Source organism: Mustela putorius, unplaced genomic scaffold (assembly GCF_011764305.1).
Source record: "Mustela putorius furo isolate JIRA1106 unplaced genomic scaffold, ASM1176430v1.1 tig00000585_pilon_pilon_pilon, whole genome shotgun sequence".
In the NCBI taxonomy this organism is placed as follows: Eukaryota; Metazoa; Chordata; class Mammalia; order Carnivora; family Mustelidae; genus Mustela; species Mustela putorius.
Genome location: NW_025421424.1, coordinates 6069383 through 6140235, shown reverse-complemented (window position 1 = coordinate 6140235; position 70853 = coordinate 6069383). Strand labels below are relative to the sequence as shown.

Below are 70853 nucleotides of genomic sequence, written 5' to 3'. Positions count from 1 at the left end.
TCTAGTTACAAAGCAAAAATTGCCAGACTAGATTTTTAAAAATCCAACTATGTGTTGTGGGTTTGTTGGTGTTTTTTTTAAAGATTTATTTATTTATTTATTTTGAGAGAGAGAGAGAGCACTAGTGGAAAAGTAGAGAGAGAGAATATCCCAAGCTGACTCCTCACTGAACATGGAGCCTGACCAACTATGTGTTGTTTAAAAGATACAGCTGAAAATTAAGTTTATGGAAAGATGAAATGTAAAAGAATTTTAAAAATACCAGGAAAAGAGCAACCAAAAGAAAGTGCTATAGGTATATATTAAAGTCAGTAAAATAGACTTGAAGGCAAAAGGCAGTACTAGAGATAAAGAGATTGCCACATAAAGGCAAAATACTTTACCAGAAAAAAATAGTGATTCTAAATTTAAAGTACCTAATAGCACCAACTTATAAAAAGCAAGATTGACAGACCTACAAAGAGAAATGTGTCATTCCATTATGCTAGATTTTATCACATGCTCTCAGTACCTAAACTAATTAACTTAGGTTGATCTAAGGGGCATATACAGAATTTTGCATTCAATGAGTAGTGAATACACATTTTCCTCAAGCACACATAAAATTAATTTTTTAAATGATGGTCTTAAAAACCAATATATTTTAAAATTTAGAAACATTTCTTAATAATTCATGAGTTAAAAAATTAATTGTGGTAGAAATTAGATATTATGTATGGTTGGTGGAAAAAAAAATCTGGTGTGCCTTCTTTGTCTTGGTCAGTGGTCTGCCCACGCCAGGTTGCCCCTACACTTGGGGCTGGAATGAACACCTCACCGTGGGGTGCGGAGTCTGGCTTCCTGAGCACTCCAGGAAGGGCTTGATGTTACCCACTGGAAATGTAGGGGATGAGTATCTTTTGGTATGAACCTTAACCAGTGGGGAGTGCGGGATGAAAAACAGCTGGGAAGATAAATTACTCCTCCTTTCTCTCACCCGAAGACCACTCCCAGGTGAGAGTGGTCTTCTTGCAAATTTTCTGGAGAAATTTAATGCACAAAGTGGACACAGGGACTGAGCAACCATCGCCTTTCCACAGCTCCCGGTAAGTGGCACAAGTAGGCACTGTGCCACACGTCCTCCCAGGTTCTCCTGTCTCACTCCTGTTCCTCCCTCCTTACTGCCTTGGGCTTGTACCTTTCAAACATATTAACATCCAAACTACTGTTTCAGGGTCTGCTTTCTAACGGCCGCAGGCTATGACAACTTAGAAGTGAGTAATGATGAACATACTACCTATGAAAACTTTGGAATGCTGCTTCAACTAAGAGGAAACGTTGTGCTTTAACTATTTTATAAAGAAGGAAAGATTGGAAGGTAATGACTTACCTATTCAATTAAGAAACGAGAAAAGGGAGGCTCCTGGGTGGCTCAGCTGGTAAAAGCCTCTGCTTTCAGCTCAGGTCATGATCCCAGGGTCCTGGGATCAAGCCCCACGTTGGGTTCTCTGCTCAGTGAGGAGCCTGCTTCCCCCACCCCCGCCCCTGCCTGCCTCTCTGCCTACTTACGATCTCTATCTAATAAATAAATAAAGCCCTAAAAAAAAAAAAGTGAGAAAAGGGAACATAGAATAAATTCAAAGAAAATAGAAGGAAAGAAATAATGAAATTAAGAAGAATCAGTGAAAGAAAAATAAAGCTTTGGATCAAGAACACATGTTTGGTTCACTTGGGACACTTTGAAAAAGCTATGATAAAATTATCAAATAAATAAAAGGCAACAGATAACCCAATCAGTAATGAAGGGGGGGGGTATAGCAAGGATCTTTAAAAATAATAAGCAAATATTTTCACTTAATTTCATGCCAAACAAGTTTGATAACAGGTAAACATGACAGTTTTCTACTTATAATTTTAACACTGACTCAAGAAGAGAGAAGACACTGGAACGGAAGTTGAATTGGGAATTTTGATTCCCAGAGGACAACGGTGGCCACTCAAAGGAAGACCTCTGCAGACATGCTCCACAGACTATTCTGTAAGAGGAACCAGTAGGATTATTCTTAACCTGCACCTATACTGAAAGGCCCTTGACACAGAAGTGAGCAATGAACATAGCTATACAGGAGCAGAGCAGAGCCCGCTTTGAGTGCCCTCCCTAGAGTAGAGAATTCAGCATAGATTTTAAGGGAGAGGAACAAGAAGACCAAGCAGTCACAGATGATCAATAGCCTCCATCCAAGTAGGGCACCAGGAGCCCTCCGTCCTGAATGCGGAAGTAGCCACAGTAAATTTGAGACCAAGCAGAACAGAGAAAGCGCATGAGCCTCAAGAACATTAGTGGGAGAGGCACGGGAGACTTGAAGGCAGGAGGCAGCCCTCAGAGGCTTGATAGTGAGGGGAGAGGAGAGGAAACATCTGAATTTAAGTGTCCTCAGAAACGGTATCACAAAATCAGAAACAGGCCGCTGGCAACCGTACACACGCACCCCATTCATTAAGAAACTGAACTTCATTGTACCAGCTGAAGAGGGCACTGTTGAATTAAGAAACAGGTAGACCACTGTCCGCCAGCTTCCCACAGGGCAGGGTTTGAAACCAGGTATTGCATGCAGATCATCTGAGAAGGGTTCTCAAGAAATGAAACAGGAGGGAGGGGACCCTAGAGGCTCAACTGGTGAAGGGTCTGCCTTCGGCTCTGGTCATGATCCCAGGGTCCTGGGATCTGATGGAGTCCTGCATGGGGCTCCCTGCTCCACGGGGAGCCTGTCTCTCCCTCTCCCTCTGCTTGCAGCGACCCCTGCTTGTGCTGTTCACTCTCTCTATCTGATGCATAAATAGATAAAATCTTAAAAAAAAGAAAAGAAAGAAATAGGAGAGAGGCATAAGGTACAAGATCTAAGGAAGGAGGGGAAATTCAAGGCACAGTTATGTTATTGAGTTGATTATTACTGTATACAACTGGGCTCAGTCTTGCTGGTGACCCTCTGGGAAGCCCTGTAAAATGCAGAATCATCTGCCCTAGGTATTTAATCCACTGGTTGAGTTTCATTTCATCCCATTGGTTAAGTGGCAGTCAGGGAGGTGTGCCGTTAAATGTCCTTTCAAGAATTTGCCTTGCAGGGGTGCCTGGCACCCTGCATGGCAAATCAAGAGCATCTGGCTCTTGATTACAGTTCAGGTCATGATCTCAGGGTCCTGGGATCAAGCCCCACGTCGGGACTCCTCACATTTGGCTTGAGGGAAAGGGAAGGGATTTCCCCCCATATGGCTTAGCACATGCTGTGGGGATGGGTCCAGGGCCTCTCCTTAGAATCCGGTAGTACATACAACCCATGACTTTTCAGTGTGAGACTTCAGCAGAAATTCTGAGATCCCTGTCAATGTCCAATTCAAGATGAAAATATGTTCAACCCCACGGTGGTCATAGAAATGGAAATTAACACAACAATGAAATATCACTTTTGACACATAGGGTTGGCAGAAATTAGTAAGAATAATCACAACCAGTGTTGGACAGAGCTGCCCTGCAGGCAGGTGATGAAAATGTGGCTATAATTCTTTCTTTCCTTTTTGTGGTATGGGGAAAGAAGGCCTTTGTACGTACCTGGATAACACTAATTACAGTTGTGTGTGTGTATTTAATCTAATATGCAACATATTAAGGTTTTAATTTTTAAAACCTAGTCTATCTTAAGCCTTCAAGCTCAACCTACAAATCATTGTGTTTTATTTACCAATCCAGCAATTAAAAAGAATTAAAAACATCATTTCTACTGGCTCTTTGATCAATGTTCAACTAACAACTTTAACAGATTAAATCCTTCTTAAACATTTGCTCCACTTATATGTTAATCATATTTCCTCAGACATTTGAAAATACAATCACAATTTTATATATTGGATCCCTCCCGGCAATTGAGACTTGTCGCGGCAGACGTAACAAGGAAAATTATTCTCAGCAATTATGCTACTTTTGTAAATTAATAAATCAGTCTTGTACGTGTGGCATTTCAGATTCTCTTACCCATTTCAAACATCATAAAAACAGAAAAGCAGACAAAGCAGAGACCAAGCAGCAGAATGATTTCAAGAATTGTTACAAACCCCATGCACTCTAACCCACTGGCAAGAATTCCATACCTATTTATTTATTATCTCCATACTTCTTTGTAGACCTGCCCAGGGTTCTAAACTGCTCCTTCAACCAAGAGAAACAAAATTGCAATCTCAGCTGAATGATCGTTTTCAAGATGCAGATTGAAAAGCTGACTGATTTTACTACCCAGTCCAATTTGTGCCCGTACCCTCCTGCCTTCCACGGCCCTCGCTCACCTGTCTCATCGCCCGCTTTGTCTGCAGTGCCGTGTTGACACAGGTGGAGGGGATGAGCCCTCGGAGGGGAGGGTCCTACAGGAGAAAGGGGCTTCACTCCCAACCACAGGCTGGTGAGTTTACACAGCCTCACGCTGACAGTCTCACCTCTCCGCCATGCCAGACCGAATGGAAAATGCCAGGCAAGTCCACCCCTCTGAATACATCTTCCCATTTAAAACTACAGGCTTCCACAACAAGCTGTCCTCTTAGGAAGATTTGACTCTTGTTTCAAAACCTTCTTTCACATTCAGCCAGGGGAGTGCCAGCACAGTAGCAACATTCTAATTATTGAGTCTTCTGGAAACAAAGCCCTTTCATTTCAGAATTAGCCATACCCACCCTCTCTCTCTGTAAATTATGTTGGCATGTTATATAGTTTAGCAATTGTCCACTTCTCCCTTCCCTGCTTATCCAGGTGGAGTCACAGATACCCTCCTCCTGCCTTCACTTCTTCCCTAGTTTCTCAACTCCCCTGTCTGCCTTTCCGAGGATGGACCCAATACTTGGCTACCAGGGGTGACTCTGCACAGGCTCAATTAGCAGCCTTACCTTGCGGCTGCCTTGGTGATCTTTATACAGCTCCAAGCTTCAGTGTCCATGGTCAGCAAAACACCCCTCTACTCCCCAGCCTCCTCGGTCCCTTGGTCCCTTGGTCCCTCCCCTCCTCTATCAGTGTTTTTTCAAGGGTGGCCTGTGATCACTCGAAATCAGGTGCTTGTTAGAATGTCAAACCCCAGGCCACACCCCAGATATACTGGATCTCTGGGGATAGACACAGCAGTCTGCCTGTTTGAAAGATGACCCTATGCACCACAGAGTTTGAGAACCATGCCCTCCCTCATTGTCTATGCCTTCCTTGGATCAATGGAGGTGGTATCCTATTCCCTATCGTGAATGACCTTGGAGTGAGGGCTCTCTTTACCCTCTGCTTGTGGACATCACCTCTTACCAGCATGACCTTTGCAATGAGTTCCTCACTGGGGGTAGTATGCAGCCAGGTTCCTGAAATCTCAGCGTGCCCTATTCCATGGCTGGACTTATATTCTTGCTGAATTTGACTTCTTTAATTTCTTATTTAATGATAATTTATTCCACAGATGTCCCCCACACCGTTTTAACAACTTGAAATGCTAATGGCACTGGTAAATTTCTCCCTTGGCTAAGCGAAACTTCCACCTAATCAGGACATTCTCTGAGAGGCCATTAATCACAGACTGGTGCCCTTCAGGCCAAAGAACTACTTCCGTCAGTTAATCACAGAACCGGAAGCCCGTACTGAATTGTGCAGCTACAGTGGGATGCACTTCCGGGCAGGGAGACAGTCCCCTTTTGGAAAGGCAGTCACTTCTCTTTGGAAGACGCTTTCAGCTTTTCAGGCTGCAAATGAAGAGGTCACTCAGCTGCTGGGCTGGCCAGGCTGCTGGTGAGCGAGTGTGGGCAGCTGACTCGGAGAAGCTCCAGGCAATGCTGGGAAGCCCATTTTTTGTCCCCCTTCTGCTAAGGAATAAAATGTCATGTCTCTTCAGGTGGGCCCCCAGTCCTGCCCTTACCGGCTGTAACACCACCTGCTTTTGTGGGTTCTAAGCATCCTGTCTTCCCTCGCTTCCCCAAGTAGACAACTGCTAGATGGACCCTCACAAGGTATTAATAGTTGGTTGTGTTACCTAGTCTTCTAAGTGTATCTGCAGGTTCATGGGATAGCCACAGAACCTCAGTATGTCAGACCTTAGATCATCTGGTCCAGCTTCTCCTCCATGGACAAAGAAATAGGATCAAAGTTGGGGAATCACCTGTAGAAGCACACATACTGGAGCCTGAGTAGGAGTTGTCAGAGCCCACGCTCATCTCCAGAACCTTCTCTAAACCCTCCTACAGCCCCCTAGCTAGATGGTGCGGGGGGAGGAACCCTCTCCAAACACTGCCCTACCTCTCCCTGTCCATTGCTATCTCCAGCACATTCACTTTCTACCCAGAACCTCACTGGTCACTGCCTGCACAGTTAGATCAGCCACCATTTCCTTGTATTGCAATGGCATTCTAAACAGTCTCCCTGCAGTCTACACTCCAAGCAGGACCCAGGAGCCCATGGCTCTGCTCCCTTACAGGCCGTCATGGCTCCCATCTGATAAAGCTGTAGTGTTCACGCCCCAGGAATCTTGTGTGACATGATGTCTCTTGGTCCCACTTCTCCCATAGCTCCCTGCTTCCTCATGCTGCTGCAGCCACCCGGGGCTCCCTATACTCCCCCTCACTTGCCCAGCAAGCTGGGGTCTCCAGACCTCTGTTTACCAGCACCCCCCACCCCGCCCGAGATCTTGGAAACTCACTCCCTCACTGCCTTCAGGCCCTGCCCAAATTTCACCTCATGAAAGAGGCCTTCCAACTACCCTACAGAAAATTGTAATAGTGGCCCTTCCCCCAGGATCCCTATCTTCTTATTTTATTGCTCCCAAAGTACTTACTATCTGACCTATTTTATACTTCCTTGTTTAGTTATTTTTTTATTACCCTGCTCTAGAACATGACCTCCATGATGGTAGAGAATTTGTCTGCTGCTAAATGTAGAGTGGTACTTGGTCAATAAATATTCAGTGAATGGATAAATGGACAATTCTTTTGGCAAGATGCACATTATCTCATTTCATCCTCATGACAGACCTCGAAGGTGGGTATCATTATCCTCCTTTTACCCATGAGGAAACGGACATTCAGAGAGTTAAGAACTAAAAACAAAAGATTGACAGTGTTCATTGTTGGCAATTGGTAGAATCAGGATTTGAACTCAGTTCTCATGGATTTGAAGCCTTTGCAATTAACGTAAGATTGAACCAAAAGAATGAAACTTATCACCCTTAGAAAAATTAGCATTTTAAAGACATGGGCTGGAGAACAGGGAACAGTATTGAATCACTGAAGGTGGGACTCCTACACTCTGGCATTAGACTTTCCCCAAGCCCTCAAGGCATTCATGAAGGTGCCTCAACCCTGCCTCTCAGCTCACTCGGTCTGCTCGCCAGAGACCCTCACCCAGTCCCCCCAACTCAGCCCACCTGGAAGAAGATTCCCAATATGAGCTGTCATTGTTACCCTGCTGGGCTAATTCTGTCTCATGTGTAGCTGTACACCTGCATCTGAGCAAAACATCCGCACTCAAAGAGCTGTTTAGAAATTATAACAAAATTAGCAATTTAATTTTTGCCCGTCTCTCCTCCCCTTTGAGTATCCTCGGAGTTGTCTCCCACCTTTGCTGGAGCGCTCTCCTCCTGCAGTTCTGACTCACAGCCTTTCTTTCATTTCCCATGTGCAACACCAACCCACATCTTTCCCCCATCCTCAGCTCTGGACGGGCAGAACCTCAGGTGGAGAGAGGAGCTCTGCGGGAGAGGAAGGGCATTGCAAGTTAGAGGATACCTTGAAGAGGTCCATAGCGTCAGGAAAAGGAGTGGCATGCTTGAGAAATGGCGAGTAGGTGAGTATGTCTGCATGGTCCATGGTTGGGGGACAGGGCAGGCTGGATGTGCCGGGAGAGCACAGCTGTGAAGGTCAGTGGGACAGACAGTAGAGGGCACAGGGCAAGACATTGGCCCGGCCCCTGAATGCAGTGGAGATGCTCTCATCATACCATCTCAATGCCCCTTCACCCTGGGTGGGGCAGTTCTTGGCCAGTGAGTTTTCAGAAAGCCACCTGGCCAGGCTTTTTGTTCTTGGTTGATCGCTGGATTCTTGCCTCTGACTGAGGCATGAGTACTGTGGCCCTCTTCCCATGGACAGCCTCAATTCCCCATGCACTCTCACCTGCCAGGACCCTCAGCCTTTCTGCCTGCCCCATCCCAATAAAGCCCTCATACACTTCTGGTAGTGGAGAAGTCCCAGAGCCATGACCTACCAATGGAGAGCAGGATCTCTCCAAGAGCCCAGCTTCCCATGTGTAGCATGGGGGACTCTCCTCTTCTGGCTCTTGAGAAAAAGAGTGAATCTGAGGATAAGACAATGAGGCTTCCACTCAGGATGAAGAAAGCTGGAAAGAATGTTGTTCCCCCCCAATGATGACGAAAAGCTGGATAAGCTACAGAATTATAATTTCTTATGGAGCCCATGAGAGGTCTGACTTCCCAAAGCTGCCAAGTAAACCAAATTCCACAGAGGGACAGAAGGCAAAATGGGACCCACAGCGGCTTTCCTCTGGCAGAGTGTGAGAGACAGATGTGGCTGCCAAACAAAGGAGTAAGAAGTAAGCTAAAGTGTTAACAAATTCTTGGAGGCCAAGGAAGGGTCAGCATGTCGGTTTAGAACAGCTGGGGCCCCTAGACACCAGTAGAGCCGCTTCTGTTGTGAGTTCTTCATGACCACCCCCCCACTGGGCACTCCCAAGAACCACTGGGGCAGGGAAGGGGACTGGCAGAGTCTCCTCTCTAACCCAGGAGGCAAGAAGGTAGCAGAAGGCTGAGGGGGATAGGCACAAAGCCCTGCTTGCTTCCCTGGCCCCTTTTCTCCTCTGAAGCAAAAGCACAAAGCCACTGAGGGAAGGATAGTGAACTTTCTAGATCCGTGGCTCCTGGGAGAAGGTAGAAAAGCCTCTCCCAGGAGACAGGCAAAGAACCGTTGTTGTGGGAAGAAGAGTAGACAGAAAAACCCTCTATCCCCAGGGACAGAAAGAAACATCTTGGGTCCAGAATTCTACACTGGTTCCAGGAAGATGCCGACAAGGCTGGGGAAGAGTAGATCCATGGAAAGGTCTAGCGAGACCAGAAACAGACTCATGTCAATAGAGTCAACCATATCTGCCAAAACACAAAAGCAATGCAGTGGAGCAAAATGGACTTTCCCACGAATGGTGCTAGAACAACCGGACATTCACGTGCCGAAAATGTTATTATTTTTTTTTTTAAGATTGTATTTATTTATTTGACAGAGAGATCACAAGTAGGCAGAGAGGCAGGCAGAGAGGGGGAATCAGGCTCCCTGGCAGGCTCCCTGCGGAGCAGAGAGCCCGATGCGGGACTCCATCCCAGGATCCTGAGATCATAACCTGAGACAAAGGCAGAAGCTTAATCCACTGAGCCACCCACACACCCTCAAAAATGTTATTGTTGACCTGAAAATGTAAAAATAATTAGACGTTCAGAACTTCGGGTCTTTTGCAATTAAAAGAAGGAATTTCATTGTATCTTGGAATTTATGATTTATTTGTCTTTCAGTTTCTCACCAAGGCGGGAAAGAAACACAAAGATCACGGCAATGGAGTTTTTTTTTTTTTTTTTAGGAAAGGTAAAGAAAAAGAAAAGTAGTGGAGGATGGGGAGGGTAGTAATCATTAGAGAAGGGGAGAGGGAATCAAGAAACAAGAAAAAGGAATCTGTCTTAGTGATCTGTGACCAGCCAGTGAGAAATTCCTGACTGGGAGCCAGAAGGCCCGGGTTTAGGCTCCAGCTCGTGAGCTTGGGGATGTCCCTTTACCTGCCTGAGCTTTTGTAAAGTATACACATTATAGTATTACCGGGAAAATACCACTAAATGAGATAAGAGATAAAAAATGACAATTATAATGCCTGATAAATAATTTTTTAAAAACCAACAAATAATTTCTTCTCTCTGGTCATTTATATGGTTCACAAATCAGCAAAGTTTCCAGAGAAACTTGCAGAAAATAAAAAGTCAAGATGAATACTTTTATGGAGTATTCCTTAAAAGCCATTAATCCACCATAGTGACCCAGTCATAGTGACTATAGTCACAGTCTAGAGAGACTATTGTCACATTCACTATGACTGGGTCACTATGGTGGATTAATGGCAGTGTCCTACCCTGTCCAAACTCGCCCCTTCCCTCTGCAGCACCCAGGAAGACCCTTGACGACACAGGGGGAGGTGGCTCTGTGTGGGGGCCAGAAGCTGGGGCCTTCTGTCCATGCCTGTGGCTGCTGCTCAGCCCATAGGGGTCTGAGCCCAAGCCTGCAGTGCGGGAGGCTGCTTCGCCCTCAGGAAGTAATGCCACCTGGTGTTCGTCCAAGTAATTAGCTTAACGCGGTATGCAGGGTGTTATTCGTGTTTCTCATAAATAGGTAATGAATTACTGATGATGACTCCGTAGATTAAAAACAACACCGACGAAGAAAACTTCCAGTCCCCAGAAGGTATTATTAGCCAGTTCAGCCCTGCCCACGGCGGGCCCTGCGTGTGATCCCCTGCACTGCCCAGGCAAGTGGAATGGCCCTGGGAACACGTAGAAGCGCCAAGGCCATGTGCGCAGACTGGTGTCTCCATCAGGCTCCTCGCCCCTGGCGCTCTCCTTCCACTGATAACAGGGCCACCGAAGCTGCAGGGGTTGACTGTGGGCTGGAGGATCTGAGCCCTACCTGACATTTCGCTCCCTCCCAGCCCCCAAGGTAATGATAGCTGCAGGGCCTGGGAGTGGGCCCGCCTGCCCGGACCTGCTGAGCAGCGGCGTGGGCACAGGAGCCTGGCCTCACTGGGGAGCCAGGAGTGCACTTGGTCTGTGGCCATGACTGCTTGGTTAAGCTCCCGTGGGCCCCGGGTCTTCACACGGAGCACGTCTGCTTTTTCAATGCCAGTGGCTTTTTCAAGTTACCACTGCACATCCTTCCCTCACCTCACCTCAACTCCTTAAAGATGACAGATCTCAGATGCAGAAGAGACTTCAGAGAGCACTCACTACATCTGGGGTCCCCGAAGGCCTTCGGGGTATGCGAGTCCATTCAGATTATTTGAAAAACTGGGGAATGTGTATTTTTCTGTGGTTTCCATCCCAATGGCAATTAGATTCTCAAAGGCTTGAGAAGCCTTCCATATGCCTACCCTCCCTGGCCTGACTTCATCTCCCAGCTTCCCAGTTTCTGTTGGAGCTTCCTGCCTCCTACCTCATGGAGAATACCCAGACGCCCTTGACCTCGGATGCCCAGCTGTGCACTCACCTCTGTTTCTCCTGCGCAAGACTTGTCCTTCCAGCTGTCTCCCTGGTTAGTCTTTCTTTCTGATATTTCAAAATCTAAGATTTCTTCTCCTATAAACAAGCTTGAGGGCTTCCTCTGTCGAAACGGCGCGACTGTGTCACCTACCTGCTCACCTCTGCCGGTCCCTGTCTTATCTCTCTGCCTCTCAGTCTGCGTTTTCTCTACCCGCTTCTTGCTCCTTTATCTATTGCATTGTCAACAAATCTCCAAAACCTTTCTGCAGCCAATCTCCTCCCGGTACTAAAACCACACTGCCAGAAAGCCAGAGAGCTCAGGGATTAAAGGGGGCATCTGCGGTCAGCCAGTCTGGGTTCAGAGCCTGGCCTCCCTTCTGAGCTGCTGTGGACCTCCTGTAACATATTCCACTTTTCTATGCCTGAGTCGTCTTCTCTGTAAAACGCAGATGATATAATACCCACACGGTGAGGAATAACTAAGACCTGTAAAATACCAAGTTCTGTTATCATTTACCTCTATACACCACAACGGTACTGACATTCAACATGCCTCGAACGGACCTTCTCTTCCCTCTTTGAACTTCTTCCTCCTGGCGCCCCACCGGCCCAGGATGGTGGCATCGGTCATTAGGGTTCCCTGTGTCTCACCACCCCTCATCGGGTCCTCCTGCCTTCACTCCTTCCGCAAATCACCCTGCACGCCTCAGACAGGCTCGTCCTACTCCCGACTGCCTACCAGATAAAGCCCAGTCGTCCTGCTCACCACATAGAGCCTTCAGGACCGTGGTGTCCGCCCCCTCTTCCAGGCTGTGTCCACCCCTCTCCCGCCCACGCCAGCCCTGCTCCTTCCCTTATGCTCACCCCCCTAGACACACTGCTGGACGGTGCGTGCCGCTTCCACATCTCGGCCTTCCTGTGCTTGCCCCCTGACACCACAGGCCCCGGCGTGCGTCAGGCCTCCAGATCTGCAGTCCAGAATGTTTCCTCCCTCTTTATCGGCCAAATACCCATCCTCCAACGTTGGCTCCCAGGGTCATGGCCAGGGGAAGCCCTGCTGCTTCTGCAAGCCGAGCTGGTCCTTCTTGCTCTGCACCCGCAGTTCCCATCCCATGCCTGGGTCCATCACAGGGCTCTCATTTTGGCTACAAGGCTGTAAGTAGCAGCCTAATCCAGCAGCCTGAGCTCCTGCCGGAGAGTGAGGGGCACACACTCACCCCCTCCCTTATCTCCTCTCCTGCTTTGTTTTCTCCTTAGTGCTTGTACCCTCTGACCCCAATACACATGGTCCTCATTTGTCCATCTCTCTCTCCCCTCTAGAATATACACTTGATGAGGGCAGAAGCTCTTGTCTGCCTAGAACAGGGACTGGCACATAGTAAGTACTCGGGAAATATTTGTTGTGTTACCTGTGTATCCCTAGCAGCTCAGACATTGCCTGGCTTGTAGTAGGCACCCAGTGTATGCTTTTGAAAGAATGGACGGGTGAATGAACACTTTACCGTGTTGCCAGCCCTATTTTAAAAAGTTCAAACACTAGAGTTGGACTCAAGATGTTCTACCTTCTAATCCGGCCCCTCAGTTCTGAAGGCTCTGTGTCTCAATATGAGTGCTTATCTTGAGCCCAGCTGCTCTGCCACTGCCCTTGACCATATCTCAGACACTGGTCTCCCCACACCCCTATCCATACTCCAAACAGAAATACTATTTACCCATTTATTCAACTCGTATTTATTAAGCACTCGAGATAGCCAATCCCTGTTCCAGCCTTGTCATCCCCCTCGGCTCATGCTATTTCTTTCTTTCCTCAAGGTAAGGACAAGTTGACCGTGACTGCCATCCAGTCCCCTGTGACTCTCTCCTTAGACACTAATAACCCACATTTTAGCATCCCATCACTGGCATTGTTAACCAAAATAATATGTGGCTTTTCCATACGTGGCCTTCACAGAACATTTCCTTTTAAAGAATCAGCACTTTATAACATTTCAAACATTTTGGATGGAAATCCTTCCAATTTTTTTTTCAATTTTTCCTGTCTTCTTAGACTACTGTATACAGAATATCCATCTAGTCTTTATAACTCAGGCTCATCGCTATTATTCTGTGATGTGACAGTGTGCCAAGAGAGGTAACTGGCATTTAGGAGTTAAACAAGCTTCCCTTTGCAGACCCTGGGGTCTCCTGAGGTCACCTCCTACTCTCCGTTGTTAAGTGTCTAATTGACAGTGGGATTAGAAATCAGATGATGAAGCTTATTAGAAAGGTTTGTAAACAAAGTGTAAACAATATCTAATGTGAGGGTGTGAGAGATTCTCCTACTTATAAAGTCTGTCCACTTCAAAGAGTGGATTTTGTACGGTCTATTTTGTTGATCAGAGACCCAAATGCTGTTTTTCAGGTGTATTCAGAATTCTCAAGGCTGGGTAAGTGACTTCTTAAAAAGTGTGCCTTTACTGCATTTAGCATTTTATATATTTTCTTCTGTTGTTAACTCTGTTTATGTGCATCTGTCAAAACTTTTCAATTAGATTGTTCCCTGATTAGATTATTAACTTCCCAAAGGCAGGTTGTATTTTATAGTCCTGCATTCATTTGCTACGGTTTTTTGGGTTTTGTTTGTTTGTTTGTTTTAAAGCAATGACTATGTGGAAAGATCTCTACTGGAAAAAAGATAAATAAGACGTGGTATTACACATTATTGGACAGTGGAATAACCAATACAAGGTAAGAAGGTGAGTATGGAAACCCAGAATGCTACGTGAATTCAAATAGGGGAGAGGAATGTTTTCAGCTTGTGAGAACTAGGGAAGGCTTTGGGAGGAGATGGCATTTGAGCTGGATGTTGGCAGACCCGGGAGAATTTTAGTAAGTAGAATTCTACCCATGAGAATGGGCAGGAAGGGAGAAATACACACATTAATTTGTGAAACATATATTGCCATGCTGGAGAGAGCACTGAGCACAGAACCACACTTTCCTAGTTAAGTCTGGAACAAATGGAGCAGTGAAACAATGGAGTGGCAGATGGAACCCACAATTTTACCTTCATTACTAATTCAGGTTAAGCTGGAGAACTCAATTTTAGGCAAGCACGAAATAAGCCTGACCCACTTGCTGGTAGAAAATGGGAGCCAGGGCAGGCCTCCAGGTTATACAGAACTTCGGAAAAGTTTTCCAGCTCTTACCTTTTACACTTGTATACGTGAAATTATCAAATTAAAATACAGAGTAGATGGCATTTAAATGTGAATTTCTTGTCTTAAAATAGAGTTTATTTTGCACTGTTCCCCTTTCCCACAGAAGCACATGGTGAGGTGTCTAGATTTCATAAGCTACAGTGAATTCGAGTCAGTTCCCATCAAGATTTAGTGAGGATCTGTGTATTTCACAGGGACTATTCAGGAGCCTCATAACTAGGAGCGGAAATCCCTGGCCTGTTGTAACCTTGGAGGGTCTGCATTTTAAAGATGAAAGACACGTTTTAAAAAATAAAGCTCTGTATTTCTGCATCTGAGCATGGTGGCTAGACCACTGGATTTACCCTTCGGAAGCCGGCTGCTCGAGTCAGAAGCCCCTGGCCCCTGGAGATAGGTGACAGATTGATGAGGGGTGGGCAGATGTCCTGAACTGCCAAGGGTGAGCAGAGGAAGATGGTGGCAGGCTGGGGGTGGGGGCCAAGGTTGGCACATTGAACATGTGATGTCCTCTGAAGAATCTGAAGAATTGCAACATATAGGAGAGACCATGGGGACTACAGGGATGGGGGAGAGCGATGGTGAGGGGCCAGTAACAGCTTTGGGAGCTCAAGTTCCCCAACTAAGGCTAGCTCAGGGTGGGTGTGTGTTTCCCCACACCAACTGCCCACAGTACTTGGTTAGGCATGCCTCTACAAGAGAGCTCATCATGTAAGCAGCTTTGGGTTCCGGCCAGATTCCAGACTCTCCACAGGGATCCCTAGCCCTACCCACACAAGACAACTAAGTAAGAAGAAGGCAAACATTCACAGAAACAGTTGACAACTGTTCAGTGCTTACTGGGCACCAGCTACTGCCCATACTCTTCACCCGGAGCCTGCAAGATTGCCATTCTTAGCCCCTCACTTTTTGGACAGGGAAACAGAGACTCAGAGATGGAAGCCCACCCTGTTAAATCAGGACCGAAGCCTGGGGTTGCCTGACTGCCTTCTGAAGTGTGTTCTTCCAGCAGTTTCCAGAAAAACGAGGTGGTGGTGTGGGTGGCCACAGTGATCGTTCTGTTAGAGGAGGACGAGGGGGAGGGGTGGCTCTGGGGGTCTGGGTGTGTGTGGTTATTTGTGGGGTCATTTCCCAGGCTGTGTGTGAATTTAAGTGTGCATAATGTACATTGGTTGTGGTGTGGGTGTATATGGATATTTGTAGTTCAGTTCTAAGAATGTGTGTGTATATGTATGTGTGTGTGGGGGGGGTCTGGTCCCTGGGCTGTATGAACCTATGTAGGTCTCCGGTGAAGGCAAACAGGCTTGGATTATGTGCATGATTGTGTGTGTGTGTGTGTGTGTGCACGCGCATGTGTGTGCGTACACGCGTTTGAGGGTGCAAGTATGCTGGGGTGCAGGGCGGGGTCGAATGTGTGCGTGGTGAGTCCCGGGGTCTGTGCGTGCATGTGTGCACGAGCGTGTGTGACTATGAGCGCGCCGTGGCTGTGGGGAGACTGGGGTGGGGGGCGGGGGCGGGGAGACGCCGGCCGGCCCCGCCCTCCGCTGCAGGTGGGCTGGGCCCGCGGCGGGGCCGGCCGCGCTCGCTGCTCTTGGCTCGCGGCCGCGCCGGGCTCGCAGGGCTGGGCTCGGGCTGCGGGGCGGCGCCGGGACAGGAAGCGGAAAGCGGCAGTGCAGCGGCGGCGGCGGCGGCGGCGGGGCTCTGCCTCTAAGGGAGCCCAGCGCAGGCCGCAGAGCCCGGACGCTGTGAGCCGAGAGCGCGGGCCGCGGAGCCCGCACGGCCGGCGCAGAGGTGAGTCCCGCGGGAGGCCGGGCGCGGGGTGCATACCGCGGGCGCAGAGACGCCCCCGCCGCGGAGTCCCCGCACCCCCTACACCGCACTGGGACCCCGGGTCCCCGCCCTCCCCGCCTCCGCGCCGCACCCCTACCGTGCCTCCCGGGATCCCACTCCTTTCCCAAGCCTGCGAGGTGCGCCTCTCTTGCCCCGGCCCCTGCCTGCCCCGTGTTCGCTGCTGCGCCCCACTACCCCGGCACTCCCTCCCCGCGCCTCGGACGCCGACTGTTGCCCTGGCCGCACTTTGGGGTGCGCCCCGGGGTGCGCGTTCCGGCCGGCCGGCGGGGAGTGGCCGACGTTCCCGGGGCACCGGGTGGCCCTACCGGCCCTGCGGCGGGGGGGAGGGGGACGGCGGGCCGCTCTCCGTTCCCCGGGAACCGGGCGCGGACCGCCGCTCCCAGCCTGCCGCGGGGCTCGACCCGGTAACCGCCAGCGCCCGGAGCCGCCGGGTCCTGCCTGGGTCAGAAACCGGCACAGAGCCGGCCTGTGTTCGCACCTCGCTTACAAAATTGAGCCGGCCCCAGAGGCCTGGGGGGCGAGTCCGGTTGCGCCCGGGAGAGCGCAACAGGCAGGTAGGAGTTTACTTTCAAAAAACGCCGGGGTGGAGCGGAAGACATCCGGCAAGTCTCTGCCCGAGGTGTCCCGGTTGGAAGAAATCTCTCCGCGCCGGGGCAGCCTTCGCCACGGGCAGGACCTCATTTCCTCCTGCAGTCTTTGAACATCCCCAAGCAACGCGCCCAGAGAAGTGTGAAGCTTTATAAAAATTTAAACGCGTCGCCGGTGGAGGCAGGCGTGGGGCCGAGCCGTGGCCTGGCGGAGATGAGCTGGTGAGCCTCGAAGCTGAGAAATCTCTTGCTCAGTTTTCACATCTACAGACCAGGTATAATGGCCCAGCCGGGAAGGTGTCGTGAGCCCGTTTAGCTCCTCGTTAAGAGACGTCAGAGCGCTTTATTGTGATGATTGTGTGGCTGGCGCGTGCATTTTGTTAAACCCTTAGACCTGGCTGTGGTTGGAAATGCATGTATTTTTAGACCTTTATGCCAAAATCTAGCAAGCTGTAAAGAATCTGGCATTTTCCCTGATATGTTTATGAATTTTACAGAGTTGCTGGAAAATATTATAGCTTGTGTCACCAATCAACAATGCTAATTAGCATTCTTCTTCCTGGGGGGTGGGTTGTTTGATTACACAGCTCCTAGGCTTTTTAGTGACATGGCAGAAACTGTCTAAAACCGGGGAGAAGTAATTAGTCATTTTATGTAACCACTAATTAGAGTTTTTAGAGTTGAATTAAATCAGTGTGATATGGCTGGAGCTTTGACTTCTGGGAGGAAACTGTTTTATTCTGCAGTTCAGAGAAACAACACTCTTTACCTACCCATGGGCTTTTAGCATTCCCAAACATTGGTGTCTCTCAGGGTAATTAGTGGAACATATAGTGTGAAGTTTTCACTGTTACAGCCTTTGCAATTTAATTTGTAAGTAGAGTGGGAGAAGAATTTTGGGAATGGCCTATTTGTAAGGACAGCTTACCAAGCAGGACATTTTTGTTGTCTTAGGTGTTTGAACAACAGGACAGAACCATAAAGGCAAGTTTCCCTACAAGCCCCAATTCCATGTCACACCAGCCTGCTGAAGAATAAACAGATGTTGGGTTAAAATCATCTTCTCCCTCCATCCCCCTAACACACACAAACACACACCCTCTCTGCCTCAGACCTGGCATTGCGTGCGTGCTTATCGCATTGTATTTTAGTAGGCAGTGTGTACCTTTTGGCTGGGAACCCCTTAGGAGCTCCAGCTGTTTCTGATTCTTTTCTCCCGGACGCCCCACAATGCTTGGGACGCTGAACCTGTGAGCAGGAGTTGGAATTGCAAAATTCTTTGTGGGTTATGTATGTTTTGGGACGACAGTCCGTGATTGTTGCCTACCCTCTGAGATGTAAATAAACAGTTCTGGTAATTGCTGTATTGCTGTACGTTTTCCATGGTTCAAGCCCTGGATCCTTCGCTTACTGTGACCTTGCTTTCTTTAACTGTAACTTGACCTGAATGCTTGTTGTTCCTTAGATGGCGTGTTCTGAGGATTAAGTGAGATATTACATACAAAAGACTTAAACAGCCCACAGCATATAGTAAGCACAGGATGAACTGTAGTCTGTTTTTTATTAGTGCCAGGCACTCTCTCTGTCAAGTGAACTAGCTATGGTTAGGGGACTAGCTTTGTGCGGACATGTGATGTGGGCATCGTGCTGTGCCATTTTCCAGAAGGTGGACAAGACAGGTGTAAGTGGAGGGGCGCCTGGGTGGCTCAGTGGGTTAAAGCCTCTGCCTTTGGCTCTGGTTATGGTCCTGGGGTCCTGGGATGGAGCCCTGCATTGGGCTCTCTGCTCGGTGGGAAGCCTGCTTCCCTCTCTCTCTCTGCCTACTTGTGATTTCTCTCTGTCAAATAAATAAAATCTTAAAAAAAAAAAGGTGTAAGTGGACTTGAGCCTGGACCATGTCTTCGCTAGTGGCTTTGGTCTTGCCTGAAGCCTGATGAAAATGTGTGTGCCTCTCTCCCATCAGGGTCTTTCTGAATCCCATTTATTGGACAGTGATCATTGGACTTGGCACCATGGGATTTACAGAGAAGGTAGTACTCGTAAAATCTATTTGTCGAAGCTTAAAAATCTAGCAGGGGATAAGGGGGTCACTTGATAATAGATATGCATCACAGAACCCCAGACATTTTAAGCATTCACAGCTCTTTGGAAATCTATACGTAGCTGCTGGGGGTGTTTCAGAGGTAGTTAGGGCCTGGAGCCAAGAGCAGTTATTCTCGAAGGTGAGTTGAAATCATTGGCAAAACAGGTAAAATGAGGTTGACATTTTCTTTGCTTGTGTACAGTGGCCCGGGATCATTCACCTGGAAGAGGTCTATTGTAATTCAAGTATCAGTGGATTTGTCACAGATGCCACAAGCCCTCTGATCCCTGTATCAGTCACCTGGATGACGTGTTATGGTTTATAGACCACAAGTTCATCAAAATGTTTTGCAGAGCTTGCGATACTTCTTCCCACCTTCCCTTACAACCCCAAGGTCCTCCAAATAAATGCAATAACACACAGTCTTTTCTGATCTGCCTGATATTCCCTTCCAACCTGGTACTAGCAAAAGGAGGCCCAGGGAACAGAATAGACGTCACTAGATTAGCTACAGTTCATGGTATTCGTTCAGGATAGAGTAGTACTGACCAAACAGTGCATGTTAAGAGTATGCAAGGAATACAGAGGTCTCATGCCATACCCACATAACCTTCCTTACTTCACTTTACTGATAAACAGTAATGCCTAACAGTTGTGCTTTCTGCATACAAGGCCCTATTCTTAATGCCTGTGAATTCTCTCATGTAATACCCACTGCAAGCCGTTAAGTAAAATATCATTCTGTTGCTAGAGTTAGAGAAACAGGCACAGCAAGGGTAAGTAACTTGATCTGAGGTTATACAGCTGATACACACCAGAGCCAGGATTTGAAGGGTGATGGTGTTAACTCCAGAACTTTTGTTCATTGCTTCTCCTCCATCGAGGAAGAGCTGACCGTGAACAAAATTATTTCAGTTTACATGTTCCCCTTGGGTGCCCTCTAACCGAAACGGGGTATAGAAAAATGTCCACCGAAACACACAATAAAACTAACAATTAATGGGGAAAAATAATTAGTGGAGCAAACGCTTTAGCATTCTATGCATGATAAAAAGTAGTAAGCACCATCTACCTAAACGTAACAGTACCAGAACCTTCTTTCCCTTGGAAATAATCTCCTCTGAGGAAGAAGCGGAGTGGCTCTTGAGATTCAGCGTGCCTCCCTGTACCCCTTGAGAGAGAACTTTCTACCCTCCAAACCAGAGTTCCCTTCATTACTTAATAGCTGTAGGCAGAGCCGTTGATGTTTTTATAATTTCCTTTTCGCCAAGGTTAACTTAATGTTTACCACTGTCATTACCGTAACGTATTATTTCCCTCAGATGATTTTCTGAACACTGTGTTTTTCTTTTAAGTAGTAGTCAGGCACATTATATGTGGGTGAACCTAACTTTAGGGAGAGATTCTCTTGGAGGCCACTGATGGTCATTTTGTTCTGAATAAAGCGTGGCGAAGGGGCTTCTCTGGGACCTTCTGCTGCACAGCAGAAGTGCACTGGTCTCAACTTTGCAGAGATGTGAACTGACCAGCTCCAGCCCCATGCTGGCTTTTGCAACCAGCCCCCCCCCCCCCCCCCCCAGGCAGTACCTGCAGCTGCTGCTACAGCCAGGGTGCAGGGTGGTGGATGGCAGGGGGAGGCGGTGGGGCCAGGCACTATCAGGCAGCAGCGGGACTGACATCATAGCTGACTCCTACCCTAGCATGTCTGGAAGAGAAACGTTGCCCTGAGGACACTGTCCCGTGATCCAAAAGCTGGTGGTTCTGACGTCGCTGCTCCGCTCATCACCGTGTTGCCCTCCCCTCATGGAGTGCGGAGAATGGCAGATGGGCAGCCTCCAAGGTTCCGTCCACGGTGCCTCTGTGGCCTCCACAGCCTGAGGTCGGCCACAGACACCCTCCCTCAGCACACAGTTACTGAGCATCTGGTACGTTCCAGGAACTGCACAGACGTTGCCAATTGTGGTTCTGGGTGCTGTGACGGGCCCCCTGTCACCTGGAGGATCTGGAAAGGCCTCTTGAGAAAAGCAGTGTTGTCATTAAAAGCCCCAGAAGGGGAGTGCAGCTGGCCAGGTGGGCAGGACCCTGCGGACCCAAGGGAGGTTTTCGTGTTGTATTCCAACTGTAGTGGGACCCCACGGAAGGTTTTGAAGCAGAGAGGTGACATCCACATTGTGACGTGGAAGATCACCGTGGCAGCTGCCCAGCTGCACTGTGTGGGTCGTCTCCAGGGGCCCACCGTTCCAGATTCTAGGATCCATATTTCCACCTTTGCATGGTGGTTCTGTTCAGGCCCGTGCTGCCTCCTGTCCATTTATTACCCCGGGGGTGGGGGGTTAGGGGTGGTGGACCTGATTCCTTGTCATTGCTTTATTATCTTCCTGATAACGGGTCCCTCTGACCTTATTTGAGTTCTGCTAATTTCTTGTGCATGCAAGTGAACTCTCTCCTAAACATATCTTTGCAGTGATAAGCTTCACGATGGGTGTTTTATTAACTACATCCACGCTCTTTCACTGGCCCTTAAAATGAGTCCACTCTGGATATTGTCAGTTTGCCTCTGTTGCTCTTGCTTAATCCTTACTCAGATCTGGGACAGGAGTCGGTCACTATGAGAGGAGCAGCATGACTTAGGGGAAGGAGCTTGAGCTCAGCGTAGACTGTAGACCAGATTCCATGGGGAAACTTGCAGGCTTTGTGACAGGTTAGCTCTCTGTCCAGGGAGCCTGGGGCAGGTGGGTGGCCGCGCTCCAGGAGAGTGAGGGGAGGCTCCTGAGGACAGTGACAGCGGGATGTGAGGGAATCCCGGGAGAGAGTGTCACACCTGGCATGGGGCTGGGTGGACAGGATTGATGTGATGACTGTATCCCCCGGCAGAGGACACTGGAGAGAATAGGCCAGGACTCCAGCAAGCACTGGTGGGGATAATGATGATCCCAAGGGGAGCAAGAGGCAGCCGAGTGGGAGATGCGCACTGGGGATTTACTCTTTCAGTGTTTGTCAAGTACCTAATACGTCCAGAGTATGCTGCGGTAGGGAAACCGTGGCTCCTGTCTCCAAGAAGCTTACACTAGAGTAAATCCATGGATGGAGAAGAAACATGGATGAGTTTTGAGCCTTAAGGGATAACCTGATGGGAGAGAGGGTGGGAATGTTGGAGAAGCGGTGGCAGCAGCGCTATCCTGTCAGGATGGACGGCCGCAGGAAGCTCTGGGAACACAGGCAGGGCGCCAAATGTGCGCCTTGTCATTGCTGTGTCCTAGCATTGCCTAGCGTGCTCTCCTGTGGCTGCTTGCTAAATACAGAGAGAGATGAATACAGAATGGGATCCGAAGGTCCAGGGAAAGGAAGACGAGGGTGTGACCTTTGCATGTGGCCCACTTAGAGCTGTTTCAGTGGAGTGTTGAGGGAGGAAGATTGGGATGGCAGTTGAGAGGGAGGGAGTGGCAGCATATACAGACCACCCCTTTGAGGAGTACAGGGAGGACTTGGGGAGAGCCCGGACATGGGTGCTGGTAGAGTCGGGTAGAGCCTTTCCCCAGAGGGCACTTGGGAGCCCATGATTGCCTTTGAGGGACGTGCCTGGAGTTGTCTTAATGGATGGCCAGAGATTTTAATGAGGACTTGGAATGATGTCCTCTTGCAGAGGGGGAAGGGGAATGGAGCCTGGGTTACCATGAGCCTTACATAGGGAGCCTGGTTTATTGCTCTCAGGGACCTAGGAAGAGCTCGCATTAAATGGCCTCATTTTATGGGGGGCGGGGCAACAGTGGCTCAAGTGATGTCTCCATCAGGAAGCATGAATAGCACCAGCCCAGGTCTGTAGGGCCTGGGTCATCTGCCTCTGAGACACCCCAGCAGCATTTAGCCAGAATTAGCTGGAAGTGGGGACAAGAAGGGGGGTGATCCGGAGGGCCTTCAGGGAAAGAGGCTCCTGCTGGGCAGTCCTGGGGATTTGGCTCACCTCTTGGTGTAGGTGTCAGCCAGGTACAAAGCAGATGAACAAGCAGCAGACCCCAGAGCAGAGAGATGAGAACCGAGGGTGCTGGCAGCTCCCTGAAATCGCTGGTGGAAAACGGTGGGAGGCAGAGTTGGGCGCAAAGAGGGTGATTGTGATGGTCTCTTGCTGTCTTCTAAGGAAGTGGAGGTGGTCCAGAAGCAAAACTCACATTCTGAAAAAAATGCCACTATGTTTTCACAGTCAGCCCACAGACGAGGGGCCTCATTTGCATTTTATGGGTGGGACACTGCCTTGCTTGAGTGCACAGCTGGTTACCAACCCCCGGGGGCTGAGATGCCGTCTGGAGATGGGCTGCCAGTGGCGGGGCGAGCTGGGCACTGGCTCTGCCCTGCTCCTGTCCAGGGCTTTCTCTTGCTGAGACAGACAAGGAGGGACATGAGCTTTCAGAGCCTAAGGGAAGTCTTAGAGCCCTAACTCTCACTTACCCGCTGCCCCTGCCGCCTGTGCTGGGCCCACCTGCAGCTGGAGCCCCCTGGTTTCTCCCAGCAGCCCTGGTTCTCACACGCGGCATTGCGGGTTCTCAGAGCTCAAGTAATGTGACTGACGTTATGGAACCAATATGTGGGGAAAGCCAGGCATCGGAACCCAGCCCCCGATCCTGTATGTGTTTCCTTTCTCGGATCAACCCTGTGATTTTTTTAAAAAGATTTTTTTATTTACTTTTTTGACAGAGAGAGAGCACAAGTAGGCAGAGTGTCAGGCAAAGGGAGAAGACTCCCCACTGAGCAGGGAGCCAGAGGCGGGACTCGATCCTGGGACTCTGGGATCATGACCTGAGCGGGAGGCAGCTGCTTAACTGACTGAGCCACCCAGGTACCCCTCAACCCTGTGATTTATCCCAGTTTGACAGATGAGGAGTCTGAGGCGGAAGAGGGCAAGTGGGTTCTCCTGGGTTCTATCAGACGGTGGAGAGCTCTGACTAGAACCCACTGCTCGCCTGGGGCTCTTGATGGCAGAGGAGGTGGGAAACCATGAGTCACGAGACCCAGGACAAGGGAGGCTAGCCCCTTGGTCACAGTGCCTGGAAGTGAATGCATCTCACTTCCAGGCAGAATGAACGCTAAGAGCAAAGCCCTCTTAGGTGGTATTTGAGACTGGGAGCTGTGTTGGTGTGTGGCAGTGACCAGGAGGTTGGTTCTGGACCTGCAGGTTACTGGGGGCGGGGTGCTTGGGAGGGGTATTAGCGGGGGTGCCTTGGCCCCTTCCCAGTAGGGGTAAGGCTGTGGCATTTGCAGCTCCTTTGTTCTCCCTTCACACTGAAGTCACTGGCTATGTTTGCACTTTCAGCTCCCAGGGGAGGGCAGGGGCACTGGAAGGAGGAGCCTTGAGGGGCAGAGACCAGCACTGGGGTGCGGGATGCTGGGAGAGACAAACTTGTGCTTCTCAGGCCTTTAGAAGTAAAGGGTTTTTAGCACTCAGGCCTCAGGAATGTACTTGGAAGTGTTTCCAGTGTATTTTTATTGCAAAGCAATAGCTAATGGAAACGTGGGGCAAAGACCCCAGAGCCTGCAACTAATAAGTCACCTGCTTTTCTTCATTTTTCTGATGTTCCCTCTTAATCACTGTGTTTACGTAAGCCTGCTATATGATTTTAACTGTAACAGCAGGCTCAGGGTGTATCCATGATCCTGTAGTCTGGTCTTTAAATTTACCATTATGTTGTAAAACTTCCCATTCTTCCTGATTATTTTAAACAGCTATGTGATATCTGTCTTGGGTGGAGGAACGTGGTTTCCTTACCTATTCCAGCACTTTGGGGGCATTTCGCTTATTTCATGCTTTCTTCTGCTGTAAACAATGCGGTAATAGTTTTTCTTTGAAAAACATCAGTTCTTTAAGATAACTTTTCTGGTGTTTGGAGCCCTGGTTTAAAGAGATAGAGAGTTTTTTTGTTTGTTTGTTTTTTGGAAACTATGAGCAAAAATCCCTTAAAAGCCGCTTTCCTGTGTATTGTTCTTGTAACCAGCAAACTGGCAGTGGGGACTGGGCCCTGTCTAGGCTGTGGGACGCCACTTCCTCCAGCCTGAACCCCGGTGGTGATGTTGTGTGAGGCTGTGTCCAGGAAATGGCCAGGGGCCAGGTCTCTCCCACGTGTGTTTCGCGGCTGCTGTGCTGGAGGGGTAGCCTGCCTAGTCCCTACCTGTCTCCCTCCTGGACCCCTAGGGAAGCACTTAGCGTTCAGAGGCTCCTTCCCTGCTTGCTCGTTCTCCAACGGAGACCCAGAGGGGAGGTGGCTGCTGTCATTTATCTTCAGAATCTTTATTGCCTTTGGAAGTTGATTATCCTTTTTTCCTCCCTGCTTTTCTTAGAATTTGTTCCTGTCGAAGCGCGGCTCCTGGATCTCCAGACCCTTGGCAGCTTTCAGAGTCTAGTTGGTGAAATTCTCTACCTCCGAGGAGAAACACTGCTGCTGCTCCTTTCTCAAGAGCAAGCTCCCCATTGCTATGGATACCGAATCCACATATTCTGGATATTCTTACTATTCCAGTCATTCGAAAAAATCTCACAGACAAGGGTACGTAAGCTCTAGATTGTTCCGCATTTCCTGGAAACTCGCAGGTCAGTGCAGCCTTCTAGACTCACTTTCCAAGTGGTGAAGCCGGGTTGCGGGGCTGTTGTTGCTGGAGGGTCGGTCCAGCGGCCCACGAGAAGGCGGGCTTTAAGAGCATTTAACATGTGTCGGGAGTAACTATACCACCAATTTACATTTTATAGCTGCCATTATGGTTGATGATCTTAATTTCTCACAATTGATTTTAAATTAAAGTTTCTCCCTGCAGTGGAAATGGTTTTCATTTCTAAATACTTCTCACAGACAACAGGTCTCCCAAAGCTTTACCAAGATTGTAAATGAAAGTTTAAAAAAAAAAAAGTGTTGATTTGTTGCTTTTTACCTAAAGTCGCTGACTCATTGCCCTTTAGGCATTTGCAGTGAGGTTTATACACTAGGTGGTGGGATTGGCCTAGTGCCGTATTTCTCTCTTGATGAGTTTTCCCAGTAAACAAGCCTGGGTAATGAAAACCCGCCATGCAGGGTATGGGGGCCAGACTCCCTCCCGCGCAGGTCTTCGCTGGTGTTCACAGCGCCTGCAGTATTGCAGACCTGGAGACTGATTGGTGAGTAAAGGAACAAGGGAACGAGTGGATGGAGAGGCTGAGAAAACGGTTGGTGAAGTGGTAGTCCCACCTCGTTCTTAGACTCCTCATCTGTGAAATGGGTCCAGCTGCCTCGCGGGGCTGTTGAGAGAATTCTGTATGATTGTGCATGTAAAGCATTTAACATGGCCCACAGTGGGAGGTCACTAACCAGTGACTGTATGAATGCTGTTAACAGCCGTGGCATTTCAGCATCACGCTCAAAGGTCCCAACTGGCCACTGCCCAAAGGCCCAGCTGCAGTCACACCCCGTGAGGACTGGGAACCGTGTTTCCCTGACCAAGCAGTTCCTCACAAAAGCAGCCAAATGCAGAGTGGGACTTTTTTTTGTAATGTAGCGATAAGATGTGTCGACCTAATAGACTTATTTATTTGTGAGCCTGTCTGCATGTACACAGGCAGCCAGAGGTCTGGAAGGATATTCTCTGAGCTGCCCACAGTGGATCACCGTAGGAAAGGGGCCGAACACAAGATTGTGGCTGATGGGAATTTTGTTTTTGCTTTATTTTTCTGTACCTGTTCAGTCTTCTACAAGGGTGTGTCTTGTATTTAAAAATCTGAATGAAGTGAAAGAATGAGAAACAACAATTTTCACAGATTGTTTAATAACCTGAGGAATCATGTTTAAAATAAGAATCAAAACTTTGTGCTTTATAATAGTTATGTATTTTTATGAGAAGATGAATGGTAACATTATTGGCCGTGCCTGTCTGGTCTCTGAATGTAGGGATTATTAAAATTATGGGTGGGTTTTGTGTTTTCGTTTTTTTAAGCCTTCATTATTTTCTAAATTTTCACGTGTTGGTCTTAAAGTCATAAAAATGTGGAAAAGGGTGTGAAAGAGCTCTTCCTGGAGGCTGGGTTAGTCTTTCTGGAAGCATGCTGAATAGAAGCCCGCTGAGGGAGGCCTCAGGTGACACAGCAGAGCCCAGATCTCTGGAAAGTCAGAATGCCTCTGGGGATCAAAGATTTATCACCAGTTTTAACCAGCGAGTAAAACATTAGATTCATCCTAAAACACCAGAAACAGCTGTTTGGAAACATCCAACTGGAGAAAGCCATTCCTTTGTCAGCATACCAAGCTTCTCTTTTCCACATGACAGAAGTAGGAATTTGGGGTGCCACTCGTGCTTGGGGATGAATGGGGGATGACGTTTTGCTCGACTCTGAGGAGGAACCATCTCGGGTCTTCTCTGCCTACACATGGGTCCCAACTGTCCTATGTGTGGGCCCCAGGCTGTGCTCCAGTCTTTTCTCAGGCCCCTTGGGGACCCCAGAAATTGGTCCAGCAGTGCTCTTGTGGTGACGTTAAGAGATAATAACTTCCAATTAAAACGGCATGCCAAACTCTTAATGTGCCCCTTGGACCCATGTGGAAAGTACTTGGCAAATGAGAGTACAAGCTGAGCCTTTGAATAAAGTATTCAAGGAGTGCTGCTGAATGCCTGTTCAGAAAAGCTCTGGGTGGAGGGAATGGCCATCAGAGATTCCATGGGTTCTTGAGGAAAAAACAGCACCCACATGCAGTGAATTCCCTGAGGGTCCTGTAAGGCGCAGTAGCTAACTATGGGGCAAAGCTTGTAGTCTGTAGATGGTGTGGGCCCAGGAGTACTGTGTCGGGCATAAAGAATATTAAGCTGTAAGATTACCCCTCACCAGTGTGTAAGCAGGCCCTAGCGCCTGCCAAGGGTATGGTATCCCCCAGCAGGGTCCCCGGGAAGGCTGTTCTGCTCAGGGATTTGTCAGGAATTTGAATGGAAAAGGAAGAAAGGGGAGGGACCTTGCTTTGGGGTAATTGTATTAGGCCTCTCACCCAGAAAGGAATAATGAAGTGCACCAAACCTGATATGCCTAGTGACACCGTGATCATCTGTGGGGGGCTGGCTGGGTTCCAAACAGATGACACCTGACTCTTTTCCAACAAAGAGGTCAGCAGGCTGGTTTTGTGATGTCTGCTCTCTCCAGAGGGTGTCCAGTTAGTCAACTTGCTGGGAAAATGGTGCCAACTTCAGCTGACCTTGTCTTACCTTTTGAGCCTGGAGTAATACTTCCCTTCGTCACATACCGCAGCGGCCAGCGACGCCAAGGAACACTTGGTGGGCACCTGTGAGGACCCTCAGCTCCTGTCCCCCATCCTCATGGCTGTCCTAGAGCCATGGTATTTATGGTATCGCCCCATTTAGCAGGCAATAACATGGGAGGTGCGGAAAGGCAGTGCTGTTTGCCTGACATTACGAGCCTAGCAGGTACCCTTGGCAGGTTTCCAGCCTGACTCGTTGGCCCTTTGGAAGCCCGGCTCCTCCCCGGGCTGTGCTAGATGGGGAGCATCTAGAGGGGGAGTGGGGGTGGGGCAGGAAACTCATGTGACGAATGTGCTGAAATGCACTGTCCAAGAGAGGATGGCCAGGATGGGGAGGGAATTGGCACTTTTGTTCCCAGGCGGCCTCAGAGTTGGTTTGCGCTGTGCCCAGCCCTCCCACCCGAGTCCGTTGCTGAGCCAGCGGCAGCAGCCAGACAGCCCCACCGCCAGCCAAGCAAGGGCAGGTAGTGGGTGGTGATGGAGAAGGAAAGGGCGGAGTGACTGGTGGGGCTGGCTTTCCCCAAATAGAAAGAGACCAACAACAGAAACAGAGCTAAATCGTCTTTCCCAGGAAATGCCGCCTGTAGTGGGAAGGGAAGAGGAACTGATGGGGGTTCTGGCTGGAACCAGGGGCATTTACAGCTGCCCGCAAGGGCCCAGCTCTGGAATCATCTAAGTAGATGGGTTTATGCACATACGCACGGCAGGTACGGACACCTGCCCGGGCCTCCCATGTGCCGCTGCTTGCTCTTCCACCCTCTGGCCTGCACACACTCGAGCACAGATACGCTGTACCCTTACTGGTGGATGTTGCCTGGAGACTGATGCTGAGATACAGCGATTCCCGAAGGTGATGCACCTGCCCAACAAAGGCACAAAGTGATCCCTACTACTCAGGCACACTGGAAACCCTCCTTGGTGTGCCTGGGTTCCTAACAGCTGTTTTGTGGTTTGATAGCTGTACCTACTGCCCCCGCCATGCTCTGCCCTGTCTCCTGTTTTCACTCTTAGCCTCCATGAACAGGTTGTCTTCACCACCACAAAGCCCTCTCCCAGAGTGCACTTGGCCCTTGCTTGGAGTCCCAACGTTGGGAGTATTGAGATGAACACGTGGGCTCCTCATGCAGTGAAGTAGCTGTCCTGCGCTCCGAGCTTGGCACCCTGGACAGCACTGGATGGCAGTGTTTTTGTTGGACTTCTCTATTGAGAAGCGGCTCGGACACCTTCCTGGAGCAATAGTTGATGACCAGTGATTTTTGTAAAAGCTGCATGGCCCATCTTGGTCCCTTGGCAGCAGGGACCAGCACAGACTGATGCTGAGTCCTGCTACATGCTGGCCTGAGCCTTCCCTCCAGCCTCCTCCTCTGAATGCCGCTTTACTAAGGAAGCTACTCTCTACCTCGACATGACATCGTAGGGCTGTGCATAATGGGCCCGTTATTGAGCCCCTACTGCATGCAGGCACTTAACAGACAGCCGTACTTCCAAGCACTCACTCCCACACCCCTCTCCCCGGGAGCATTGGGGTGGAAGAACCCTGGGGAAAGTTTCCCGGATGCCCTGCATCCTGATCACCTGGGGTGCTGGTGAAAATGTCATTCCTGTTGTCTCTCTTCCAGAATTCCCTAGGGGTGGGGCCAGTGAATGTGCACTCAAATGCCCACTCCAGGTGGTGTCTCTGCACACTCAGGTGTGAGAAGCACTGGTTTCGGGTTTCTGGCTCTGGGGGATGAGAGAACCTTCCTGGAATTATTGAATGATAGGTTCCTATCCGGTTTACGGGATGTTACCAAGGGAATGGTTCAGGCTGGGCCTTCTCCTTTGGATGCTGTTGGGCCCTTTAAGAGCCAGTTGGGGTGGGCCAGGGGTCAGAGTGATGGCTGGCCCTGGGGAGGCAGTTTCCAGCCCTGGGTGTGTCCCCGACCTGCTTTCTGCCTTGGCCGGGTTCAGGCTCCAGTGCTTGGCATTCAGTGAAAGAATTTTGGTGTCTACTGGAATTTGTGCTGTCACAGGATTTGACCCATGGGAGTAGTGCATGGATAGATGGGGTTGGCTAGATAGACCTGACTTGGTGATGGAAACACAAGATAGAAGAGGAGACTCCTGGGAGGCAGGGATTCTAGACCCCGCCCATACACGTCACCCCAAGGAGTGCCCAGGTGCCTGGGAAGGCTCTCCCAAATTGTTTATTGTTTCTCACACTCAGGCCTTTGAAGTGATTGTCTTTGGCAACTCAGAGCGTTGGGCTCATCGCGTTGTGCTGCCCAAGGTCATAGGGCATTTGCACCTGCCAGCAGTAGCTCCACAGGCGGATTTCAGAGCTCAGCGGTTCAAGTAGAGGGTGCCCGGACGAACAGTAGGAATGTTCATGCTACCGGATCTTCAGTCGTTCTTCAGATCAGTGCAGCCATAGTGGGTGTGAATCAACGTGGTGGGAGCAGACCTGGGGTCGCATCCTGCCACTTACTACGACCTTGGCAAGTCAGTTAACCTCTTTTAGCCTCAGTTTTTTCCATCTCTGAAATGGGGACATGTTTACTGGCTTCATACAGTCATTGTTAGGATTAGGATGGGGTGAAATTAATATCATAGAGCACCTAGGAAAGCGCTCTCTAAATTGGAGGGGGGAGTGGAATGATCGGCCTTGATAGATACATCTCTAGATTAACTGATTTTCTGCTGTCCCCCCAGTTACCTGGTTAAACTGAAACACCCAAGTTGATCAGAACACATGCGTTTCTAGGCCCTAATATAACAGTAGATCAGGATGGTAAGTTAAGCTCTAGCAATTAGAGATGCTCTCAACTGAGAGTTTCTGGGGCTGAGGACGCCTCCCTGCTCTTTGAAAGAACTAACCAATGCTTATCCTAGAGAGGTGCTGATAAGGTCAGAGTTTGCCCACAGGAAGTCTGCATGGGATTTTGTTGGCGAAAGAGCAGGTTATTAGGACACACACTGTGGAGGGGAAGGAGTCGGACCACGTGTTACTAGTTCCGTCCACATCTCCTCTGAGGCCCCTGTACTCATCTCTGCATACATTACCTATGTGGCATTATCATTGTCCCCATTTCACAGAGAGGAAACAGGTTTTCAGAAGTTGAATAACTTGTGCAAGGTCACAAAGGAGCATGACTGAAATCTGACTGTTGTCCCCAAAGCCGGTGTGTGCAGTGCTCTGTCCTGCCTGGGGGGACCTTGGGAATGAGAGCAGGTGTTTGAAGGGATGTCAAGGTGGCCTCTAAGAAAGGAGGCCCTGATGGACAGGCTCCTGTGGGGGCTTCTGGACTGACTGTCACAGCTGGGGACAGGAGTGTCAGTTTCCATAGGTGGTTAGTGGCCAGGTTGTGACTTTAGAGCTTTGCACAGCGATTGATTTCCTTTTATAATTTCAAGATTGACCCGAGGCAGGGTGCTCTCATAGTTACCCTGGACTACCCAGGAAGTTTATCTGGTGTAAAATGAGGCAGCAGCCTGCTTTCCTTAGGAAGCCTGAAAATACACACACATGCACACACGCACCTCTTGGTGTCATTTGTCCTGGCTTTTATTGTTCCTCTGGATGCCTTTGAATTCAGCCAGAACCTATGGGAATGACTTTCAGTTTGAATTCGTAGGATTGAGATGTAAATGCTTCTTTGTACTGGTTTAGGATTTCCTTTCTTCTCAACTTGTCCAAAGGTGTAGGGTGACAGCGTGTCCCAGATTTTTTTGGACAGACCAAAGTGTAAATATTTTGCAGTGTTGTCCCCACAAGAAAGCCTTAGAAAATGAATTTAGGCAAATTAGAACCAAATCAAGTCAGTAATTTTACAGTATAATGTGCCTCAGCTACAGAAATTTTAAAACTCACAATTTTAGGCTTTGAAAAAATCTATTTTCAACTCCACTGTTGAGGGAGGAGTGACAGTCTTTGTTTTGGATCTTAGAATGACAGAAAATACTAAATAGGGAGTAAAAATTAGCTTACTCCTTGCAGGGGGAGGCTTGGGTGGGTGTTGGCTCTGTGTGTGTGCGTGTATGTAGAATTTTCCTAAACTCACAATGAAATGTAAATTCGATGAGAGGTGATTCATACAGTATAAATGTGCTGGCTGATAACCTCCCCTTTTTTTTTTTTTTTAATAGGGAGAGAAATAGAGAGAGACACAAATCACCCCGGAATAAAGATGGCAGAGGGTCAGAAAAGTCTGTCACCATTCAGGCTCCCACCGGAGAGCCCCTGTTGGCCAACGATTCTACTCGGACGGAGGAAGTTCAGGTAAGGATCAAAGGCGGTCTGTGAGCACACTGCCCCTTGATCAAGACTCTTTTCAGTAAATGTTTTCCTAAGTCTTGTTGCAGTAGGTTCTCTTGGGTTTTTATCTTTATTTTTCTAGCATGGTAATGAGTTTATCTATGTCTCGTGGTTTCTTGTTGGTCTAAGGACAGCCTGTCCTGCCATTGGCTACCTGGGGGATTCTTCTGAAGTGTGATTGGTTGGCCTGCTTTGAATGGTGTTGAAAGAAGCCTGCCACGCTGATGACAGGGCAGAGAAAGGGAAAGTTGCAGGCCGTAGTCTCCAGGGACGCATTCCAAAGTGGAACAGAAGGCCAGGGGTGGAAACTCTCTCCCGAAGCCCTGAGTACTGTGGGGAACAAGAGGTTAAGAGAGCCCAGACTGACTGCTACAAGGTATACAAAGTCAGTTGGGGGGCTGTACACTGAGCTGCCTGACAGGAAAGCCGGATGAATGAAATGGGCCCTGCATCACAGAGAAGGGGCCAGAACCTATCAGCCAAGCTCGGGGGTGAGCAGCAACCTCTGTGGCATGCTGTTGTTGGGGGCCATGGCATGGAGCGATGCAGTCTGTGGCAAACTAGAGAACATGTCTTCTCTGTGGGAGGAATGGCAGCTCCCCAGCTCTGGACTCTTATTACCACTCAGGAATGCGGGAATTCAATGCTCCTGGGTCTAGTGGTATTGAAGAAAAGCTGGAAACTAGGATTTTATGTGAAGTCACCCCATTTTTGAAATATTGGCAATGTATTTGTCTTTAAAAAAAGATGCTGTGTGGGCTCTTCTCTCTGGGTCCTAACTGTCTGGCAGCCCACCTGATCTAAATAAACCCTGAGCTATCCCCGGAAATGTGTTGTGCATACCCTCCACAGCTCTGGAAATATATGCATGGCCAGCCGTGGCCCTCAATAAACCAAAGTATGCTCACACCCGCAGGTACGCACACACATGCATGTAGAAGCAGGTAGATGGACTGAAATTGGAATTGCTCAAAGCACGCGAGGTGCTCTTGAGACCCAAAGCCCAGCTGTGGGATGGATGTAGAGTTTGTCCAGGATGAGTACCTATTGTTAGTCCTTACCATTGTACTACCTGCCACTGTGCTGGGAGGGCCAGAGCAATGGTTGGATGGTTGGATGGTTGGTTCTGATCTGGAGATCGGACCACCTTGAAGCACTCTGGAGAGGTACTGAGGGCCCGCTGGGAAGGCATCTCTTCTTTGCAGTTTCCCTACATCTTGTAGCTCACTGGGAAGCTGTATCAGGAAGCTGTTGATGTTTATACCACGTGGATATGACAGGAAAAGCATGGCAGTGGGCATCTGGAGGCTCTGTTTCTCAGTAGCTCTGTGACCATGGCCATCCTGACCTTTGTGGGCCTCAGGCTCTTTAAAGGAGATCTTGGGTATCAGATTAGAGGATCTTAGATCCTTTCTGTTCTAAGAACCCCAAGCTTAAGAGGACCCTTCAGACATCTACATTTTTAAGGCACAGGTGTACATCCATTCTCAAAATGTCCAGGGGATTTAGTAAGCAGCTTTCTGGTGGACAGAAGGGTGAATAGCTGGTCAACAAAATGACCATGAGATAATAGTAATAATTACTTCCAAATCGATGATCAACTGAATATTAGGCCCAGTACAAAACATGAAATCTGGTATTTGTCCTTCACTCTTTCAGAGTATTACAAAGTAAATTATTTTATGAACTTACTTTATATTACGAGTTGTCGCTATTTGTGGCAATTTTCTCCCCTATTGATTTTTTTTTAATTGAAGTAAATTTACACACAGAGATAAGAACAGATCTAAAATGTACAGTTTGAGAAGTTCAAACAGCAGAACAAACCCATGAAACTCACACTGTTTATATGTGTGTGTGTGTGTGTGTAGATATATATATATATTTCTTTTTTTCTCTACAGAGTTCTTTTATGTTCTTCCCAGTCAGTTCCCGTCCCCACCTCCACCTCTCCAAGACAAACCCTGTTTTGATCTCTATCACTGTAGATTAGTTTTGCTTGTTAGAACGTAATGTAATTGGGATCATATTCTTAATATGATTGGTATGAAATTATATTCTTAATTTAATTGGGATCATTGTTTTGAACTTTTCTCAGCCTTATGATTTTGAGACTTATCCATGTTTTGGTGAGTTTTAGCCATTCATCCTTTTTAAATTTTTGCTGAGGAATATTCTCTTGTATGAATTTATTACCCATTCTCCTGATGGATAGATACCCGAGGGATGCCATTTGGGGTATCATGAATAAAGTTGTTAAGAACATTCTGACACAAGTCTTCCTGCAGACATATGTTTACATTTATTTTGGATAAAAACCTGGAAGTAGAATTGCTGGATCGTACAGTTGAGCATATAAGTTGAATTTGTAGGTCGCTGCCAGGCCTGTTTTCAAGAGTGATTGTACCATTTTACCCTTCCCTTAGAGTCTTGGTGGCTTCTGGCTGTTGTCATAGAGAGTTCTTTCTTTCATGGTATGCGACACTTGTAACTTTCCAAGTTGAAGAACTCTGTTCGTAGGTCAAGACCTTTGCCACTGCCACCACTCCTTGCTATAGCCTGTACATTCATAAATCATATTTTTCTGATCATGACTAGATTGAAGGTTGTTGTTTGGTCATGGGATCCCTCCCTATCTTGCTGATTTGGCTGTTAGCTTAAACTTGATTTTTCTAAGTTGGTGCCTTCCACATGAATTTCACCTGGCTTGCCCCTGCATCGGACTGTTTTTTCTAAGTTAAATCATATACACAAATCTCTGAGCCAAAACCTCTTTGGACCCCATGTGGCTTTTCATTGCCTTCTTGCTCTCTTGTTGCTTTGTAGTGGAGTCAGGGTTGCCAGCAAGATAGCAGGATCATTTAGAAATCCTAAGAACCTGGATCTTGTTCAATAAAGGGACTGATCAGTCCTCCTGAAAAATACCTCTGAGTTTAAGAAGAGAGAAAGCAAGAGAGTCAAAGACACATTGCAGTAAGCCTGGGAGTTCTGTGCCCTCGATGTTCACAAGAACATCGTGTGTCACGAGAACGCATATTTGGGGAGGAATCTTCATGCTGTCCTGGCCAGCGCTACTTGAATTTGCTCAGCTTGCTCAGTGAGAAACATGGTCAAGGAGTGCTTGACGCTGATAATTATTAAACAAAACAAAACAAAAAACACTACCGGTCAGCTGTGATTCATACGTATAGCTTTTCAGAGCTATTGGAGGGTATTGTAGTGCCCCACTTCCAGAACTTGGACTTTGTCAGCCTTTTTTAACCCAGCCAGGAGCTGAGAGGCGAACACAGTCTTCTTCCGCCATAGGTGGGCCCTCTAATATTAGTCTCACAGCGGACCCAGAGCCTCAGGAGATTCCAGCGTTCTTGTTCAGCACTCCTGGCATACATGGGCAGGACTTTCTCTAGACGGTCTTACTTTGTGTTTGCTGGACGATTTTTCTGTTTTCCGCCCCAGATTGAGGCGGGGACTGAGGTCAGGGACTGGATCTCCCTCTCACCCCATCCCCAGTGCCTGGCCTGGAGCATGGCGTACAGTTGGCGCTCACAAGGGTACCGGTGAGTGGATCACCTGAGGTGACTGACTCAGGATAATCAAGGTTAGAGTATTGAAGCTCCCAACACACCCATCAGAAGGTTTGACTGTGTCTTCTCTGTGTGAAAGGGTAAATATAGCATACAGCTTGAAAAACTTCAACGAAAGCCATCAAGCTTCACAGTTCCTGAATTTGAAGGGTTCAGCCTCCATGTTCTGGGGTTGCCCGTGGGTGTGGGCTGGCTCGGGGAGGCGGGCCCTCCGTGTGTCCGAGTGCTGGCTTCGTGGCTTTTCCCGGTGACCTCTGCCTGTGGCTCTTCACACTCCCTGTCCTCTCCCCATCAGGATGACAACTGGGGGGAGACGACGACGGCCATCACAGGCACCTCAGAGCACAGCATATCGCAGGAGGACATTGCCAGGATCAGCAAGGACATGGAGGACAGCGTGGGGCTGGACTGCAGGCGCTACCTGGGCCTCACCGTGACCGCCGTCCTGGGACTTCTAGTGTTCCTCACTCCCATCGCCTTCATCCTGTTACCCCCCATCCTGTGGAGGGACGAGCTGGAGCCTTGTGGCACCATCTGCGAGGGACTCTTCATCTCCGTGGCATTCAAGCTCCTTATCCTGCTCATCGGGACCTGGGCGCTCTTCTTCCGCAAGCAGAGGGCCGATGTGCCACGGGTGTTTGTGCTCCGCGCCCTCCTCTTGGTCCTCATCTTCCTGTTTGTGGTTTCCTATTGGCTGTTCTACGGGGTCCGCATCCTGGACTCGCGGGACCGGAACTACCAGGGCATTGTGCAGTACGCCGTGTCCCTGGTGGACGCCCTCCTCTTCATCCATTACCTGGCCATCGTCCTGCTGGAGCTCCGGCAGCTGCAGCCCATGTTCACGCTGCAGGTGGTCCGCTCCACCGACGGCGAGTCCCGTTTCTACAGCCTGGGACACCTGAGGTAAGGGGCCCGATCGAGGAGCAGAAAGGACTGCTGACTGCCGTCGTGCTGGCAGATAGCACGAGAAGGGTGAGGATGGGTGCTGGGGGCCGGGACCAGGGTCTGAGACCCTTCTTTGGGTTTTGGGAGGAACTGGGGAAAGTGGGGGGGGGGTTGTCCATGTCCGTTGACACTCCTGACTGCCAGGTGGGGTGACACCGTTGCTGGCTTCATCCACGGTTGCAGTCTTACTGGGCCAGCTCTCAAACTTGGCAGCTCCCAAAAGTGATGGAGAAGGGGCGCATTGTGATGGCTGCTGGCCTTGCCCCTGAAATTGGCCTGTGAACAGTGGACAGAGTAACCAGCCCCTCCAGTTTGCTCAAAATACTACATCTGGTTTACATCTTGTCCTGCTGGGATTGTTCCTCCTCCCCGCCCCCCCCCAAACTCTTAGAGGTGCCTCGGTTTAGGCAGTAAACTATATGGTCACCCTAGGGACCCCCAGTAAAGAATCAAATGCAGGTGAGAGACCTCAAACTTGTGAGCACGGAGTGTTTTGGAAATGGATACACACGATAAAGTTAGAAGTATATTGAGATGTCATACTTTAAATCTATGCATGTCATGTATTTTGTGGTTAACTAAAAAAGGGATAATCGTATTTTATTTATTTTTATTTATATTAAGGTAAGCACTTTGTATAGACTGTCAGGTTTAGTCTTCATAGAACCCTTTGCTTTAGGTGTTACTCATCCCAACATTACAGGTGAGGAAATGGAGGATTAGGGGATTTAAACAATTTTTAGAAAATAACGTGGCAGGCCTCGTTTAGGATTTACCCAGTTGTCATGAAACTGGGCTTCAGTTAATGACCCCATAATGGCATTTCTCACTTTGTGTTTCTCTAAAGCGTTGTTCTGTTTGTTTCGCCATTAATGTTATTTCCATTTTATTTTATTTGTTATTATAAGCACACATCTTATGATCAGGATTATTATTGTTTAGGATTCCTGGTGCACATGGGCAGGGCTTTCTCTAGGTGGTCTCTCTTTTTATTTATTGGATCAATTTTCTGTCTCTTTCCTGCCACAAATTGAGGTGGGGTCTGAGGTCAGGAGCTGGGTCTCCCTCTCACTGCATCCTCAGGGCCTGGACTGGAGATGGCATACAGCTGGCACTCACATGGTTACCGGTGAGTGGGTTACCTAGGATGACTGGCTTTGCCATCTTGCTGGGCTTTCCTGCCTCCTCCAGTGACACACGCCGATGTGTGTAACCTTCCTGACCCACGGTGAGCATTTAGTTAATTATGGCCATTACGGCCTGTGATTGCGTACCTGGCAGAGCGGCCAAGACCGTCAAGGGCATCCTACTGAGTATCAGAACAATGGGCTTTGTCATATTTTTGGCCTGGACACAGGAAGGTGGCCCGGCCCTGGTTTGGAGTTGGGTCACACTGCCAAACCATCTTGGTGTTGGCATGCACCCTCTTTCATTCCTCTGGCTTAGCTTGTATCCCCCGAGGACTGGGTGGTTTAGCCCTGGAAGCGGCTGCTGTCCTGACCGGTCCTTGGAGAGGGAATCAGTGTCTGAGTCACATGCCCCACGCAGCAGAATCGTATGTCTCTGAGTCCTTTGCAGATGCCTGTGGGGCTCTGAGGGTGAGGAAGTCCCTGCTGCTTATTCATCTCTGCTTTCTTCCAACCGCCTCTACCCCCCACCCCGTTTTTGGTGGAGAATGACCAGCAGACTTGTGTTAAAAATCAGCCACAGGTGGGACGCCTGGGTGGCTCAGTTGGTTAAGCGGCTGCCTTCAGCTCAGGTCATGATCCCAGCGTCCTGGGATCAAGTCCCGCATTGGGGTCCTTGCTCTGCAAGGAGTCTGCTTCTTCCTCTGCCACTCTGTCTGCCTGTGCTCGCGCTCTCTCTCTCTCTCTCTCTCTCTGACAAATAAATAAATAAAATCTTTAAAAAGAAAAAAAACCAGCCACAGGGACATCTGGGTGACTCAGTTGATAAGCATCTGCCTTTGGCTCAGGTCATGGCCCCAGAGTCCTGGGATCAAGTCCCACATCAGGTTCCCTGCTCAATGGGAATCCTGTTTCTCCTTCAGCTGGCTGCTCCCCCTGCTTGTGCACGCGTGCTCTCTCTCTCCAAATAAATAAAATCTTACCCAAAAAAATCTGCCACATGCAGAGCCCAGCATTAGGGGTACCTGAGACACAATGCTGCCTGCCTTCACAGCTCTGTCTGGAACTCATGGGGTTTACTGTCCCTTGTTGAGAGACCAGTGCCCCGCTGTGTTTGGACAGTTTCTGACACAGGCCCAGGTACCAGAGGTGGGCACATGGGAGGAGGAGGCAGTGGCAGCAGGAAGCAGTCTGTCCCAGGACAGGACAGGTTTTGCTCAAGCTGAAGGGGGTGGAGAGAAATCTAGCTCTGGTTATAGTAGAGACGAGTGATATTTGGGATGCTTCATATAAGTGGCCAAGACACTGGCTTCCGCCCTCATCGGTGCAAACCCCATCTGTGGGGTGGAAAAGGGAAGGGAGTTGTCTCCCCTTGGGTCATTCCAGTGACTTCCTGCCCCCCCCAACAGCTCCCACTTGGCCCCTCCCTCCAAGACTGGATAGGAGCAGGGGTGGGGAGGGGATAAACAAAACAGCCCAGGGGCAGTACGCTGCGTTGAGAAACTTGGCAGCAGCCCTGGAGCCTCACCACGGCTCCGCTGCTGGGGGTCGGGGCCGGGGGGGGGGGGGGGGGGGCACCTGGGTGGGAGGGCAGGGCCAGCAACACCGTGTGACCCACAGGCCTGCTGCACACCCTTCATGCCTGTCCTCGCCATGACCAACAACTGCTCAGCCCTAACTTGCTAACACTGGAGCCACCAACCCCAGCCCCTGGGGAGACCAGCGGGTGCCACTTTTCCGGCAGCCCTGGGTGGGGGTGGGGGGCACATGTCAAGGTTCCTGGCTTCTCTCCAGGACCTGTTGTTCTCCTCCTTTCCCTGCCCTCAAGGAGGCCCCTTTGGTCCCTCGCATGGAGGGAGACCGTGTTGATGGGGTGGAGAGCTGGCCAGGGACAGAGAGGTGCCTTTGCTCTCAAATCGAGCCCTCCGCGTGTGTGAGCTGGAGCGGGCTTGGCATCTGTCCCTGCTGGCACTGTGTGGGCTCAGCCGCCTGCCGCTGCTTGGGCTAAATCTGGTCTGAACCCAGCGGTGGCTGCTGTAAGAGTCACGGGGCCAGAAATATAACTTCAGAACCCTTTTGCAGAGCGTGGAAACAGACAGGAGGGATGGGGGAATCAGAAGAGACAGAGAGCGAGTCCGGGGATCAGAATAGCAAGTCGTCCTCAGCTGACTGGCAAGCCGTTCCCCTTCCCTTTCTGGAAAGCTTTCCCTTAGGTGCAGAGCAGTGGTGAGTGCTTTTGTGGGGGTGTTCTCAAAGATGATTTGATGGAATCGACTGAGCTATTTTTGAGGGTTGTCTAAAGAATGCCTGTTCTTCAGTTTCTTAAAGGAAAGATGCTTCTTGTTAGCTCTCATAAAAGGTACAGAGTCCCTGCTTGTTGGCACGAATGGAGTTATGGGCTTATTTAAAAACTTTCAGAAAAATGGAAGGTTATTGTAAGGTGAGATACTGTAAATAGATTAAGATACTTCTAACCTCTCTGCCCGGTGCCTGGGAGATGACAGAGGGCTTTTCAGTTGTTCCATGTCATTTACCGCTCCTGCCCTTCAGGGTGGGACAGGTGGTAGGGGGCGGCGGCCCTGTGAAGAGGAGAGCCCCAGCTGTGGGTTTGGGGACTGTATGCTTCCTCGGGGTCGCACCCCTCCCCTGTGCCTTGGGATAGTTGTGTTCATGCTCACAGTACTGCTTTCGGAACACTCGAATGAGCTCAGAAGCATGTTTGTGTTGTGTATCTTGGGCCAGGCTGGACCCTAGCTCTTTTGTTAAATACATGATTCTGTTTAACTCCTAGCTTCAGGGTTGGAAAGGGGAGAACGCAGAGGGTTAGAGATGTCTGGCTTGCATCCTGCAGCCATTTCTTAGCCTGTTGCTTCCTTTGTTCAGTTAGCAAACACCAGGACCTTAAAACCACACAGCAGTAGGGGCGCCTGGGTGGCTCAGTGGGTTAAGCCTCTGCCTTCAGCTCAGGTCATGATCTTAGGACCCTGGGATTGAGCCCTGCATGGGGCTCTCTGCTCAGCAGGGAGCCTGCTTCCCCACCCACCCACCCACCACCCCTCACCCCGCCCCAGCCTGCCTCTCTGCCTATTTGTGATCTCTATCAAATAAACAAAATCTTTACAAAAAAAAAAAAAAAGAAAAAGAAATGATTCTTGGATTGCTTTTAAACATTGCAAGTTTATGATCATGCACGCTCATAGCATTGCTGTGTTGAAAGACACTGTTGTGGTTCCCCCACCCCACCCCTGCAACTCATAGGTGGAAATGAGAAACATGTTATTGGATAATGGCGGAAAGACCATTGTTTTTATAAGTGGCAAGGAACTTGGCTGAGCTGTATTGGTGTTCTAGTGTTCTGTGGCAGGTAAAATTTGTGAGTGAGGGATGGAATTGGATATCTGGCTGAGGTATTTATGTTTATTTTTTTAGAGAGAGGGAGCACGCGCATGTGGGCAGGTCTGGAGAGGAGGTAGAGGGAGAGAGCATCTTAAACGGGCCCTACATCTGGCATGAGCCCATCACAGGGCTCAGTCCCACAACCCTGAGATTATGACCTGAGCTGAAATCAAGAGCTGGATGCTTAACCAACTGAGCCACCCAGGCGCCCCATAGCTGAGGAATTTCTAAGCCAAGTGTTGAAGATGCACCCAATAAAAGACGGCAGCGCGGGTCCTCCATCACTGCTCATATAAAATGTGAGAGGAGAAAGCTGGGTTGCAGATGGAATTCTGCAAACAGGAATCCATGCTTGAAGATTTGGAAAATTCTCAGCCTATCCATAGTATAAACAATGATTAAGTGTATACTGAAGAGGACACCAAGGGTGTGGTCACACAGCTGTTTGACTATTTGTTAAGTTTGTTTGTTTGTTTGTTTAAGTAATCTCCACACCCATCGTGGGGCTCTTGTGAACTCATGACCTGGAGATCAAGAGTCCCACACTCCACCGCCTGAGCCAGCCAGGCGCCAACTCTTTGATTCAATCAGGATTTAACCTGCTATTCCAGCAGAAGCCAAGAATAAAGATGGGAAGGTGGGTTCGTACCAGTGCAGCACCACTAGCACCTGAGACTAAAGGAAACAGAAGAGTGGGTTGGGGGTGGGGGGGGCGGGGGAGGGGGGGTTGATGGAAGGAAGGCTGCGAACATGCAGTATCCTTCAAGGAAAGCGAAGAAGGACCCCAAAGGTGATCCAGAGATCATTAGGGCACCCCTCCCACCGCAGGCCCAGGGGTCAGGGTGCTTCCTCACTGGCTTCATAGGATGGGCCCCCCACCATGGTGGGCCGGGTGGCCATTGCTGAGACTGCCTGGACAGGGCCACCCCCAGAGCCCCGAGGACACAGCATTGAATCAAAGAGGATTATCCTGAACATCAAGATCTTAAGATCTAATGGGATTGGCCCTGCTAGGTTTTGGGCTTATTTGGGACCCATCACCCCTTTCCTTCCAGGTTCTCCCTTTTGGAATGGGAATGCCTATCCTCCTATGCCTGTCTCGTGACTATATTGGAAGCACATAAGTTATCTGGTAACACAGGTTCACAGCTGGAGAGGGACCTTACCTCGGTATGGGTTTTACTATGAGTCTTGGCACTTAGGTGAGACCTTGCACTTTGGGCTGGTGCCTGAATGAGTCAGGACCTGTCGGGGCTATTAGGATGGAATTGGTTTATTTTGCACAGGAGAAGGACATGAATTTTAGGGGTCAGGGATGAAATATTACAGACTGAATTGTGACCATCCAAAATCTATAGGTTGAAGCTCTAAACCCCATGTGTTTGGAGATGGGGTATCTGAGGAAGTAATTATGTACGGTTCAGTGAGGTCATAGATCTGCTAAAATATGTGTCCTTATGAGACAGAGGGAGAGAGTATGTGTAAACTCTACTCTCTCCCTCTCTCCCTCTGCCCATGAACCAAGGAAAGGCCACGTGTGGATATCACAAGAAGGTCGTCATCTGCAAGCCAGCCGCAGGGCTCTCCCCAGAAATGGAATCAGCGAAACCTTAATCTTAGACTTCTAGGCTTCAGAACTGGAAGAAAATAAGTTTCTGTTGTTTCAGCCACTCAGTTTGTGGTATTTTGTGATGGCAGCCCAAGCTAAGACAGGGGCAGTATACACGGGTGACCCTTGACCCCAAATCCCCAGGAAACCGTGGGATCAGTGGGCACAGTTCAACCCTGATGAAACGGAGCTCATATTATCCTTCTCTGGCTCACGCCTGCGTCCTCCCAGCTTGAGTGGGAGCCCCTCTTCTCTAGAATGTACTTCAGTTTTCTGGTTAGAAGTGAGAAAGGGAGCATCTCCAGGGGAGATTAAGGTTAATCCAGTAATTCCAGGGTAAGTCCAGCTCCCCTTGAAATCTTATGTCTGTGATTCTGGGTCAAGTGATACCCACCCAAGTCAGTGATGACCAGTGAGATCGGACTGTCGCGCTGGGCTGTGGGCCCTCCCTCCCATGTTCAAGACCAGCAGCCACAGTTTGGGGAGGACCCAGCGCCATCGGGTCCTGTGAAGTGGGGTGGTGTTTTTAAATGACTGCCAGAGGTTTGGGTTCATGTCACTTACGATCATGGTCTCATACACAATTTCACTTTTAGAAACACCTGTTTTGTTTAACTGCTTTTCAGTAAAGATGTATGACGGTCTTCACTCCTACCCCCTCGAAACGCAAGGGCTAAAAAAAAAAAAAAAAAAAGAGCAGAAGAGGGTAGAGTGGAAAGGTTTCTGCTCAGATCAGCTTTGCTGTGGGAGAACCTTGAGGGCGGGCACAGAGCTGCCGTTTGTGGTTTGGCCACAAGGTGCCTGTTCAAAGTGGCTGTAATGAGAGCAGAAGGTGCTGGACACTGCAGCCCTGTGTGTTTGCACAGCTGCCTCTTGGCAGCCGCTGCAGCTGGGAAGGCTTCCCTCGAATGCTGTCTGCCCAGAAGGCTCGCTCCAAGGCCCAGAGGAGCCACCCCTCGAAGAGCTCAGCCACTGACGGCCAGAGAGCCGGGGCCACAGGTGGCTGGGCCATGGATCCCATACCCTGGAGAGTGTGCTGTTGCTTTTCCCGCAGGACTCCCACTACAGACAGGGCCTAGCATCCTGTGTGTCTCCCCGAGGACTGATGGGTGTGATCTGATGTAGTGTGTGACTAGCTCTGCTAATCCTCAAGAATGCCAATGGACAGGGGTCTGCTGTCCCTGTCCTGCTCTGCTCTATGCCCATTCTGGCTCAGTCCCTGCCAAGAGGGGTCCAGTTGCCCAGGCTGGCTGCCCTCAGACTCCAGACTCTTCATGCCGTGCTTCTGTGGTTCTCCCCAAAACCAGAAGTCCTGCCGGTGAGAAATGTGAGGCCAGATGAGAGAATGCCAGGCCAGCATCCGGGGTGGGTCTGGAGGAACCTTAGTTCCTGTCTCAATCTCGGTCTCCGAGAGCCCTCAGCAGCCACTTGTCTTTGATGTTTATCTGGCGTGATTCAGCACAGTCACTGGAACCATCGAGAAAGTTGCATTTCCATCCCAGGCGGGGCAGGTGCAGCCGAACTGGATGGTGCAGGGAGGTGGCTGCGCAGTGGGGTCTGGGCCCTGGCCGCGTGGCTGTGGGCTCTCCAGGTGGACCGTGGCAATAGCCAAACCTGTCACTCACAGGGAGCATTTCTCACGTCTGGCCGCATCTCTGCTGTGGCAAAGGCCGTCAGGTGGACAGTCGGCCATGATGGGATCAGCTGCTCGAAGGAGGCTGCCTCGGGGTGGACACCACACGCAGAACTGCCCGATGGATGGAGGCATTTCAGGCAGAAAGTATGACATGTGGGACAGCTTTCTGTTGTTTAGTCCCTGAAACCACCAGGCCGGTGCTTGTAGCCATTACTCCTTCTCAGCCTCACGGACTCCCCGGGCAAGACAGAGTGGGTCTCCTCTGGACATGTTCTCAGTGTGGTCTGACTGACCTTAGAGGGCATTTTCCAGTATTGTCCTTCATCAGGGACAATAAAGTGCAGAGGGAGGTGCTCTAGAGCTCCCCCGATGGTGCTTTCGAGCCCATTCCACGGTGACCAACTCCTGTTGACTCTACCTCCTCTGAGCTGTCAGAGCTGAAATTCCCAGCTTCTGGTCTCTCTCCTGGTGGGGAAGCCATGCAGGGCTTGTCTGCAGCCCCGTATTCAGTGCCCAGGCCAGGGCCACTTGGCAGCCTATGAATATGGGTTCAGAGAACTAGGTTGCACTGCAGTGACCACTCCACGGAGCTGGGGAGCCTGCAGGCCGGGGCCCCCCTGGGAATCCATGCAGCCTAGAGAAGGGCCTCCACAGGCCATCCTGGCAGGACAGGGCCCCATCTCTGTGTCTTCTGTCAGTCTGCCTCATGTCCCCAGATTTCAAGCACCGGTCTATGTCCCTCTTGGCCTATTGTGACAGAGTCCCCAAAAATCTAGCCTCCCAGGTCTTTGTGCCATCTAATCCAGCTCTGTCAGTAGACACAAGCCATGCTTCATTTTTGCCCCTCCCTGACCTCAAGTTCCAAGGTGCTCATTGCCTGTTATCTGTGTGGGACTCGTGGAATCCACATCCCCAAAGGCAGTTGCAAGAGAAACATTTTAATTAAAAGGTAGGAGGTCCCGGAGATGCAAAACGTGTGGGCTGGCCTCCCAGCAGAGGCGGCAGTGGCGTTTGGGGGTGAATTATACTCGCATCTCTGAGACTCACATGAACATTGCTGCAAATTGTCCCAACTCCTGGTCACCCTGAAGTCACTTGATCTCTCCGTCCAGGGGCCAGTGAAGCTCACACATCCATGTGGCAGTCTTGCTGTCTCTTCCAGGGAGAGGTCAGTCAGATAAAACTGGGTCCATCAGCTGGCTTGCCTGCATTGGGAGTTTTCGTAAAATGCTGAAACTTCTAGAGTTTTCTCGAAGACCCTGGCTTCGGGCCTAAAATGCAGTCCGAGGAGCAGGCACACCTTGGAGAGTAGGAGAGGAGGAAGCCTTGGCACCGGCAACCTTTACTGTTGCCATCCTTTGGGTCTTCACGGCCCGCTCACCCTGTCTCCCGCCCACACGCTGTGTCTGTCCCGCCCTCTCTCCCCTCTCTCCTTTGCCAGCCTCTCAGCCTCCTTCCCCTTGACCTGCCTCCGTCCTTCTGGCCCTAAATACACGTGTGTTCATTTCCTAAAGCTGCTGTAGCAGAGGATACCACACTAGGTGGCTTAAAACAGTGGTCTCTCAGGCACCTGGGTGACATCTGTTTTCGGCTTGGGTCATGATCCCAGAGTCCCAGAATCAAGCCCCCCGTGTCAGGCTCCCTGCTCAGCGGGGGGCATGCCTCTCTTTCTGCTCCTTCTCCGACTCATTCTCTCAATTGCTCTCTCTCTCTCTCTCTCTCAAATAAATGTTTAAAACAAGTAAAAACAAAACCAGTGTTCACTCTCAGTTTTGGAAGCTAGGAGTCTATAATCTCGATAGTGGCAGGACCATGTGCCCTCTGGAGTGTGTCGGGAAGAACCCTGCCTTGTCCTTCTAGCTTCTGATGGTGGCCGGCCATCCTCGGCTCTCCTTGGTTTTGCGGCCTCATTACTGTGATCTGTGCTCTGTCGCCACATGGTGTTCTTGCCTGTGTCTCCTTTTCTTAGTAGACACCAGCATGACCTTTGCTTAGCGCACTCAAGTCTGTGAAGATCCTTTTCTGCGGTTGTGGGTATGCACGTGGATTTGGGGGACATGCTCTTCATCCCACTATAGCAGGTTCTCACAGCTGCTCTGTGACTCAACAGTGCAGCCCTGTCACTCTTACTGAAGGTATTGAGGAGGATGGTTTTACACCAGCCTGCTTCTGCCCGCATTGCTTCCTCTGCCTGGAAGTGGCTTTACAGTCCATGTCCACACGGTGTGGCCATCATTCATCATTTAAGACTTAACTGGAAAACTCAGCTTCACCTCCTCAGCAGATCTTCCCCCTGAAGCCCCCATCCCGGTCACATGTTCTGTCCCAACCCAGTGGGGGTGGGGGATCATCACACCAACGGGACCTTAACGCCTCTCAAGGTTCTCTTCACATTTATATCCAGGTCCTTGGGATTTAGCTGGAGCTCTTAATTCATACTGGCCTGTGAATGGTGTTGGAGAGACTGGTGGTTAAGATTTTTGGGTGTCAGCATGCTTCGGTGCCTTGCAAGGTAATGAGTACTTGCCCTGAAAGCAGGCCTTTGCAGATTTTACTGTGACTAGAGCTCTGTCTCTTCAGTACTTTCCTGTCAGCACACACTGAGGTGATCAGCTTCATGGTAGCTGGCATTTATGTGGGGTGTTGACATGTAAGAGATGCTTCCATGTTTTTCACGCATAAAGAAAGCTGTTTTTGGTTGGCAGAGCCAAAGAGGGCAAATGAATATTAGAAAAGACCTGGCTAAAGCCAGAATGAGGCTTCCCCATCCGGCCCTGTCACAGAGAGAGAGCGCCTTTCTCGCTGCCCTGGGAGACAGTAAAGGCTGTGAAGTATGAGGGTCTCAGACTGCCTGAGCTCTGAACCATGAATGTTTTGGTTTTAATAGCATGTATTTTTTTCGAGATTTTATTTATTTATTTGTGAGAGAGAGAGAGAGTAGGGAGAGGAGCAGAGGGAGAGGGACAAACAGACTCTTGCACTGAGCTCAGGTCCCAGCACGGGGCTCGATCTCAGGACCCTGAGATCGTGACCGGAGCCAAAATCAAGAGTTGGCTGCTTAACCAACTGAGCCACCCAGGCGTCCCTTAATAGCGTGTGTTAATTGTGGAGGCTACAACCAAATCCAGGGAAAGGTGGATGAAATAACTCCTTATGTGTGCGTGTGCGTATGCATGTGTGTGCAGGCGTGTATTTTGTGCACACATGTCCACATGCTTTTATAGGCCTCCGTGTTCTTCTGTGCACAGTAAGAGAGTTAAAGGGGGGAGGTAAATGGCCACAATTGTTTCCCTCAAGTATTTGGTGAGCCTTCACAAGAAAGGGGGCTTGGGGTCCAGAAGGAAGCTGTGGGTGGACCACTGGCTAGAACTTTGAGAAGGGTCATCCCAAGGCCAAGCAAGAGTGAATTTTTTTTTTTTTTTTTCACGAGAGGCTGGCGGCTGTCTGGGCTGTTGTCAAGGGAGTCAGTACATGGATTGGGAGTTTGGCCTATCTGGACCCTGATTTCTTTGCTTCTTGTGTCTCCTCCTGGGTGAGAACTAAGGTTCTCTTCGTTCTCTGAAGAGTAAAAGTTTGTGATTCCGTGTAAGTGGAGCTGAGGTCATGCTTTTATGCCCAGAGACTGTAGGAATAATCTAGCCGCCAGCAGCCTCTTCTCTTGCTGCCAAATGACCGTTTGTAGTTGCCTGATGCCCTGTAGTTTATAAACACGTTCCCTGGCATGATTCTGTTGGCTCTCCCCGACATCCACACACAGCAGTCAGTGCCCTCCATCCATCACGGACCAAGAAACAGGCCCAGAGCGGGCAATGACTTCTTCGGGGCTATACGGGAGCAGGAGCGGATCTGGGATCTTGGCCTTCTGAGTCTGAGGCTGGCCTGTTTATACCAAGCCTGCTGAGAGTGGTCAGGAAGCACTGCATAGAAACAGAGAGCGTAGGGTTGATTCACTAACAAAGCAGTGCAGAGGGCATCTGCCCTGGCTCATTTCCCGTGGCAGTGCCCTCACGGTGGGCGCTGAGTTGAGGGGATAGAGCAGGAACACTTGGGGACAGAGGGCCTCCCCAGCATACCTGGAGGTGTATGCTCGTCATGCTTCCATACAGGAGCCATTTGCTTTGGGCCAGGTGCTTGGGAATACCCTATCTCATTTAATCTTTAACACACACCTTTAAAACATTCCCTCCTTGGGAGCAAGAAAGTAGAAGTGGACTCCCAAGTCTCCGGGACTTTTCCCAACCTCAATGCCAACTGACCTTGAAGCCTCGGAAAGTCATAGAATTTAGATTTGCCCCGGTTGATATTTTGGCTCGGGAGTTCACTGCCCCAGCTGACACCAGGCTCTGGCCAGCGCCTGGCGTATTTGGCTGTTGCTGTCTATCTCTGGAACTTCTGACCCGCTACCCACACCAGCCCCAGTCATTTCATTGACCTTTCAGTGATACATTTTATAGAGTTGAGCATCTTGGAGCCAGCTTAGTTTTATAGCAGGGCTTTCGGTATTGTTCTTCCCATCCTACAGACATAGAATCAGAGGTTTGGAGAACAGAATTATAATGTATTCAAGTTCAAAGAATAAATGGTAGAGGCAAGAGTCATGCTGTCTGGGGCAATTCTGTCAGGCAAAGCTGTCTGGTGCCATTCGCTCTGTGCATACTTCCTCCCACAACAGACATGCACGGGACTGCAGGAAGCGTGGACACAGGGGATACTCTTTCGGTTTTGGCTTTGGTTTTCAGAATTCCTCTTTCAAAAACATGTCTTTCAGGTTTTTATGAACTCAAATGCGAACTCCGTTTGGAGGTGCTTCTCTACGCTGCAGCGTGAGCAAGAGCCCCTCGTCTCCGTTGCCATGGTGGCCGTGTGACCGTTGTCAACAACACTGGAAATGTTTTCCTGGTTGATAAGACACAAAAGGCCACAACCCTTCTCATTCCACCATTTTTGTCCTAAAAAGAGACTAGGCCACTCGGGCAGTGTGGTCGGCGATGAGTCTCACACTGAAATGTGGTTGTTGAACTGCCACAACTCTGTGCTGATCTATGGCCAGCCTGTCTTGTGCACAAGTTCAAGTTGGGATCAGCCCAGGCCGGGCAGAGTTGAGGGGCTTGCTTTCACACGGGCGGTAACATTAGCTTCTTCTGACACTAGATATTGCCTCACGCGGTTGTCTTACATGTGCACGTCTTTCTGCACAAAGTCCTGTCACAGCCCCGCGTATCACCATACTGGCTTCCGCAGCTGTTTGTGGTCTGGGAAGGGGTATGTCCCGGGATAGGGAGATGGGTGGGTGGGCTGGAACACGGTATTAATTGAGCTCAGCATTCTCTGTCTTGGGAGAGTGCTCCTTGCCGTGGGGTTTTGGTGGGGCCACGTCTGTAATCTGTACATCAGGCTCCACCTGCCTATTATATGGGGTTTCTGTATAAGGATGGTTTAGTCAGATTACTGTTTCTCGAAATCGGATGGTGATAAGAGAGGTGGCAGGTTTCTCACCAACTTGCTTTTTCTTGCCTCCCTCCTTCCCCAGAGATGATCTGGTCTGGAGACTAGGACTAGTTAAAGGATTTGCTTTTCCCCATCCCTGAGGCCCCTTTTGCCTTGGAAACCTCATGGTTTTTAGGAAAGGCATGCTTAGGACTAATCCTACACATGTTGGAATTCTAGGGTTTCCTACATGAACAAGTTGAGCCAGGGAGTATACTTGGGGGAAGTTGTAGGAAGTGTCCCTTGTGCACAGGGCCTTGCCTTAGAGAGAGAATAACATGCTTGAAGACCTCTCAAGTCCTGTGTGGGGGCTGTTGGTGCTGTGCATTTAGGGGGCCAGAGAGTTAGAAAAGGCTTCCCCAAAGAAATCGGGCCTGCTTTGGCCTTGGAAGACACCGCATTTGGAAGGTGGCGAAGAACAGAGGCAGGAAGATACTGAACCTTGACATTGGCCGAGAAGAAGGGTGCTCCTGCATCCTGGCATTGTGAGCCATGGCTGAGGCCAATGCTGGGTGCCTGGCAGACTGTCCCTTCAGTGGGTGCTGAATTGCTCTTTTACTGAAGAGCCAAATGATACATTAGTAGCAAGTTCCTTTGAACCTGCAGTCAGGTATCTGACAAACTCAGTCAATTCACAGCATGAATCAGGATCCAGAACAGAAATGAAAAAGACCTTCGGCCTTGGACTGACACAGTTCACAGACTCCCATGCCACAGCGGGGATCACTTAGCTGGAGCAGAGTTCCTCACTTGGGTCTCTCAAAGCCCTTTTCCCTGTTTATACCCAAGCTGAGGGTATATGAGAATGGAAAGATGATGGCCAGAGGCAGGTAGATTGACGGCCTCTGGGAAGGACTCTGATCGCCATAGTCAGGGAATATGGAAAGGATGTGAAGAAACAGCTGAGTGCTCATACTGCCCTGCATCATGGGGTGTGGGAACAGGTGGCCTCTGTCTCCTGTGGGGGCTGACATCTTTGCTGGGCTGCCTGTGTCGCACAGCTCATGATTAAAGTGTGAACATTCATCCTGAGTCACCAGCAAGGCTTTTTCATGTATAGCTTCCTCTCTTTAAAAACATGAAAAAAGGCATATTGTATTTTAATCCAAATTTCACAATCATATATATATATATATATTTTAAGTTGGGTACTTCAGTTATGCATTGTTTTCTGTTGCATGAAGCTTCTCATACCTTGATGTTGCTAGATCTGTTGGGTGTTGTGCAGTTTCCCATAGGTTAGGGTGTGCAGCTCTCTTAGATGCATTACTAAACTTCCCGGGAGAGTCCCTCAGCTCCTGCGTTCACTTGTCAGCCCAAGGGGCTGGCCAGGTCCATGGCTGCTTCTGGAAAATTCTGATGCATCTGTGGAGATGACAGTGCTGGAGGAAGGGAGCACTGCCTGACTTTTCACCCTTATTCAGTTCCCCCGAGCGAAGGTTCTTGAAGGCTGTGAGACCTGCACACATAACATCAGCAGCTCTTGCCCCATCCTGGAGCATTCCCCGGTGCCACTGGGGCTTTGGCAAGGCTGGGCTTTGAGGGGTTCCTCAGACTTGCCCCAGTGTGGAGAGCATCTGCCTGCAGCCCTGTCCTCGAAGGGGGCAGGGTGTGGGGTGTGCACCCTTACAAGGGAAGGCCTGCCAGAGCCAGGTATGGACAGAAACCCCTTCTCCGGGCAGCACAGTGCATTGTCTGTGGTTTGGGGAGGAGAGGTTGGGAAATAGAGCCACCAGGCTCCCATCCAGCTTTCTCTCAGCCGCCTAGCAGGCCCTGGCTGGGCTAGTAGGCTCCCCTGGGCTCCTCTTTGTGGCCTGGCTGAACAGAAGAGCCAAACCCAGCAACCACAAGAGGGTTTGCTTTGAAGATGGGCCTGAGAATAACCTCTGAGTGGCCTTTCAATTTTTCAAATTTTGATCAGGGCGATAATTCTCTGCTGGAATCCAGGAGCCGAGAGAGGTTTTCATGTCCATGTGGGAATGTGGGAGGAAATATGTGCACCCCAGCATGTCTGTTGTGCATAAACGGGGACATTTCAGTGAGGAGGGGCGTCTTATCTCACTAGGCCCAGAGCCTCCAGAGATGCACGGGCAGGAGGTGGGATGGTGCCTACGAGGGCAAGTTTTTGTGAGTGTGCACGTGTCCCCAGGCCCTGGAGAGTCTCTGGAGGGAAGGGGGTGGTGGAGAAGAAATGCTCGCCCCACTCTGGAAATTACCAGAGTCAGAGGTCAAGGAGGAGATGGGGCCGTGCTAAGCTGAAAGCCACAGGGCAGACTTGCATGGGAACAGAAGGGACTTTGCCACAAAACCTCAACTCAGGGACCACTTCTTTGCTCAGGGGGGCTGCTCTGGCACCCTCCCGAGTCTGGGTGTTCTGAAGCTCTTCTCTCTGCTACCCCAGCGCACGTGCATTCCAGTTAGCTCCCTTGGGTTTAGGATCTCTGCCAGGCTAAGGAGCAGCTCCTTGCATCGTATCTTTGCACTCCCAGGGCTGGGCAGATGGGGGCGCTCCACTGTGGCCGCAACAATGAGCCGCTAAATGATGAGGGCTTTCAAAATGTGGGTTTGCCCTCAGGACTCTTCTACTTCCCTTATACAGGGTGAGTCTCGCCAGATCCCCAGCACCCCCACCCCCCCCCCCCCCCACCACCTCCCCTCATGAGTGTACGTATCAGGGTTGATACTAAGCATCTGAGCCCTGATCATGGATGGAGGGACTGTCGGGATGTAAGTGAGAAAGCTTTGCCGTGACTCTGCTCTCAAGGAGATTAGCTGATTGACTTCTAGATTGTTGCAGGACTCCATGCTAAACCAGGGGAGCTGAGTGGTGGGTTGACAGAGCGTCCTGCTGTTAGCTTAGACCCTGTATGGTCTCAGTGTGATGTGAGAATCCCTGAGCCACGTGGAGAGTTCTGGCAGTCATCCAGGCACAGAAGGCAGCCCTGTCCTGGCACCCGGGCTGTTGTAAGTAATCTTTGTCACCGCACCCATCTAGCAAGGCCTGGGAGGGAGAATATCAAGGACAAGATACAAAGAAAATTTGTGGGGCTGGTGTGGGTACGTCCACTGCCCCACAGAAGCCACACATTGCAGGGGAAGAACACAGGCTAGAGCCTTGCGATTCCAGATTAGAGTTCCAGCTCTTCGGTTTGGTATGCATGCCGTGTGCCGGTCAGAGATTTTCGAATCTCGGTCTTCTTACTGTGAATGATTGTGGAAGTCAGACAAGACGGTACATGAAAACCCATGCCTCATGAGTACAGGTCTCTCTTTCAAGTGGTGAGTGGCATGCATCCACGACCAAGAGCAAGTTCTTTAGCCACCAGTCGGGAGTAGGGGCACCTTCCCTTTCCGCCCTCCCACACAATAGTGATGTGTGTCGGTGTTACCTCCTCTCTGCTTCTCTGCTGCTGTCCGAGGGGCCAAACAGGTGACAGAGGAGAGGTTGCAGGACATTAGAGCAGAGGGTCCTCTCTGTACACCCCTGGCGTCCAAGGGACAAGAAAGATCGAAGTCTCAGCTGAGGACTGGGAAGGGGGTCTTGCTTCCTTTCAAAGAGCGAGTTCCAGCTGGCCTGGGGCAGAGAGGACAGAACTCAGAGGAGGGATCAGGATTCATTAATGTCTGCAGCCAGCTTCCTTCATGTGTTTTCTGCCCTGTGTGCTTGTAGTTAGTTCTGATCCATGGAGAAACGAAATCCCAGCCTTCCTTACAGCAGGGGTCATGAGGCCTATGGGGAGACCCTGCCCTGGAACCTGAGAATCTGAATCTACACTTTGTTCTTTATGCATTAGCCTTGCCACCGCCTCTAATTCTCTCGACCATTTGGGGATCCTCAGTTTCCTCTTTTGTAAACTTGGAAAATAGGAAAGTTCTGTGCGGCCTAAACCTGATTCCTTTCTCAACTATTAGCCAGATGGGGTATGGCTCATGACGTATCCTGGGAGAAGGCCAAGAAGCCACTTGATGACTGAACTCAGTCTCACCTTGAAGTTCTCATCCTGGAGACATTATGAGTGGCTGCCCGTGGTACTCTGCTGTTCTATCTGACTCCAAAAGAGGATTTTTATTTTATTTTATTTTATTTTATTTATTTATTTATTGGTCACTTAGAACCTGCTTCTTCAATGAAAAAGCATTGCATTAATTTTGCCCTCTTTTCTCAGTATCCAGCGAGCAGCATTGGTGGTTCTGGAAAATTACTATAAAGATTTCACCATCTATAACCCCAATCTCCTAACAGCCTCCAAATTCCGGGCAGCCAAGCACATGGCCGGGCTGAAAGTCTACAATGTAGATGGTACGTGCCTTGAAATGGTGTCTGAGGTTGGTGGGTGCGGGGCACACAGTTCGGACAACTCTTAAGCTTAAACTCTGTGGTCCGTTTGGTTCTTCTTCCCCTCAGTGTCTGTCTCTATCATACATTCTCATTGCAGAACAATTTTTCTTTCCTTTTCTTTTCTTTTTTCTTCTTTTGTTTTCCTTTTCTTACTTTCTTTCTCTCTCTCTCTCTTTCAGCAAACATACTTTCAGAGGAATGTTGATTTGCAGTCTACACATGTGGGAGGTTCATTCATTTGAGGGTTTTCTGATTGAAAACAATAGTGATGTGTGTTTCCTGCCTCTTGGTGGGAACATCTATGGAAAGCTGCTTTTCAAATTTTGGATAAGTTACCCAAGGATTCAGCTCCCTAGATCCATGAAGCCTGTAGCTCTCAGTAGTTCAGCATCTGGTGAGATACTTAGATTTCTCAATCTTGGCCAGGAGCTGGGGTTGAGTGGGTGGCAGGAGGCCAGAGGCCAGGCTGAGGACGTCAGAGCTGCATTTCAGGCTATCAGATAGTTAAGTGCGAGAAACAGGACACAGTGTCATTTCTTGCTGGGTGCCTTGGGTCAGGGCAAGGGCTTTGTGGACCCTAGAAGAGGATCCTATTGTTAGCAAGTCAAGTGATTCATGGATGGTGTCAATTTTTAGTGGCCATATCCTCCCCATTGTGGCGGGGGTGGCTGGGGGTGGGGGGAGGCTTTATGAGATGGATGCTCAGTTGGGATTCCCAGAGGACTAGTAAATTTCACCTGTGATCTGAAAACTGAAAATTCCCACCAGCGAAACCACATCATTAACCAAGTAGTTGATACAGAAGAAAGCATGGGATCTGCCTTGTCCTTCTCAAAGTTAAGGCGATCTGTGGTCAGGGGAACAGGGTGGGGAGTCCTAAGTCTGTATTCACAAATGGGCCATATTGTGAGTCCTCAAGTATTTTATTTTTTAATGAAACATTGTGACTACCGTTGACAGTCCAGCATGGCTTTTCGTCCTGTGCGTAACCAGTGTCTCCATGTCCTTTGACTTTCTTTTTTCTCTGTCCTTGTTCTCCCCTTCCCTCTCATTCTCGCTCATTGTCTTGTTGCTGAAATGTGATGCTCCAGCTACCTTATGGCCAAACTGAAACTTTTTGTAACAGATGGTGAGTAACATCTTCAGCATTCTCTTGTGTGTTATTTTTGGCCAACATTTTCATGGCCCGGCATTCTTCCTCTCCTTCTGAGTTCTTTTTCCATTTCCACAGATGACATGGGTTTGGGGGAGATTTCCTTCCTCTCATGAGCATAGCAAATGTGAGGCAGGAGTGCTGTTCGCCCTTCTGGAAGTTTCCTTTGAGATGGGTGGATGTGCCTCTCAGGGGTTGGGTGGACGGTATCGACAGACCGTGGTACTCATTTCCTACTCTGTTTTGCAGCCCCATGGCATTAAAGCTGTTCTTCCTCCACTGTCCTTCCCCAAAGGCCCCAGTAACAATGCCACTGGTCAGTCCCGGGCCATGATTGCAGCAGCTGCTCGACGCAGAGACTCAAGCCACAATGAGTTGTATTATGAAGAGGCGGAGCACGAGCGGCGGGTGAAGAAGCGGAGAGCGAGGTCTGTTGCCCGCGCACCCGCCCCCGACACTAACACCCTGTCATAGGGGAATTTTAATTTTTTTACCACAAGAATGAAATCTGAGTGTGTAAACGTGAGCCGCTCAACCTTAGGATTGTATCCTGCTCCATTGTTTCTCATGCGCCAGCGGGACCAGGAAGGCTTATTAAAGCACAGATCTGAGGTTCTGGGCCCCACCTGCAAAAATGACTTACTCCCTCTTCAGTGGGGCTGGAGTTGGGCCTCAGAGTATGCATGTCTTCCAAATTCCCAGCTGATGCTGAAGCTGTTGGCCCACACCCCACACTTTGATGCTCCCCGCCCCCAGTCCTCCCCTAGTCCCTTGCTGGCTCTCAGGTTCTGATCGTGTTAACTGAAGCGGACCAGGTTGGTTTCCGTCCTGTATCCTGGGCCTTTTCCTTCCTTTTTCCCAGGGGCTGCTGTTTGGGTGGCTTAATTGAGGGGGCTACGGCTGTGCTGCTTTGCAAGGCTTCTTCTGTGTCACCAGCCACCTCTCAGTGTGTGCAGAGCCTTTTATGGCCAGATTTTGAGGAATCTTAGAGGTGTTTTCATCTAATCCTTCACTGTAGAGATGGAAGGATTGAAGTGAGTCCCCAAACCCTGTAGTGGCAGAATTGAGAACAGAGGTCAATCTCCTAGTCCCAGGGCTCCTTCCCCCTCACCCCTGCCGCCCCCCTTCCTTCCTCCCTTCCTCCCCTCTCAGCCATCTGGAGGGGCCATAATGGAGGGGACCCTCGGGTGAGCTAGCTGGCAGCAGGCTGGGACACAGAGGTGGGTAGGAGGCCCTCCAGCCCCTGAATGTCGTCCAGCCTTGCAGCAGGCCCCATCCTGGTGACCGTCTCGTTGCCCCCCTATCTCCAGGCTGGTGGTTGCGGTGGAGGAGGCCTTCATCCACATCCAGCGTCTCCAGGCCGAAGAGCAGCAGAAAGCCCCAGGGGAGGTGATGGACCCACGGGAGGCGGCCCAGGCCATCTTCCCCTCCATGGCCCGAGCTCTGCAGAAGTACCTGCGGACCACCCGGCAGCAGCACTATCACAGCATGGAGAGCATCCTGCAGCACCTGGCCTTCTGCATCACCAACAGCATGACCCCCAAGGTGCGACTCGCCACAAAGCTTGGCAGGTGTCACCTGTCGATGGTTGTGCTCAGGAGCAATGGACTCCAGGATTTCTCTAAAGCCCTGACTCAGGAGGATGGCCAGTTCCTACTTACTTTATATTATCTGGGTGCCACCGGTTTTTGCAATTGCCTTTCGACAGCCTCTAGATTCAAGCACAGGGAAGCCTTCCACCTAGAGGCAGTAGAGGCAGCAGGGAGGGGCACTCTGGCACTCTGTGTGTTCTGGAGCCCAGCTGACGCGTTCCAGCCTGGCTCCTCCCCGTACAAGCTGGTCGCTGCTGTGGGCAGATCGTTTAATGGCTCTGTGCCTCCCTTTCCTACCCTGTAAATGGGGGCTGGTTGTGATACCTACCTCACGGGGTCGTGGTGGGAAATAAAAGAGATAGTTCACGTGAAGGGCTTCAAGCTGTGCCTGTCATGTGGTAAGGTCTGGATAAATGGCTGTTCTTAGTGGTGAAATGATGCCATCACTCTCCTAGGCATTTTGGACGTCAAAGAGTTAGTTTTACTTGGCCTCTTGAATTACGATATGAGTACACTTTTAGGGAGATTGCAAGAAACAGCCATGTAGCTGAGAGAGTGATGGGGCCAAGGAAGCAGAATAGAGTAAGGCTGAGCAAATGACCTGCAATCGGGGGTGGGGGGGGATGCTTGAGTTCCCGGCTCCACCAGTTGATTGGGTCATGACTTTGTAGAAGTCACTCTACATTTGTTTCCTTTTATAAAACAGGGAGAATAGTAGTATCTACCTGACTGCATTGTTGTGTGAAAATTATATTCGATATGGCAACATGACATGTTGATCACGTGGAAGAGAGTAAATGAGCTTCGCCTATAATGCATGTGGAGTGGTTTTTGTTACAAGGATCCATGTTCAGATGCTCCCTGTACATGTACAGCATATGGTTGCATTGTCACCATTAACAACCCTTAGGAAAGCAATACAGAAATATTCAGTAAGAATCTGTAAGGGTTTCCATATTCGTTGACTTAATAATCCCTCTTCTAGAATAAGCTCTCAGCACAATCAGACACATGCACAAATAATAATGAAGTTGATTTTTGCAAAGTGATCTGGAATAACTCCAAACTGGACATAACTTAAAAGTAGAATGGTGGGGGGAAAAAAAGTAGAATGGTGGTAGGGCACCTATGTGGCTCAGATGGTTAGGTGTCTGCCTTCGGCTCAGGTCATGATCCCAGGGTCCTGGGATCGAGCCCTGCATTGGGCTCCCTGCTCATCAGGGAGTCCACTTCTTCCTCTCTCTCCCCACTGTCCACCCTGCTTGTGTTCTGTCACTCTCTCTGTCAAAAAAATAAAATCTTAAAAAAAAAAAAAATAGAACAGTGGCTTATAAATTATCATGTATCACCTGTTAAAAATAGAAGAATCTTTGTTAGAATATTAAGTTACAGGGTCGCCTGGGTGGCTCAGTGGGTTAAGCCTCTGCCTTCTGCTCAGGTCATGATCTTAGGGTCCTCGGATCGAGGCCTGCTCAGCAGGGGACCTGCTTCCCCCTCTCTTTCTGCCTGCCTCTCTGCCTACTTGTGATCTCTCTCTCTGTGTGTGTCAAATAAATAAAATCTTTAGAAAAGAATTAAGTTACCAAAAACAGAATGCAAAAAAGTATGAATAGTTTATCTCCAATGAGTACAGTATGTCTGCATACCTGCTTGTACCATGTAGAACAAAAGCCATTGTTTTCCTTTCTTCAAGATCTTTTAGTTCTTGGTTGCTTTCATTTTCATTAAAAAAATAAGTATACTTTTCTGAATTAAAAATAACTGATACTCTTTGTAGGAATCCAGGCATTAAAGAAAAATATAATGGGGGTGCCTTGGTGGCGCAGTCGGTTAAGCATCCTACTCTAGCCTTCTGCTCAGGTCATATACTTAGGGTCGTGGGATCGAGCCCCATGTCATGCTCCATGCTCAGCTCAGAGTCTACTTGGGATTCTCTCTCTCCCTCTCCCTTTGCCTCTCCCCCCTCTGCTTGCGCATACACTTTTTTAAATAAATAGATCTTTAAACAAAGTTAAAAAAGGAAAAGGAAATTATAATGTGCTAAGGGAAGTTTCCATTCTTCTCCCCTAAAGTTTTTGCTTTCAGAGGGGTGTGTGTGATTAAAGGAGTGGGAAAAAAGCAAACCACAAATGGGAGTTCATACCAAACACACACACACACACACACACACACACACACACACGGGAACTTGGAAACTTGCTTTCTTCACTTAAAACTATCTCTACAGTGTTTTCCCCTGTCAGTACTTCCAGCTCTCTGCCCTCAGTTCTAATTCATTCTCTTTAATAGCTGCATCTTATCCTGCTGAATACTGTGATTTGTGTAACCAGTGCTTAAAATGCACATTTGGATTAATGTCTTTCAGTAGTTTAAACCAGGGCTTGGCTGTTTTTGTTAATCAAGTTTTATTAGAACACAACCCCACCCTTTTATTTCCATATCGTCTATGGCTGCTTTCTCTCTACACAGGCCAAGTTGAGCAGTAGTGACAGAGTGTGGTTTGTGAGGCTGAAAATATTTATGTTAGAGAAAAGTTTGCCAACCCCTGGTCTAAACAGTGTTGCAGCGAGTATGTTTTTCACATACGTCTTTGTATATCTGTGCAGGTATTTCCAAAGGAGAAATTTCTGGTAGAGGAACAGCTAGATCAAAGGTAGAGATCCTGCCAAATTGTTCTTCCATGGGATGTTACTCTTTCACACTTTGCCTCTGGGATACAGTTCTGTTTACTTCCTGCACACACTTGACATATTGGGTGTTACCATTCTTTTTACTCATTGCCCACATAAGAGGCCAAAAAAAAAAAAAAAACCAGTGTGTTTGAATTCATATTTCATGAGTTATCAACGTGGTAGAGCATCTTTTGTTAATTTTCTATGAATATTTAGTATCCTATAAATTACCTTACTACTTTCAGTTCTCTCATTGCTGAGTTTCTTTTTCTTAGGATTCATAAGAGTTATTTTTATATTAGAAGTGTGTTTAGGCATGGTTCTGCTTCCTGCCTTGGAATATAGGCTTATGGATCAGAAATAATGTAGTTGGCAGCAGCAGTGAGGTGTGGATGGAAGGGGATACCATGTAGAAACTGCCCTTGACCTGTTTCTAGGACCAGAGTGACAAATCCCAGTACCTCCTGACTGAATCACAGACTTGCTTTTTCTTCTCTTTTCTTACAACTAAACCAGCATCTATTGATTTAATACACACATACATCATTGAGCTCCTATTATGTCCAGGCACACTGGAAATTCAGATTTAAAAAATAATTTCTGTTGGGGGGGGTAAATTCCAGTGTGGGGGACAAACATGCAAATCCGCAGAGATCCTCAGGACAGTAAATGTCACGGGGGAGCCAGGCCAGCGATTATAAGCACCTGGAGGAGGCTGTGTTAATCTGCCCAGAGGTTCAGGGGGTGGTCTGAGGAGAATTGGAAGGCCCAGGAGGAACAACAGATACCAGTGGGTGGGTGGAGAGTTGGAGACCTCCCACAGGTGAGCACTGCTGGAGCACGGGGCTCGTGAGAGGGACGGGCACATGGGTTGTGGCACTGCTCGGGCCTGCCTGTGCTCACTTGATCCCACAGGAAGTCATCATGGCCCGCACTCGTTGGGCTTACTTTGTGCCATGAGACCGTTAGAGGCAGCCATGTCAGCCTCGCTGCCGCCCCGTGAGGAGCTGCTACAGGGTGGTCAAAGGACTTGTCCAACGTCACACAACCCGTGAGTGGCGGAGCGTGCGTTTTTGCGCATGCGTGCAGGAATATCCTAACTTTCAGCTTCCGCTTCTCGAGGGCCTCTCTGCGCACTGCCCTTGCCCTGAGGAGCTGTCGGTGTGGGAGCAGGCAGGCCCAGCACAGGTACAAGCGGTGGCAGGCACCGTGGGCGGCCATGGCTTGGCCGGGCTGGTGCCTCGGAGACAGCCTCCACACACACACAGGTGCCAGCCCTCCCTCCAGCCCCGCTTCCAGTTGGAAGTTGGTGGAGGGGAGTGACGAAGTCCTCGGAGGCCTCCCTCCGCCACAAGGACTCCTGTGGGAGCGCCTGATGGGAATACGGCCCGATGAGCCGGGCTCCGTCTCGGTTTGGTGGCAGACATTTTCACCGGGATTAGGTGGGTACACCGCTGCCGTCGCTGCCCTTGATGCGGGCTAGTTCTTTTCTCATGGCCTTTCCCCCTCTTTTTCAGGCCTTTCTAGAACGTTACCTCAGCGCGGGCCCCACCCTGCAGTATGACAAGGAGCGCTGGCTCTCGACGCAGTGGAGACTGGTTAGTGACGAGGCTGTGACGAACGGGTTGCGGGATGGCATCGTTTTCGTCCTGAAATGCTTGGACTTCAGCCTCGTGGTCAATGTGAAGAAAATTCCATTCATTGTCCTCTCAGAAGAGTTCATAGACCCCAAATCTCACAAATTTGTCCTTCGCCTACAGTCTGAGACATCGGTTTAAAAGTTTTATATTTGTGGCTTTATTACAAAAAAAAAAAAAAAGAATATATAGATATATAGATATATGTATACCAGAGGGGCATCTTTTTTTATTATTATTCTTCATTGCTGACTGACACTGGCAGATGACAGACCAGTATCCTTCGACCATCCGCACTTTACTTGGAAGGAAGCAGGGGATGTCCGCCCTGGAAAAAAAGCGACTGACGACATCTGACTCTTGTGGATGGGACTTCTCGCGAAGCTGTTCCCTGGCGTTTTGTAACAGCTGTAAACCAAAGCGGAGCAGGTGGCCCTCGGGAGCCTCGCCCTCAGTGGCTAGTCCCCGCCTTTCGTCCAGAGCCACGGCCTCCTGTTGCTTCTGGCCCGCCCCCTTGTAAGACCTCCTGGGGGACGCGTCTTCATTCTGTTTCAGGAAACCAGGCACGACATGTCCACATGGGTGCTTGTGTACGTGAACGTCCGGTAACACTTCACCCATGGGAGCCACTGGCCCTTCCGGAAATAACTGCCTTCATCTTTGTTCTTTGTTGCCTTAGGTTCTACTGAGAAAGGTCACAATGAAAAATGTGCACTATCACTTGACAGCTCTAAATGATTTTATTTGGTTTTCTCCCCAAAGAGAAAACCTACCTGTCCTGTTTCTGGCCCTGTTTCCCTAGGTTTGAGCAGGTAGCCCGTTCCTGACCCTCTGATGGCCTGCCCATCTCCCTCTATCTGCCTTCCCCTACACGCACCGCACCCCCACCCGGTTGATGGCCCTGGCCAGAGGAGCCCAGCCTGCAGAGCTGCCCAGGACCCAGCTCTCCATGTGTGCTCACAGGCTCTGTGCACTGCCTCCTGTGGGTGCTGTGGCTTGTTTGCCTAGGGAAGCACAGAATGCCAACCAGGTCGAACACAGGGACAGCAGCCTGCCAGATTGTCCCTTTTAGGGTGCATTGGGAGCCCCTCTCCCAGTTCCTCCTCCCCACTGCTCGCAGGGACCAGGGGAAGACTGACACCGCGACTCAGGGACTGGCAGGTGTGGCTTGGAGCCTCTAATTTCCTGGGGAGAGAAGTCCTCACAAAGCTTTGTGGCAAGCTGCCCTGCCCAGGGAGACCAAACAGTGTCCACTGCAGTGACAGCTCCTGCTGTCCGGTCCCGATTTCTGACCACCATCACTGTGCAACTCATGACCTCTTCCACTTAACTACGAGGGAAGGGGCAGCTTCGGCACTGGTGTTGGAAGTCCTTGTAGTGGTTGGTAAAGTGGAGAGACGGAATGGGTAAGCAGCAGAGCTTGGGGAAAGGAAAGGGAGAGAGCCGATCTTGGGATCCTGGGGGGCAGGTGGCGAGGCTACCGGGGAGTTCCTGTCTGTGCCTCCATTTGCCTTCCTGTATCCACGGCCAACCTTTACAGAGTATTCACCCTTGCTTTTCCCAAGAATCGGGAGTAGCCAGTCACCTCACATTAGACAAGGAGGACACTGTCAGAATGCTCTACGTGTTTGCGAGCACCCTGCCTGGTTTGGGCATTCCAGAAGTGCTGCGGTATCTGTGTATCTTCTTTAAAAATCAAAACAGGCTTTGGATATTTGTAATACACCTGTACCTGCAAAAGTAAACAGCACTCTTGAACCAACAGCCTGCAGCTCAAACAGATGTGTTGGAACAGAAGAAAGGAGGAGCCAGTCGGTGTGGCGTGGAGCCAACATGCACTATGTTAACTGCGTGGTTCTGTTTATGGAAAGCATACCGTGGAACCGTGGTGCTTTTGTTCTTAGTTTCTGAACTAGACATTCCTTATGCTGATGATGTCTTTCTCAGGAAACATATTTTGGGAGATCGGGCAAGGAATGGTGAAAGCATATGGGACTTCGCCTGGGTCCCGGTTGTCATGCCCCAGACTGTGTGTGTCCGAGGCTTCTGCATCAGGGCACAGCTGCTGGGGATGCTCTGAGTACTTCTTGTAGGTCAGATACAGAACATGTGGTTCATGGCGACACTATTATCTGCATTCTAAAATACTGTGCTTCCAGCCCTGTCTTAAGTTACCCGACCAGAAGGGGTTAAGATGGAGTCATTGCTTTGCTGCTGGTATTCCCAGCAGGGTGAAGAAAGGTTTAAATTAAGGAATTTATTTTCTCTCTACCCTCTTCTTTCTCCCCCAGTCTTTGCATAGGAGAATGTCAGACTTTCTGAAATTATTGTTTCAGTTTTAAATTGGATATCGATTTTTTTACACTGACTTTGTATCGAGTCCCTTTTGAAAGCCTAACAAAATAAAATGCAGGATCTTTGTATAAAGCCTTTGCACTTTCAAAATCTTGATAATTTGAGTTACTGGTGCAGTGGGAACAATGTAAATGGCATTAAAAAGATTTAAGGTTTCAGAAAGCTGCATCACCCAATCGAAAACGATGCATTTTTATTTCAGTGCTTGGAACCAAATCGGCCATTCTTTGGGAAAGTGGGTAAGCTGCCCTAGGGCTAGTAAAATATATGAGACTTAACAGTGGAGGAGGCAAGATTTCATTTGCCTTAAATGTTTATAGATTTTCTATAACTTTCAACCTAAGTTATTAAAACGTGACTGTTAAATGTTCAGAGTAGAAGACCCGAATCAGGAGCGCCCGCCAGGGATCACTCTCTCCCCTGGTGGTGTTTTAACCAGTGGCTAACTTGGGTTCCTCGGTGTATCCTTCTGAAGGTGGTGATAATTTTTAATCATCCATGAACTGAATGTTAAAATGTCTGCATGCTTTGAGTTGAAAGGGAAGTTAAGGTTTTATATCTCCATCCTTTGCGTTATCAGTGAAGTCGAAACGCAGAATACCGTTGCTAAAGTTCACCCTAATATAAGCCCTTGAGAAAATGCTTGAGCACGTTTTTGCCCAGCTGTCACCATCCCCCTCCTCCCTCTGTCCTTCACTTTCGAATCTACAGACAGGATGAATTCTGTGCACAAGTGGAGCTTGCGCCTCCCTGGTGTGTTGTGTGTTTGTGTGCATGTGCACATCGCACTGGGTTGTTTGCTGGAGTTGGAGCTCCTTTTCCGTGGGGAGGAGGTGGCTGGGCTGGTGCGAGGGAGATGAGATGGGGTGTCCCCCCCCCCATCACCATACTTGAGACTTCTCTTCATTTTGCATGCACATATTTCGAAAGTGCTGTTGTAGCTCTGTGACAAGCCCCCTGCCTGTCGGTATGGCAGATGTCATTACCCTGCCCCTCCTCACTCACCCCACACCTACACCAGGGGAGCTGTTAGTCACACTGTGAAACCAAGAGAATCGGGTCCTTGGTTCACACCCCCTCTGGCTGAGTCCTGTGGGGCTCAGGACTCAGGCTCCCCAAATAGGGGCACATACTTTTTGGTGGGTATGCATTTCCATGTATGTGTGCATGGCCCTGAGTGTAATTACCAATATTATATTAGCCATCTGAACATCTGTGTGTCCTGTCGCTGGTGGGTGTCATGTCAACCGGTAACTTTCCGCATGTGTTTGTATGGATGAGTGTCTGTGTTTCTACCCTGTGTCCTATGGTGGAGAGATTTCCTAATGGCACCCATCTTTTGGAAGGCTGCTCTAAAGCCAGTTTACTTCTCCCTTGGCTCCTTTTATTCCTTTCCCTCCATGACACTGGCTTCTCCCCAGGAATAAATAGCTTTAGCAGAGAAGAGTCTTCTGGAAAGCTTGATGTCCCGCAGGCAATCCATTAGACTCTTGCCTCAGGACCCTATGAGGTGAAAACACAAGAATCAGAGAAAGGTCAAGCTCTGTCATAATTATTGCTCCAACTTTACTACCCTGAAAGCCTTACTACATATTTCTCAATATAACTTAAAAATTGAGCTTCACAAAGAAAACCATAAGACTGATGACTAAAAGTAGCACAGAAACATTAACATAATTAAGTAGTCCAGCAGAGATCCTTCCTGCGATTATAAAGTGATGTAAGTATTTCTGGGTAGCATTTATGCTTTATGGATCTTCTTACAAAAAAAATAATAAATCACTACTGTGAATTTATGATGTAACCTTGTCCTATTCCATCATAAATAAAATACGAACTGTTCTGAAGCCCATAGCACAGTCCTTGAATGGTGTTCAGTGCAGCAGTGAACTGAGGTAGTTTAGACTCTAAGCTGAAGGCGGTGTGTTGTACTTTAGCCAAGCAGATGCCAACACAATCAGACTTCAGGTCATGTTTTTGACAAAACGTATTCTGTTCAAACAAAGAAGAGAATGGTAGCAACACACATTTATCTGGTATTGTTGTGTGTTTGGGTGCTGTTCCAGAACGTGAAGTCCTTTGAGGCAGGGTTCTCTCAACTAAGCAGGTGAGGAAGGGGACCATCAGAGAGGGGGGGACTTGTCTCGCATCTCATGGCTCCTGAACGGGATTTCAAATCTAATGTGATTCTAGCCCATTGCTCACTGTGCCTTGAGGTGTGATCTAAATGATCTGGCATTTTGGAAAATGGGGAAGGAACGTGAGGACACTTAACCTGGACTCAGAACCTAGGGTGAGGTGGTGGGATCCCTTCTGTTCTTGCACTTTACACCAGAGCTGTGGCCCCCAGGGGAAACCTCTCCAGTATGCTGGCAGATTTTTCAGGATTTCTAATTGAAAGAACCTGAGAATGCCCCTCCCCCCAGAAAACCAGCCCCGCCAGCACCACACCTGCTGATAGACCCAGGGACTATGGTTCAGCAGCCAGCCTTTGCTTTGGCCCCTCTCACCCTCTGCCCTGCCCCTGCTGGCTTGGGCAGGTGGGCATCTGGGGTCTTAGGCATAGGGAGCTGAGCCGAGGCGGACCTGGACTTTTCCCAAGCTGAGGAAGCCTCTTTCTGGTGCTCGGCTTCCCAGGTTAGAGCGGGAGAGGGAGCACCTGCATGTCCAGCCCCTTCCCAGGTCTGGAACGGGGGTCCCCTGGCCTCCCTCCTTGACCTACGTGTTCTCAGCAAGCAATTGCAGCCTACCATTTTCCCCCACGTTTGCCCTCAAGAGTTTTAACAGACATAAAACAGAAGTCTGAAAACACGGTTTTCCTCTCTTCTGAGGTCTTTGAAGTTTCATCCTGTTGTGCACAAACCACCTCTTTCTGTCCTGCTGTTCACTTTGCGTGGAGCACAGGAAAACGAAGATGATACATCTCTCAGCGTGGCTGCTCATTTGGAATCAGGGCAGATTGTCAAAGGGTAGAAAGGGAATGATAAAACTAATAAAATAGAATCTGGGGACTCTGTGACTCTCCGTTGCCAGGCCCTGTCCCATTTCTACTTAGATAGCCCAATTTTCTTGTTTCACCTGTAAAATAAATCTTTTGAATGGATTGTTTTCAAGTTCCCCCATTAGAACAACAGATTTCTGACCTCTTAAGCAGTAACCGGAAAGTCACAGCTAATACGACACTAAAAAATCTACAATTTATATAATTTTTATATATAATAAAAATCTACAATTTATATAAGATAAAAAAAATCTTAAAATTTATCTTGCGGCTTAAAAACACCAATGTTTTGCCTTAGTGGGATAAAAGTACTTACTCATCTTAAGCCTGGGGAACAAAATGTGACAAACCCCAGACTTCTAAGAGTGTCTTTGACATTTCTTTTGGCACTGAAATAATTCATAAAAATATTTGAATGTACAGTTGTCTGGGTTTTGTTTGCTTCTATTTATCGGTGCTTTACCTTGTACTGTGAGCTTTCATTCTGAAGGAGCTGATCACTTAGGAGTTGTTAAGATCCCCCAAAAGCCCAAAGCCTAGGGAAGCTTCTTCTCTGAGGCCCAGTGACTATTGCTCAGGGAATTAGCAATGGGACCCAGGCAGCTGGTCTGTGAGTGACAAGTCTAGTTTAACTCAGCATCATAGGGAATTTAGACAGTTGCACATTGTCACCATTCCAGGGGCCAGGTAGAAAGAGATGGCAGTGGCTTTTCATTTGCTAGTACCCCTCAGTCATAGAAATAATGGAATGTCCACTTAATGTTGTTCATTTTTTTTTTAATGCTGTTCATCATTCTTAAGAAAAGAAAAAGGAACGTAAAATTCCAACGGTGGTGGTAATGCCTTATTTTTATGATGGATTCGCTGTGGGCTTTAGTTATGTATAGCAGGCTACCCTGAGACCCTTGAGTTACAACATTGGCCAAATGTGATTTCCAAGCAGTTGTTTATGAGAACAACTATTGTGGAGAGTCCAGAATGCTAGCCAGAGTGAGGATGGGTAGATACTGGCTCACTGGGGTGATCGACATAAATCGCCTTATGAATGACCCGTTCCTCTACCACGATGCTAGGGAGAAGCCAGGGACACCCGAATCAGGTCTTCTTCAGAGAAATTCATTGGACAACTGCTTTTGTGTTGAAAGAACTTTTCACTTCTGGATTTCGAACCCAGAAAGTTCAGTGACAAAATCATCTGATGATTTTCTATCTGATGGAATCAGCACTGTTTGAACAAAGATGTGGCCAGAGGTCTTTGTGTTCTTCCTTAGTAGTTAATACTGCACTTTATAACCAGGAGGGGCAGTTCTTGTCAGTCTCTTCTCCAGTCACCATATGTCGGAGAAAGTCTGAGTATGATTACCTGCATAAATGGGTAGTGGGCCCTGTTGAGGCATTTCAAACATCTAAATGAATGACTCTACCAGCAACTATCTGCGTCAGCACGTTTATGAACATTCATACGGTGTATGCTATGAAATGTCTTCTCATTGTGACATCCAACAGTAAGAATGTTAACGTTTACAACTGACATGGCGTACCTGGCAGCCAAGTTATTTGGTCCCCTTTTGGATCCCCCATCCCAACTGACTGTAAAACATTTTACATGTTACATTTTTTTATACCGTACAACTTGAAAAATAAACTGAAATCCCAAATTGGATTTTGTTTCTTTTTCTCATGTGATTATTTCAATCCAAAGATTTGTTTGCTTTTTTACGGAGGGTTTTCACTCTTGTATAATTTTTATACCCTTTTAAAGACAACCCATCAAGGGACACCTGGGGGGCTCAGTTGGTTAAGTATCCGACTCTTGCTTTCAGCCCAGGTCATGATCACCAGGGTCCTGGGATTGAGACCTACATTGGGCTCCACGCTCAGTGAGAGTCTGCTTGAGATTTTCTCTCCATTTGCCCCTCCCGCTCATTCTCTCTGTCTCTCTCTCAAGTAAATAAATAAATATTTTTTAAAAAGACAACCTATCAAGTTTCTATGAAAACCAAGCTGATTGTTATAGATTGAATCAGAAAGTGGATTGTCACTGTAACAAAAACTATCTGTTGCAATCATTTTATGCTCAAGCGAATGTTTTAAATGAATAGATTACTGAAAATTAAAATCTTAGGGTCTAAAAATGAAGATGAAATGGGCCTTTTGAATAAATCAGCAAGTGAATAAAGGTCTTTGAATCAAGAAAAGGAGAAGAAAAGTGTCAGACCCTGGATTTGTGAGGGGGAGTGAATATTGGATTGTTTTTGTGAGTGGCTTGGTAATTCAATTTTAATTATTGACTAATTTAAAAATAGGTCTATTTAAAAAGAACTTGATAGGGGTACCTGAGTGGCTCAGTGGGTTAAAGCCTCTGCCTTTGGCTCAGGTCATGATCCCCGAGTCCTGGGATAGAGCCCCGCATTGGGCTCTCTGCTCAGCAGGGAGCCTGCTTCCCTTCCCCTCCCTCTGCCTGTCTCTCTGCCTACTTGTGATCTCTGTCTTTCAAACAAATAAATAAAATCTTAAAAAAAAAAAAAAAAAAGAACTTGATAATATAAGAAAGAAATGTTGGCGAGATGGGATGGGGGCATCTGGCAGGCTTAGTGGGTGTAGCATGTGACTCGACCTCATGAGTTCAAGCCCCACATTGGGTGTGGAGCCTACTTGAAATAAAATTAATTAAAAAAAAAATGGAACTTGGTTTCTGCTACACTCAGCTATTTTTTTTTTTTATCTGCATAGAGTACTGATAGTGCACAAATTCTTACCTATTCCATGGACAGGAGCTAGAGAAAGCAATCGATTTGAAGATTTACTGTATAGATTATCGTAAACTGTTTCTGTGGGCCATTGGCCATGACGTGCATAATTTATATCTGCAAAAGCAAACCCTGCTAGAGAAAAGATTCGAGTTGTCTGCAGACATAAACCAAGGACTCTTCTCTTTTTCATTCATTACCCGTCATATAGCTATAGAGTTTTGGAAGAGTTTTCAGACAACCAGATGATAAATGATCAAATTATGGAAGTGGAGCAAGGGATATCAGGATGGCACCCATTAAGTCACTGTGTGCACACCCAAGGCCAGAGACAGGAGCCCTCCGGCAATGGCAGAGCAATGGGCAGTATCCCAGCTTCCAGGGAGACTTGGCAATTCCCTGTCGGTGTCAAAACATCGTTCAAGCATCTTGTAGGTAGGTATACAGGCTAATGTGGATATGGAAAAACAAAACTACACTTGACCTATGGCTATGTTCTCTGTATTTACATCTGAATGTGTAACTGAGGTTGTGAGAATTTTAATAGTTCAGACCAAAAGATGATAACACAAGGTACTTGAAACAGTTTTCTTTTTTTTTTTTTAAAGATTTTATTTATTTGTCAGAGAGAGCAAGCGAGAGCTAGCACAGGTAGACAGAGTGGAAGGCAGAGTCAGACGGAGAAGCAGGCTCCCTGCAGAGCAAGGAGCCCGATATGGGACTCGATCCCAGGACGCTGGGATCATGACCTGAGCCGAAGGCAGCTGCTTAACCAACTGAGCCACCCAGGCGTCCCGAAACAGTTTTCTTTTCTAGATGTTTGCCCAGGCCTCTGATCTCACCCACTCATTTTTGCCTTCTGGGATCTGCATTTATCAAACAAGCCTTGAATATTTGAATGAATGAGTGAATGAGAACAAGATGGCTTACTCTGTGCAGAAGCTACCACCTATACCCTAATCATATATGATTATTTTATGGGAATCATTGGGATTTTGAAGGATCCTAGGGTTAACAGTAGGAAT

General features: G+C 48.9%; 1 protein-coding gene across 2 annotated transcripts; it reads left to right on the top strand.

Annotated features, from left to right (window-relative positions):
• The first annotated feature begins 16104 nt into the window (after positions 1-16104).
• VANGL1 (VANGL planar cell polarity protein 1) lies at positions 16105-68741 on the top strand. 2 transcript variants are annotated; one of them, XM_004771091.3, is made up of 9 exons: positions 16109-16267; positions 17021-17189; positions 25325-25530; positions 32377-32509; positions 36425-37032; positions 54496-54629; positions 56117-56249; positions 57132-57366; positions 61603-68741. In XM_004771091.3, exons 3-9 carry the CDS (start codon positions 25460-25462, stop codon positions 61861-61863), a joined length of 1575 nt encoding a protein of 524 aa, XP_004771148.2. In that variant the 5' UTR covers positions 16109-16267; positions 17021-17189; positions 25325-25459; the 3' UTR covers positions 61864-68741. The 2 variants fall into 2 exon arrangements, with proteins under 2 accessions (XP_004771150.2, XP_004771148.2); XM_004771093.3 differs by lacking the exon at positions 17021-17189 and having other exon boundaries at positions 16105-16267.
• The last annotated feature ends 2112 nt before the right edge of the window (positions 68742-70853 follow it).

Excerpts from the sequence above, each read along its gene's own strand:
- VANGL1 (XM_004771093.3), top strand. The coding sequence starts at position 25,460 with ATGGATACCGAATCCACATATTCTGGATATTCTTACTATTCCAGTCAT. Across the intron at positions 25,531-32,376 it reads AAAAAATCTCACAGACAAGG|GGAGAGAAATAGAGAGAGAC; the intron begins GTACGTAAGCTC and ends TTTTTTTAATAG. Across the intron at positions 37,033-54,495 it reads TACAGCCTGGGACACCTGAG|TATCCAGCGAGCAGCATTGG; the intron begins GTAAGGGGCCCG and ends CTCTTTTCTCAG.